The sequence below is a fragment of the Triticum urartu genome, chromosome 2A (assembly GCF_056163025.1).
Source record: "Triticum urartu cultivar PI428250 chromosome 2A, HENAU_Tu73, whole genome shotgun sequence".
NCBI classification, from domain to species: domain Eukaryota; kingdom Viridiplantae; phylum Streptophyta; class Magnoliopsida; order Poales; family Poaceae; genus Triticum; species Triticum urartu.
This window is the reverse complement of record NC_141874.1, coordinates 619174764-619246852: the sequence shown is the minus strand read 5'-3', so window position 1 is coordinate 619246852 and position 72089 is coordinate 619174764. Positions and strand designations below refer to the sequence as shown.

The window sequence follows — 72089 nt, the reverse complement described above, 5'->3', positions numbered from 1 at the left end:
ATTGCTATGCTTGCTTGGAACATGCCAGGCGGTCTTGTTGTAGGTTACTCCGGGCGCGCTTGACGGTGTCCAGACGTTTAATGGCCGGACTGTAGAATTGCCTTGAGAGGCTGCTTTGTACTTCCGCTGCGATAGCCGCTGTATGCTCCTCCGTTCGGAGAGAGCGTTCGGTGTTTCCATTGACCGTGATGACTCCTCGACGGCCTGGCATCTTGAGCTTGAGGTATGCGTAGTGCGGCACCGCATTGAACTTGGCAAATGCGGTTCGCCCGAGCAGTGTGTGATAGCCACTGCGGAACGGGACTATGTCAAAGATTAACTCCTCGCTTCAGAAATTATCCGGAGATCCGAAGACCACTTCAAGTGTAACTGAGCCTGTACAGTTGGCCTCTACACCTGGTATGACGCCTTTAAAGGTCGTTCTAGTGGGTTTAATCCTCGAGGGATCGATGCCCATTTTCCGCACTGTATCCTGGTAAAGCAGGTTCAGGCTGCTGCCGCCGTCCATAAGGACTCTAGTGAGGTGAAATCCGTCAATAATTGGGTCTAGAACCAATGCGGCGAATCCGGCATGACGGATGCTAGTGGGGTGGTCCCTTCGATCAAAAGTGATCGGGCAGGAAGACCATGGGTTGAACTTTGGGGCGACTGGCTCCATCGCGTATATGTCCCTTAGCACACGTTTCCACTCCCTCTTGGGGACGTGGGTTGCGTATATCATGTTCACCGTCCGCACTTGTGGGGGAAAACCTTTCTGTCCACTGTTGTTCGGCGGCCGGGGCTCCTCCTCGTCATCGCTATGCAGCCCCTTGTCTCTGCTTTCGGCATTTAACTTGCCTGCCTGCTTGAACACCCAACAATCCCTCTTGGTGTGATTGGCTGGTTTTTCGGGGGTGCAATGTATCTGGCATGAGCGGTCGAGTATTCGGTCCAAACTGGACGGGCCCGGGGTATTTCTTTTGAATGGCTTTTTCCGCTGACCGGGTTTAGAGCCTCTGAATCCGGCATTAACTGTCGTATCCTCAGCATTGTCGATGTTAATGCGGCGCTTTTGCTTGTTGCGACGCGACCTGCCACTACTGTCCTTGGTATCCGAATTAATAGGGCTCTTGGTCATGTTATTGATGCGAGCTAGCCAGCTGTCTTCTCCCATGCAAAAGCGGGTCATAAGTGTCGTGAGGGCTGCCATAGATTTCGGCTTTTCCTGTCCTAGGTGCCATGCAAGCCACTCGTTGCGGATGTTATGCTTGAAGGCTGCTAGGGCCTCTGCGTCCGGACAGTCGACGATTTGATTTTTCTTAGTTAGGAACCGTGTCCAGAATTGTCTGGCCGATTCCTCTGGCTGCTGAATTATGTGCCTTAGGTCATCGGCGTCTGGTGGTCGCACATAAGTGCCCTGGAAATTGTCGAGGAATGCGGCTTCCAGGTTCTCCCAACAACCAATTGATTCTGCTGGCAAGCTGTTAAGCCAATGCCGAGCTGGTCCTTTAAGCTTGAGTGGGAGGTATTTGATGGCGTGTAGGTCATCACTGCGGGCCATGTGGATATGAAGGAGATAGTCCTCGATCCATACCGCAGGATCTGTTGTGCCACCGTATGATTCGATGTTCACGGGTTTGAAACCCTCGGGGATTTGATGATCCATTACTTCATCTGTGAAGCATAGTGGGTGTGCGGCATCTCTGTATTGGGCTATATCACGACGCAGCTCAAACGAGCTTTGTCTACTGTGTTCGGCCCGGCCGGATTTATTGTATCCGGTGTGATGAGTACCGTCTCGTGCTGTGGGGCGCCCATGTGATCCGTAGATCGATCTTGTTTTCCTTGCCTTGTCCTCCAATATATCTCGCAGGTCTGGCGCATTTTCCCATGCCTTGGTATTTTTTGACCGGCGCCGGGGTGCGGCTTGAGTGGAGGGCCGAGAGGCCTCTCTGTCGCGGCCACGGGGTGGCCGGTCGGCCGCATCATGCGCTGGTGATGTAGGTTTAGGTGCTTCCTCGTCTAATTGGGGTAGCAACCTGCGCTTTGGGTAGCTCTTGGAGGGGCGTTCGAGTTCATACTCTTCGGCCGCAAGGACTTCAGTCCATCTGTCGGCTAGCAAATCTTGATCAGCTCTAAGCTATTGCTGTCTTTTCTTGAGGCTGCTCGTCGTGGCCATAAGCCTGCGTTTGAAACGCTCTTGTTCAACGGGATCCTCAGGCACGACAAATTCGTCGTCGTCGAGGCTTGCTTCGTCTTCGGAGGGAGGCATATAATTATCGTCCTCGACCTCTCTGTCTGCCGCTCTCTCATGAGGGCTGGCTTCTCCATCCTCATGTGCTGAATTTTGCTGGAGGTGGTTGTCTTCGGCACTGTCCGGGGTGTTATTGTCTCCCGTGCCGGAATCACTGTTTTTGTTTTGGCGGGATTTAGAGCGGCGCCGCTGACGCCGGCGCTTAGGCTGCTTCGTGGAGGGGTCATCCTCCGCTGTTCCATCGCCATTGCCTTGTTTTGGGGGTGTCCACCATGTATATATCATACGATGAGGTGGCTTTCCAGTGTCCTATAGGCGCTGGTTCTTGATCGTCTCCTGCATCGGCGCCCATACCGTCGATGTCTTCGGAGTCGAAGTCGAGCATGTCGGTTAAATCATCGACAATGGCTACGAAGTGGGTGGTGGTTGGGCTTTGAATTTCTTCATCATCCGCATCCCAACCTTGCTGACCATAGTCCGGCCAGGGCTCTCCTGATAAAGAGAGAGACTTTAGTGAATTCAGAATATCGCCGAAGGGCGAGTGCTGAAAGATGTCCGCGGCGGTGAACTCCATGATCGGCGCCCAATCGGGTTCGATCGGTAGGGGCGCGGAGGGCTCGGAGTCTGGAGAGGAGTCCGGCTCCTTGGAGTCACAGGCTTCACAGAGAATAGGGCTGGTGTTCGGCTCGATCGCCGTAGAGATTGCAGCCTCCGAGGCAGTGTCTAACCACCCATCCTCGATTGGTGTGATCGGCTCCGAGCTAGGGGTCGGAGCGGACACAGGTGCGGACTCTAGGGCACTGTTCGGCGGCAGAGCTAGATCATGCCCACCGTGACAGTGCGACGCGCTCGGCTGTGGTTCGAATCCGTCGAAGATCAAGTCTCCATGGATGTCGGCCGTGTAGTTCAAACTTCCAAATCCGACCTGATTGCCAGGGGCGTAGCTTTCGATCTGCTCCAGATGACCAAGCGAATTGGCCCGCAGTGCAAAGCCGCCGAATACGAAGATCTGTCTGGGGAGAAAAGTCTCACCCTGGATCGCATCGCTGTTGATGATCGGAGAAGCCATCGGGCCTAAAAGTGACGACACAGAGGAACTCTCAATGAAAGCACCAATGTCGGTGTCAAAACCGGCGGATCTCGGGTAGGGGGTCCCGAACTGTGCGTCTAGGCCGGATGGTAACAGGAGGCAGGGGACACGATGGTTTACCCAGGTTCAGGCCCTCTTGATGGAGGTAAAACCCTACGTCCTGCTTGATTAATATTGATGATATGGGTAGTACAAGAGTAGATCTACCACGAGATCAGAGAGGCTAAACCCTAGAAGCTAGCCTATGGTATGATTGTTGTTGTTCGTCCTACGGACTAAAATCCTCCGGTTTATATAGACACAGGAGAGGGCTAGGGTTACACAAAGTCGGTTACAATGGTAGGAGATCTACATATCCGTATCGCCAAGCTTGCCTTCCATGCCAAGGAAAGTCACTTCCGAACACGGGACGAAGTCTTCAATCTTGTATCTTCATAGTCCAGGAGTCCGGCCGAAGGTATAGTCCGGCTATCCGGACACCCCCTAATCCAGGACTCCCTTAGCGTCCACTTAGAATGAATCTCGTCCTCGTAACTTGTTTCTCAGCTTCCATCACTCGGTTGCAAATAAGAGTGGGCCAATTGCAATCTGTCTTTGATTTCCTTAACATGTTTCTCAGCTTCCATCATGAGATCTGTCCCGAAGGTACGGCTATCTCCAGTTTGTGACCAATTTAAAGGAGTGCGGCACTTACGGCCATATAGAGCTTCATACGGTGACATTTTTAGACTGGTCTGGAAGCTGCTGTTATAAGAAAACTTGACATATGGCAAGCAATCTTCCCATTTAGGTCCTTGGGCTAAAGCACAGGCTTGCAACATATCTTCGAGTATTTGGTTTACCCGCTCGGTCTGTCCATCCGTCTGAGGATGATAAGCAGTACTATATTTCAGCACTGTCCCCAAGGCTTGATGGAGACGTGACCAAAAAGCGGAGGTAAACAGGGAACCTTGGTCGGAAGTGATAGTTCGGGGTACTCCATGCAGACTGACTATTCTGGATACATACAACTGTGCAAGTTGATTCGCTCTGTATCTGGTGCTGATCGGAATGAAGTGAGCAACCTTGGTTAAGGTGTCCACTATGACCCAGATTGCATCATTGCCTCACCGAGTCTTAGGCAATCTTGTAATGAAATCCATACAAACGTCATCCCATTTCCATTGCGAAACCGGCAGTGGTTGGAGGAGTCCGGCTAGCTTCTGATGCTCTGCCTTCACCTTGTTACATATGTCGCAACAGGCCACAAAATAGGCAATGTCTTTCTTCATTCCGTCCCACCAGAATATTTGTCTAAGGTCTTCATACATTTTCGTACCTCTCGGGTGAATGGAATATGAGGATTCGTGTGCTTCCGACAAGATTTTCTTCTTTAAGTCTAGCTGATTGGGTACACAAATCCGTCCACGGAATCGGGGGGTACCGAATTTGTCTTTGGAGAAATCTGGGGTCTGCTCTGCCATCGGGCTCTTGGCATGTTTTTGCAGCTTGATGTCAGCTGGCTGGGCCTTGCGGATCTCTTCCTCAAGTGTGGGGGTAACTTCCAAAATATTAGCGAGGCCAGCATCCACTGACCAGGTTGAGCTGAGCGATCTCCTCTTGGAGTTCGGGAGGCAAGGATTTCAATATGACATTTAAGCTGTCAGGCTTTCGACTAAGGGCATCGGCAACCATGTTGGCCTTACCCGGGTGGTAATTTATTCCAAGATTATAATCCTTGACCAACTCTAGCCATCTCAGTTGACGGAGATTTAAATCCGACTGAGTAAATATGTATTTAAGACTTTTGTGATCGGTAAAAATTTGGCACCTTTTTCCAATGAGGTAGTGTCTCCAAATTTTTAGCGCATGAACCACCGCAGCCAATTCCAAATCATGAGTAGGATAATTTCCCTCGTGGGGTCGTAGCTGTCGCGATGCATATGCTACTACCTTGTTGTCTTGCATAAGTACGCAACCAAGGCCTTGCCTGGAGGCGTCACAATACACATCAAAACTGCGGTAAATGTCGGGGAGAGTCAATACATGTGCGGTTGTCAGCCGTATCTTTAGCTCATTGAAACTTTTCTCACAGTCCTCCGTCCATTCAAACTTCTTATCCTTTTTGAGCAGCTCCGTCACGAGTTTAGCAATCTTGGAAAACCCTTCAATGAAACGACGGATCCAGCTAAACCGAGAAAACTCTGGATCTGCGTCACGGTCATGGGCGGAAACCAATCGAGCACATCCTTTACTTTGCTCGGGTCCACGGCTATACCTTCGACGGATAGTACATGTCCGAGAAACCCAACTTGCTTGAGCAAAAATTCACATTTACTGAATTTGGCATATAGCTGATGGTCGCGGAGTCGTTGTAGCACTGCTCGGAGGTGATCCTTGTGCTCTTCTTCACCCTTGTAGTAAATGAGGATGTCATCGATGAGGATTACCACAAATTTGTCAAGGAAGTCCATGAATACTTTGTTCATCATATGCATGAAGAAAGCAGGGGCATTGGTGAGACCAAAGGACATTACTGTATATTCACAAAGACCGTACCGAGTAGTGAATGCGGTCTTAGGAATATCTTCCTTTTTAATCTTGAGCTGATGATATCCGGTCCGTAAATCAATCTTAGAGAATACCTTAGCCCCACTGAGCTGATCTAACAGATCATCAGTCCTTGGCAGCGGATATTTATTCTTGATGGTGACCTCATTCAGCTGGCGGTAATCTACGCACATGCGGAGGCTGCCATCCTTTTTGTCCACGAAAATAGCAGGTGATCCCCATGGTGAAGAGCTGGGACGAATATATCCTTTCTAGGGCAGTTCATCAAGCTGTTTCTCTAGCTCAAATAATTCTGATGAGGGCATCCGGTAATACTTATTGTATAACGGTGCAGTTCTGGGCACAAGATCTATTACAAATTCCAGCTCTCGATCTGGTGGCATGCCTGGCAGTTCTTCTGGAAATACATCAGGGTACTCGCTGACCACAGGAATTAATTCCAACTTAGCCACAGCGGTGAAAACCAATTCTTGCTTGGGTATATTCTTGCGAGCATAGAATTTGGTAGTCTGCCCATTCAGACTAGTCAAAGTGACTTCTCGTGTTTATGCAAACTTCATATTGGGTCAACCAATTCATACCCAATATAATATCCAACTTTTCAGACTCAATAATTATCAGAGAAGTTGGAAAGTAGACTCTGTTGATATTGATTTCCAGATCATGACAGACTAGATTGCTCTTGATTAAATATCTCGGGGTTTGTACCAGCATATTTTTGCCCAAAAGTGTACAAGGAAATTTGTTTTGGGCAGCAAAACTCCGAGAAATAAAATAATGGGAAGCCCCAGAGTCAAATAAAATTACGGCAGGTATGTCATTAACAGAAAACATACCAATGACGACTTCGGGGTTCTCTTGGGCTTCATCGGCTGAGAGATGATGCACATGCGCAGTAAAGTTTTGCTGGGTCGGGCATGACTCTATAAAGTTGACTTGTGGCCTGAATGGGGCTTTCGGCTTGTTGTTCTTGGGGCACTGTCTGGCATAATGTCCATTCTGCCCACAACTAAAACAAGAATTATTGCACTGAAGCTCCTCGTGCACTGGGTTGGTCACGACATTCTTGACTTGAGTGGTGGTCTTGTTAACATTCTGTTGCCAATTGGGCTTGTATTCCACCTGAGTCTGCTGCCAGGTATGAGCCTTTTGCATTGGTTGCCCATCCTTCTTTGGCTCAAACTTATGCTTGTTGTCATTGTTAACAGGCCTATTATCTGATATAAGCTTGTGCTCCCGTTCAGCAATGAAAGCCTTGTTCACCAGAGTTTGGAAATCTGGGAAATCAAACATACTGAGAGTACATCGGAGTTGCGGATTTAAGCCTCCAAGAAATCTGTCAATCTTCCTTTCTTCGGTGGCCACGTCATAAAGGGAGTAACGGGCCATATGATTAAATTTTTGCAAATATTCACCCACCGACTGACTTCCTAGGATGAGTGCAAGAAATTCACGCTGCTTAATCTTCATAACTCCAGTAGGGATATGATATTTCCGGAACTGATCCTTAAATTTTTCACAGGTGATTTCTTCATCAACAGGCCACATGGCTTTTGCATTTTCCCACCATATGGCAGCAGCGCCTTCAAGGTAATGAGTTGCAAATGGAACTTTATCATTTTCTTCAGTACGAGCAATCTCAAGCTTTTTCTCAATGGTACGCAACCAATCATCTGCATCCAATGGGTCAACAATCTGACTGAAACTGGGTGGCTTGGTCCTTTGAAAATCTGACAGCTTTGAGTAATGACCGTTCTGATTTCCATTCTGTCCAACCATAGCTTGCACACTTCTTAATATTTCAATCAGATCATTGTTCCTTCTTTCGTCAAACATACGCAGAATTTGCTCGGTGGAGGGTGGATTTGGCGGTGGAGGCGGTGCCGAAACATACGGCTCAGGAGAATGTCCTGCCTGTCGTGCGGAACGACGAACAGGAGTTCCCTCACGAACGTTGTTACTGCTGCCTCCCCGCGTCATCCTATTGTGGATTTTTCCAAGACAACACAATCGAGATGATAAACATCCAAGAATAAATATGGGGAAAAGCCAGCAACAAATCCCGGAAGAAAACAAAAGAGCGAAGAATATACGGCGAATAAAGTCCCAACATAATTATACATAGACTCATACATGAAATATAAACAACATGCCAGGTTCAACTACTCTCATACATGCAACGAAACATCATGAAGCGTACGACTACATCCGTACATCATCCGGACTACTGCGAATACTCAGAGGTACTACTGCTCTGCTGGTGCTGCGGTGTCCTCCCCTGAAGAGGACTCGGATCCTGAACTGACGAGGTTAACGGAAACCTCCGGGTTAAAGGTAACACGACGGCGCTGCCTCGAGGGCTCTCCCTTAGGGACTGGGGTAGGATGAAGCATTGAGGCTACAGGAGTAGTGAGAAGTGAAACCCACTTGGCAGGAGTACTGAGAGGGTTCACCGTCGAGGTGCCCGAGCTACTCAGGGGAGTAACGGGTGAAACAGGGGAACTAGAACTAGCTGGAATATAAGGTGTAAATCCCAGAGAGGATGGAGTAGTGGTAGATCTAGTAGTGACCAAAGCAGCGGCTAAAGCAATACGGGCCCGAGTCAGCTCTTGAGCCAGCTCATGGATCATAAGATAGCTAGCAGTGACATAATGAGCAAGGTGGCTAGCAACACTATCAGACTCCAGATCAATGATAGGGAAACGGACACGACCATTGTCGTGCAGAGAAGGGTAGTAATAGAAACCTGGGCGGTTCTGCATTCGGACCTCGTTGTAGCGAAGCTTGACAAAGACCTCGAATGCAGCAAACTGGACAGCCTGAGAAGCGGTAGAGGCGTAACCGCTCCGAGAAGTACGAGTGTAAGAGCTGGAATCGGAACTATTGAGCAGAGTAACCACTGCGTGATACTCATACACTGGATCAGCTAGACACTCCCGGTACACACGATAGACTGGATCGTCTCCGAGGGGGTACATTCGATGCCACACGTTGCGAAGGAGGTGAGGTGACGTGTACGGCATTAGCTGCAACTGGCACGGATACGGCACCGGAGCCATCTACACTCAACTGGCACGGATACGGCACCGGAGCCATCTACACTACAACGGCAGGTTAGCATAAAAAAATAAAGCAAGAGCATGCAATGCAACAACCAGCTACAATTGCTACCGGCACTCAACTTAAACTCGTATCTAACGTCCAGTTAACACGTCGTAGTCTAGCATGGCCTACAGTCAGCGCGGCTCTGATACCAAGCGTTGTGGCACCCTGGCTCAGAGCGACCGGTTTACCATGCATTGCCAGCCCAGAGACCAGGTCTTCTGGCAACACACAACATCTTGGTACAGAAAACAATCGCTTTATTGATGCTAGCAGATCAGAGTTTATATTACAACAGGGTTCGAGGCCAAGCGGCACACACGGTGCGGCTGAACAATATGTACATTATTTAGTGAACATAAAGGGGCCTCGATCATAACAACTACGCGGCAGCGGAACAATGTCGTAGCAGAAACTCCATAGAACAGGGACACCGATGTGGACACGATCTAGACTCGAGCAGCACTCCTTTCCAATGAGACTTTCCTGAAATCTGGCATGACACGCCAGGTCAGTAAATTGAATGTACTTGCAAGCTCACAACAGGCATAATCATAATGACAAACAATATCATGATAATTAACCAATTAATAATGCAATAATGTTCCAACATGTTGTGATCATGCTCTTGTGATAAACGTCCCTCAGGACCGACTTACCAACGTGATCGTTCTCGGATCACAAACAAACCACCATCGTGGCCTTGACAAGAGTAACTCGTGATACTTACGGTGATCACAATCACGACCAATATTTGGTCTCGAACATCTCGATGGCCTTTCCGCCATCATCAACAGTGCAAAGTTCATAACTTAGTGTGCAAATTTATTAAACGTTGACTCATGGTGGGACCTACCACAAGGCATCCGTGACCGTGGACTCGGCTATTGATAGATTATACACTCTGCAGAGGTAGCACACTGTACCCACACCACAGAATCCATGGCCTCGCACTCCAATTCGGGTGGACCAACAGCATTCCGACGAAACCCCTCCATTGCCATGACACTCTCCCGGCCACTCCGACCCAATCCCCAACGGGCTAGTCCTGGGTGGCCCCGTGTCTACCAAAGACACAACGACCACCGTCGTGGCCAAAATGATCCCACTCGGGGACCCGGTACCATAATCTCAACAGTGGGCACACAAGGTTATGCCTGCTTACCGGGCCAGGGTAAGCATGCCCATAACCTTCCCTAGTTGGAGGCACCGACCAGAGGCATGTCAATGGACCGAATCAAGGCCTTCCCACAAAGGCAAATGTGGTTGCACTGGGAAAAACTCGATTCAGCGGCACCATGACCCAGTCAACGATATATTCAAGTTGAGTTATAGTCAGGTTCAACTTAAAATGAAAATGACCAGTGTCATAGCATGCCATGAAATGCAATACATGCATCACATATTAACGAAAATGACTGATGTCAACCATATTCGCACAAAGCATAAACATCAACAACTTATATTACTTTCCTGGTCAGGGTAACTCTCACTTTAACAAGATATTTTGTAGCAATTTTTATTATTTTTCTCATGCAAGAAAATAACTTCGATTAATTTCTCATATGCATAGCAAAAATTATACTATCATCACCACAAGCAAATCCTAATTTCTTTACCAACCAAGTTAGGTTCAAACATTCTGTAAATCAAGCGAAATGGCTAAACAAGCACTTAACATCATATTTTCTAGAAAATTTTACTATTTTATTTGTGCAAGAAAATAACTTTAAGTAATTACTCATATGCGTAACAAATCATTTTATAATTATCGCAAGTAGATCTTAGCTTTTGTTACCAACTAAACTAGTTTCAAACATTTTGTAAATCAAGCACAATAACTAACAAACACTTAACATAATATAAATAACATAATAGTTATTTAAATGCATGGATTAATCATTTCATTCAAGTAAGAAAATCATAAATATTGAAATGACACCATGAAAATGTTGTTGTGGCTTGCCTTAGTGCAGATGAGGTTCACAAGCCTGCTGGTGATCCTCAAGACAAGCCTCACCCTCTGAAAATAATTTTAAGCACAAGAAGAAAATATCAAGAACACATCTGAAAATCACCAGAAATTCTAGATAGCTCAGAAAAATCTCATTTTTGGTGAGCTGCTAGATTTCTTTGCAAAGAACATAATGCAAAAAGAATCAATTCATTTGGACTTATGGTGAAGAGTTATAGCTGTTTCAAGCTATTTGGAAATTAGTTGAATTCGAATTTAAATAAAACAGACTAGGGGGTGACGTCGAAGGCATAAAGCCTCAGGGCACCACCACTCGTACCGCTTTGCGCGCGTACAGAGTGGCTAACTAGTGGGCTCTGCTAGTTTGGTGAGGTGGAGGGGAGAAGGAAACAGAGGGGGTCGCGGCTTCATCGGAGCTCTCACCGGCGATGAGGGCTCCTTGGCCAAAACGAGAGGGAGGGATCGAGAGAGGGGATGGAGGCACACCTGCCCGTACCCGTAGCATAGCTAGGGGTGGTCAGACGGTGTCGGAATCGACCTTGCAAACGGAGGCAGAGAGCGGTGGTCGCCGGAGATGAGGAAGACTGCGAGCAGAGGCAACTTCAGGGGTCCAGGGGGACGGAACGGCTTCACCGAAGAGAGGCAGAGGCCCTGGAAGGATCGCCCGGGCCTGGGAGGGGCTGGAGCTACCGCGACGACCCGAGGGGATCGCCGGTGAGCTCGAGCTCGGGGACGGCGTCCCGCGGCCTGCCCGGCCGGGCTACGGCTATCTACACGTTTGTGGAGTGTGTGGGAGTGAAGGATGGTGCTCAAGGAGGCTGGGGGTGGCTCCTTTTATAGGCGAGCATCGGGGGTGGATCGGGGCTCCGTCGGTGACACCTAGACGCTGCGCCCGGCGACGAGCGGCTTCAGTGAGAGGGGGAGATGGTGACGCAGCTCACGCAGGGACTGTGGGCGAACGAGGACGAGCACAAGATCAAGAGGAAGGCGACGAGCACAGTGCAGAGCGCACTGTGGCATTGGCCGGACCATGCCCGCGCTCGCTGCAGCGAGCTCCGGCGTCGGCGAGCGCCATGGGGGAGTTAATGGCATTGAGATGAGGATGGTGGCGAAATTTGGCACGCTCGGGCAGACGGGGGAAGCGAGCACCCGCGAACAGAGTGCTCGGTGGCACTCAGAGCACGTCGACAAGCATGCTGGCATCGTGGACACGTGTGGTCACCACATGAACTCTTCCCTCAGGCCGACCAATGTCCAAAGATCATGTCTGGCTTGTTGTTTGTGGTAGTTTTGACAATTACCACGCTTTGGTTTGGCTCCAGATGCAGTAGAGAAGATTTTACAAGCCAGGTAAGTTTCTGATCAGTAACTTTGAGATGTTACTGAGGTCAAATGGCTGGGAGTTGGGGGCTGTGCTTTGGAGGCTAGCCATCATCTACTAAGGTGATGATGCACAAGAAAATTCAGGCACAATGGAGCAAGTAAAATGGTAGTTGCTGTAGAAACCATCATTTCTGTCCAGAACAGAAAATATTTTCTGTAGCAAAAATATTCCAAAAAGTGATGATATATTTTTTCTCAGGAAGGTTCCCTAGGGTTTAAAGAATATTTTTGAATTTTCTCAGATTTTTGTGGGCAAGGAAAATTAGGGTTGCTTTTGAGCTCATTGAACTAGCTAGGGTTTTAGAGAGGAAAAATGAATATTTTTCATTTAAGAAAAATATTCCCAAGATTATTTTGAGGTGGATCAGAAGGGGAATGATGATTAGAGAGAGGAATAATGCACTTGGGTGAAAGCCAAGGGTACCCAAGTGTTTAAGTCCATATGAAAAGATTCAAAAACTCCAAATTTCAAACTGAAGCCAAATGAAAATCAAGCAAATAAGAGAGGGCAAAAATCGGGCTGTCACAAACGCCGCATATCACACACATCTTGTTAAGTTGAACCATTTCTGTTCTCTTCCCTTATCAAAAACAGTTCGTCCGAGTGAACCGTATGTCGTATATCATACACACCTTGATCTGGCTAACCATTTCTGTTGCATTCCCTAATAGCACACAGTTCATCGGAGCGAACTGTATGCCGTATGATGACCCACAAGTATAGGGGATCTATCGTAGTCCTTTCGATAAGTAAGAGTGTCGAACCCAACGAGGAGCATAAGGAAGTGATAAGCAGTTTCCAGCAAGGTATTCTCTGCAAGTATTGAAATAAGTGGTAACAGATAGTTTTGTGATAGGATAATTTGTAACGAGCAACAAGTAAAAAAAGTAAATAAAGTGCAGCAAGGTGGCCCAATCCTTTTGTAGCAAAGGACAAGCCTGGACAAACTGTTATATGGTGTAAAGCGCTCCCGAGGACACATGGGAATAACGTCAAGCTAGTTTTCATCACGTTCATATGATTCGCGTTCGGTACTTTGATAATTTGGTATGTGGGTGGACCGGTGCTTGGGTGCTGCCCTTACTTGGAAAAGCATCCCACTTATGATTAACCTCTATTGCAAGAATCCGCAACTACAACAAAAGTATTAAGGTAAACCTAACCATAGCACGAAACATATGGATCCAAATCAGCCCCTTACGAAGCAACGCATAAACTAGGGTTTAAGCTTCTGTCACTCTAGCAACCCATCGTCTACTTATTACTTCCCAATGCCTTCCTCTAGGCCCAAATAATGGTGAAGTGTCATGTAGTCGACGTTCACATAGCACCACTAGAGGAGAGACAACATACATCTCATCAAAATATCAAACGAATACCAAATTCACATGACTACTAATAGCAAGACTTCTCCCATGTCCTCAGGAACAAAAGTAACTACTCACAAAGCATAAACATGTTCATAATTAGAGGGGTATTAATATGCATATAGGATCTGAACATATAATCTTCCACCAATTGAACCAACTAGCATCAACTACAAGGAGTAATTAACACTATTAGCAACCTACTAGCACCAATCCCGGACTTGGAGAAAGAATTGGATACAAGAGATGAACTAGGGTTTTGAGAGGAGATGGTGCTGATGAAGATGTTGATGGAGATTGTCCTCTCCCGATGAGAGGAGCGTTGGAGATGATGATGGCGATGATTTCTCCCTCTGGGAGGGAAGTTCCCCGGCAGAACAGCTCCACCAGAGCCCTAGATTGGTTCCGCCAAGGTTCCGCCTCTTGGCGGCGGAGTTTTGTTCGAGAAGATGCCATATGATTTTTTCCCATCGAAAGACTCCATATAGCAGAAGATGGCCACCGGAGGGCCACCAGGGGGCCCACAAGGTAGGGGGGTGCGTCCAGGGGGGTAGGGCGCGCCCCCACCCTCGTGGGCAGGGTGTGGCCCCCCTGGTGCAGTTCTTGCTCTCCGTATTTTTTATATATATGGAAAACATCTTCCGTGAAGTTTCAGGACTTTTGGAGTTGTGCAGAATAGGTTTCTAATATTTTCTCCTTTTCCAGCCCAGAATCCCAGCTGCTGGCATTCTCCCTCTTTATGTAAGCCTTGTAAAATAAGAGAGAATAGGCATACATATTGTGACATAATGTGTAATAACAGCCCATAATGCAATAAATATTGATATAGAAGCATGATGCAAAATGGACGTATCACTGTATATCACACACACATTGATATGGTTGCCCGTTTCTGTTGTTCTGCCTCATCGCAAACAGTTCTTCTGGATCAACCGTATGCCCTGCATCACACACGTAACTAAAATCTGAACCGTGTTTGATGTGTCTGCCATCGCAAACATTTTGCATCTTTTTTAAAGGTTTTTTACATCCCCATTTGCGATTCATGCATCGCACACAATTTCGTCAAAGGGTCTCTGATCGTAGTGTCGCGTTAGCAGGATCCTGCAGTAGTGTCTTATTTACTCATTTGTCTGTAGCCATTAGTATATGTTTCTTGCAACCCAATAAACATCCCAATAAAGAGCATGTGATATATGAAGAACCATTTTACAATAGCCATGAAGGAAACCAACAATGGTCGGCATCGAGTAGTCACCTAAGAGCTTGCAGGCTAGCATCATCGACGGTAGCCGCCCTGAGTTCTATCCTCATAAATACCTTGTTTGAGGCATTACTCTTTTCTAATCGCGTTGTGATGACCCACAAGTATAGGGTATCTATCGTAGTCCGTTTGATAAGTAAGAGTGTCAAACCCAACGAGGACCAAAAGGAAATGACAAGTGATTTTCAGCAAGGTATTTTCTGCACGCACTAAAATTATCGGTAACAGATAGTTTTGTGATAAGATAATTCGTAACAGGCACTACAAAAAAAATACACTTCCGTGATGATACGTGTTTGTCACAGTAGGTCGCGTTTTTTGTCATGCATGTACATCCATGACGATTTTGTGACAGAATCAAGATAGTCATACCTGTGCTGTCGTAGAAGTGTTCCATGACATTACCAAAATTATCATCACGGAAGTGTGCACTTCCATGACGATAAATCGCGCGTCACAGAAGTGCTTTCGTCAAGGGTGACCGACACGTGGCATCCACCGTAACGGAACGTTGTTAAGCTATCAGGTCGGGTTTTGGATCTGATAACCCGTTAACAGCCTCGACCTATGGGGATTTTCCACGTGTAAAATCATCATTGGCTGGAGGAAACACGTGTCGGCTCATCGTTGGGATAGATGTCATCCACTCATTGGACAGAAGGCGCCTATGATACGTCGACAGGTGGCACGGCCCAACAGAGGCCCATTCCTGTGAAAAGGCCGGCCTGTTTGACTTGGTTAAAAGGTGGCGGGTCGGCCCATGGAAAGCCTGTTAACGGCCTGTTCGCATATAGCCCAGTTACAGCCCGCTTACCCAAGGCCGGTTACGCCCTATCCGAATTAGGCCCAGTAGCGTCATCTGGGCCATCCAATATGATTCCAGCCCGTTTTCACTTCTAGCCCATGTATGGCCCATGACGTCTTTCGGCCCACATGAGTCCCTATGTAACTCTTAGCCTATTAACGGCCCGTGGTGAAACTGGCCCGTAATGAACAGTGTATCACTTTACACCCATTACCAGCCCATGGTGAAACTGGCCCGTAATGAACAGTGTATCACTTTATACCCATTAACGGCCCATTATTCCGTTCGGCCGTTTCCAGCCCATGTTATCTTTCGGCCTTCTCAGAGCCCATTTCTTCTTGGGCTCATTTCCAGCATTCGTTTACTTACGGCCCGTTACTATCATTTTCTGCTTGTGGGCCAAATTCAGCCCGTGGTTACAGTCGGCCCATTTGTGGTCCGTTAATACGTTGGGCCATTTTCATAGCGTCATCAAATACGCCCTATTAATGATGCCCCGTTATGGTCGGCCCATGAACGGACGATTCCAACTCTAGCCCGTTTACGGCCATAATGCGGCCTGTTATTGGCCCATGTTTGGCCAATCGATCATACGGACCGTATAAGGCCCATTGATGATACGACCCGTAGAAGGCCCATTGTTTCTACGGCCCGTAGAAGGCCTACTATTTCTATGGCCTGTAGAAGGCCCACTGTTTCTACGGCCCGTAGGAGGCCCAGTGTCACTACAGTAAATATTAGCCCATGGTTATTGTGGCCTAGTTTTAAAAAATAGGTTATTGCAGCCACTAGCAAACCGCAGAAAAAGAACTGCATTGACTACAAGCAAACAAATAAACAAGACAACAAGGAAATAAATAAGGAAGCAACTTATGCTAGGCTATCACGGCTATTACACATATTACATCCACTGGGCATCAAAGTTCGCCTCCAGTGCAAATGTAGGGAACAAAGAAGCATATAAACACCGCAGAAAAACAAGTCCAGAACCGAAACCACTTCAGAAGAGTTCAAGAAACAATATCCTGGGAACCCATAATGCTGGCAAGATGCTTAGCAAGCTTATTAACTTTCTCTTGTTTGGCGCTTAAATCCTCCAGCGCTTGCTGTTGCACAAGAAAGTATGCACCTGAATTCTGCAGGGAATTCCTCAGTCCTTCGGCTTCTTGCCGCAGCACAGCTGACTGATGCCTTTCATCTTGTAGCTGAGACTGAAGAAGTTGAAGTGGTTCAGGCAGCGAGTTCGAAGAGCTTGTGCCAGCGGTACTGGCCAGTAACTCGAACACTACATCAACGCAGGACTGTGGGGTTTTCTCACTGTCTACAAGATCGTTTTTATCACCTTTCTTGGAGACCAATAGGGTTGTCTCACTATCTTGAACCTTATCTGCATTACTTTCTCTACCATTGCATAGTGGGGTGCTCTTCTCCAATATTCTGTTTGCATACTACAAGAGAAACAAGCAGACACATCACAGGTTTAGCTTGTAGTATACGAAACTCATTTTGGTAAACCGGTTCAGTAGTAAGGTGGACAGGATAATAGCATGAAACAAACATATATCTATGTACTATGGTCATTGTATTATCCATATCATTCTAGTTTATGTTCCCTAATCAAGATAGAGACACAGTTCAACTCATATATTTTTAAGACACAACAGCATAGACAGAATATAAGTGTGAGAAACTACACAACATTGGTAGCACTTGTAATGTGCATCACATGAGAATATAACTGTTTATACAACTTAAACTGAAATCAACATAGAGCAAGAAGTTAGAACAGCAATCCAGTTAAAGAAATAGGTTTAAAACATACCTGTTGCGCCATTGGAGTTTCAGTTGGATCCTTCAAATTCAAAAGTAGTTGGTATGAGTAAATACAGTGATGCAACAACAAAGGAGTATGGACCATAGCTACGGATTCTGATCTGAGAACAGTTGCCCTTCTGCTTTAAACGTGGAGTTTGGGTTAGTTGTGGTGGTCTTCGTGCTTTGGGCACTGCAATAGCTTCACAAACTGCTCGTGTGGGGGTACTCTGTGGTGGACATGGTGCTTTTTCAACTATAAGTGGGTTACTATCCGCTAGGGTTGCGGTTAGATGGGTTGTAGCTGGTTCTCTGCCCAACGGTGTAAGTGTGCAATCTGGAAGAGTCTCGATTATGTGTGGTGGGGCTAGTTTGTGGGCCAGTACAACCATGGTTCTATCTGCATCGACGAGTAGCACTGTCTTTTGTGAAGAACGGGTTTTTGCTCCCTTAGATACTGCCATCATCCCCTCCAATTCAAATGGCTGATAAACAAGAAAAGAAATTGAACGTACAGACATTGTATGATAGACAGATGTGGTAATTCACATATATGTTGTCTAACCAAACAGGACAGCATGACACAATTTCACATATATGATGCCTAACTAAACAGGATAGCATGACACAGTTTTAGATATATGATGGATAACTTAACAGGATATAATGGCATAATTCAACATATGATGAGTACCTAAACAGAATGACATGACAAAACTATATGATGTCTTTCTAAAATAGGTTGGGATGAAATAATTCACATACATGTTGTCTAAGTATACAGGATGGCATGATATGATTGACATAATTGATTCATATACTAAGAAGCTGGCATAATTGATTCATATACTAAGCAGCTCGCATGTATGATCTCTAAATTAAGCAGATAGAATTCAATATTGTGCATATGATGTCTAAACTAAGCAATGCAAGACACCATATGCATCATATGAGAAATATAAACATTGCAACTTAGAGCATACACCTCAGGTGGGATATAGGACTGGTCATCTGTCTCTGAATCCTCCTCTGAGGAGCTCCCTGTAACCATCGAGATATATGCTTCAACAGGTACCATTGCCTGCTCTGAAGACCTTGTTTTCACTCCAGATTTTTCCATAACCGGCTCAAATGGCTGATACACATGAAGAGTAGTTCAATATACACAGATTGTCGACAAATGGAATACGTAATGAAAAGAATATGGCATGAGATAATTCACATATATGATTCCTGGCTCCATGGCGGTGCATAATTCACATATATGATAACTGGCTGAAAAACATGGCATTGCATAGTTCACATATCTGATATAGAAAGAAAATAGGAGGCATTCACACAAAGCATGTCTAATCTAAGCAGATGGCATGTCAATGCAAGACACCATATGCATGATATGAGCAATATAACCCAGCCAAGTTAGAGCATGCACCTCTGGGGGGGATACGACTGGTCATCTCTCTCCGAATCCTCCTCTGAGGAGCTATCTGTAACCAGCAAGAAATCTGCATCAACAGGTAGCACTGACTGCTCAGAAGACCTTGTTTTCACTCCAGATTTTCCCATGACTGACTCAAATGGCTGATGCACAGGAAGAGTAGATGAATGTATAAACATTGTTGACAAATGGAATACATTATGGAAAAAATATGGCGCGATGCAATTCACATATACGATGACTGGCTAAACAGGATGACATTGCATGATTCACGTATATGATGCCTGGCTAAAGAAGATGGCATAGAATAATTCCCATATACTCCCTCTGTTCCTAAATATTTGTCTTTTCAGAGATTTCAAATGGACTACCACATACAAATGTATATAGACATATTTTAGAGTGTAGATTCACTCATTTTGTTCCGTATGTAGTCACTTGTTGAAATCTATAAAAAGACAAATATTTGGGAATGGTGGGAGTATGATATAGAAACCAAACAGGTGGCATTCACACAAAGCAAATCTAGACTAAGCTGATGACATATAAGATGTATAATGTAAGCAATGAAAGGTGCCATATGCATGATATGACCAACATCAGCATGCCAGGTTAGAGCAAACACCTCAGGTGGTAAACATGCGTGGTCGGCTCCTTCTGAATCTCTATCTGAACAATTATCTTCCTCTGGAATACAATCTGGAAATGCAGGAGGGGGGCACTTCGCCCACCATGGAGCGGCGTCTGCATGACATTATATTTGCACACAACGGTCTTCTCTTTTTCTCTACATGTTCAGTACGATTGTGTACAATATCTGACATGCATAATAAAAAAATAGTTAGATTTTGTAAGGCCTAAGGGGTGCATGCAAAAATCAAGACTGATGGTAGCAAACGAGTGGATGGATCCAAAACTAATGATAGCAGGTAGATTATAGCTTCAGTTTAAAAAGATAGACAATGGATCATCTATTGTTTGTTGCCCACCCAACATGAACTACATAGAAGACCCCAGATGAACCAGATAGTAGATATATACTATTCGTTGTTGGCTCGATATGAGACCCATGGGCAATTCAAAACTCAAGATTGAACGATAAAGTAGCGGGTAATAATAACCGATGTATAACGTAAGCAAACACGAAAGTCTACGACCTCTCTTCCGAAACTGTGTAGTCCTCAGGTTCATCTGCTTAGTCGATGATGGTAATGCAGTTGGCGTGGCTGCCGGCAACGGGGAAGATGATCTGAGGCGGCGAAAGGAAGTCTGTAGGGGGATCTCTGCTGCAGTGAACGCTTCTATCGATGGTGCACCTCAGGTGGGGTGGATGACGACACGGCAGGAGCAGGACATAACACACAGAGTTTTCTTTGACGCCTATCTAAAAATGAAGTAAATCTATAAGGTCTTCTTAGAATTGGAGGATTCTATAAACGCAGGGATAGGAAAAACACAGGAATAAGACCGGAATGCACGTGCAAAACAGAGCATTTGGAAACATAGGATTTCAGTCAACCTGGGTGTTTGGCTCACATGAATTGGAAGAACAGAGGAATGGAGAAACAAAGTGATGCGACGAGTGTATAGCCTCTTTGGCATAGCCTTGTGGACCTCAGCATCATTGGGTTGGACGTGGAGGATGGTGATGATGCTGGTGTGACTGTCGGAGGCGGGGAAGAAGATCCGAGGCCTCTGGAAATGGTGCCGAGGGTACTGCTCCGCTGTGATGGACGGTTCCGTCGTTGGAGCAGCTCCGCTAAGGTGTACGGTGACGAGGCTGAAGCATGACAAGACAGACAACGTTAATCTGAAGTGGGACCCTAATATCATCTGCAATAGATGATGTAAAATACATCACCAAAAAGTGCTAGATGTAAAACGCATCAGCCGCGCCACGGCCGCTCTGATAGATGATGTAAGTACTGTTCACTCTGAACTTAACTGAAGAAAATGAACTTCATAGTCGAAACTGAATTTTACTGTCGAAACTGATTGAACTAGTAACAGAGCAGTGCAATAGATGTTTAGGGCATTCGAGCACTAGTAGCAGAGAAGTAGTGATCTAAATCAGCATACGCTCGAGCAGGAACGCACTAGCAGAGAGCAAGTCGTGCAGTAGCACCGCGAGCGAGTGCTAAAGCAACAACTCCTGTAGCTGATAGAGGTCGTGCATCAGCAGCAGCACCAGCGAGAGCAAGAGCAGAGCAGCAGCACGAACGACAACAAGAACAAAGCCGCAGCGCGAGCGAGAGCCGGAGCAGCGGAAGCTAGTGTCGTTGTGGAAGTTGCCGCCGAGGAAGCAACGACATGGGGGAGAGACGCCGTGGATGATGTGGCCGGTGATGGCGCCGTCGATGGAGACACGCCATGTCTGCTCGGTATCGAGCACCGGCAGCCCCGTGAGATCGAATAAAAGATAAAATGCAGCGGTGAGTGCAGAACCTCCTTGGTGGCGCCGAGTTGGCCTCTGCTTCATCGGAGGAATTGGTGAGGGTGTTGCGGTTCCGGTGGGGCAGGTCAAGACGGCGCTGTGGGGATTGAGGTGGTGCGATAGACGAGGCGAACGTCGGGGCGGCTCCTTGGAGGTGGAGGACGGGGCGGCTGATCTGGCGGGACGACAAGATCGACAACGGATCCTCATCCAATGTGGTGGATGAGGGACGGCGAGCTGTTGCGGTGGACGACGTAGTCGGGGAAGAGTCTCCGGCTGGGCGGCGGTCGGGAGGCCTATGGAGGAGCATGGGGTTTCACGGGTTTTGGCGGCCTCGGTGTACGAATGGGGGGCGAAGGGGGAGGGGGAGCCAAGCTTAGGGACGCACTTGTCCGAAATGTAGGGTAAGTTACCAGCGTACCCCCACCGGTTTTGACACCGCGACGTGGAGCTTCATTTCCGGCTGAGGGGTAGAAGGGGGATTTCGCGTGTCTGGGCTGCGGGAGCGATTTCGGATGAGGAGGGAGTTCTCGGGCGCGTCCAAATTTGGGGATAACAAGGCGCGGCGTGGGTTGAAGAAGCGGGAGTTTCAAAGCAGGTGAGACAAAAGATACTCGAGCTTGAAAATTTCGGGATAACAAGGTGCGGATTCCTTGTTCGGCAGAAAAAAACTTAACGTGTCAAAAAACAATTCATACAAGACACACGAGAGTCATGTCCCCTTTTACTATATTGCTATAGATGCCATTGAAAAAACTACAAGAAAAATGTAAAAAAATCAGGAGAACAAGATTACCCTGCACAGTACCAAATCGATTCACACTTCCCTCAACAACAACAAAAAACAAATCAATTCCCACAAAAGAAAGAGTAATGTCCCTTTTTATATGATTACAAATGCCATGATCTCGAATTTCAATTTTTGAATCCATGTTATGTTGAATTCGAATATATCGTTAGGTGACCTTGCGGTTTATAATTGATGTAGTCGTACATTTTGATCTTCCATCATATATGAACATTTTACTCCACCATGTGAACATATATATTGTCGTCTACCATATGGACTAAATTTGAATCAATTTTCCTTATTTGAATACAATTGTTGTCAAGTTGTACAATAATTTAAATATTATTTTGATAACAAAAAACATACATATAGCAGTAATCATATTTCACTATGAACTGCATGTAGCATACACTCTCCAATTCAAATATTTGTATCCATTTTATGTTGAATTCAAATCATAGTACATTATTGGTCTAGGTAGCGAGATGTTTGGGATAATCTAAATCTTGTTTTCATACGAATAATTTTTGGATGAATTGGGACAAGTTTTAGTATAAGCCTCTTGCAAAACCGGAGATTCTCTCAACAAGCCTCATGGTTCCGAGAGGGAACGTGTCACCTTTGTGTGCGAAACGATATACGCTGCCTCTCCCTAATTTTATTTACAGATGCAACATAGAACTATATGAGTGCCCTGTTAAATTTTGGAATTATTTCGGGTTCATTTGGCCTTTTTATACATTAATTGAGTTTATGGACTTTTAATGTGCACAATCTGAATATGAATTGCATGCACATGCTCCGGTGCACCAAAGTGGGTTGAAAAATCACATGTGTGTCCTTGGTTGAATTTCTAGGTCCCATGGAAGAAATGAGAATGAAATTCAAACATCTGGGCATCATGACTCGGCCGAGAACATCGAGAAACTTTGATTTTAAATTCATGTAAATCCAAAACTTGCCTGGAAATCATGAAACTTGGCATGGTGTCATGTCATGGCACTAACATGTTGTGGTAAAAAATTGGGCCGATTTGGAAGCTCGTGGTTCTAAGAGGGAACGTATCACCTTTGAGTGTGAAACGATATACGCTGCCCCCCCCTTGAGTTTCTTAACAAAGGCAACATAGAACTACATTAGTGCCCTGTTAAATTTTGGAATTATTCCAGGTTCGTTTGTTGTTTTTTATACATTAATTGAGTTTCTGGTCATTTAATGTGCATAAGTCAAATTTGAACTACAAGCACATGCTCTCATGCACCAAAGTTGGTTGAAAAATCACATTTGTGTCCTCGGGTGAATTTCTAGGTCCCATGCAAGAAATGAGAATAAAATTTAAACATCTGGGCATCGTGGCTCGGCCGAGAACATTGAGAAACTTGGTTTTAAAATTCTTGTAAATCGAAAACACGTCTGAAAATCATGAAACTTGGCATGGATGTCATGTCATGGTACTACCATGTTGTGGTAAAAAAATTGGCCGAATAGGAACATATTTTGGTATAAGCTTTTGCAAACCGAAGCTTCTCTCAAGAAGGCTCGTGGTTCTGAGAGGGAACGTGCCACCTCTGAGTGCGAAACGATATATGTTGTCCCCCTTGAGTTTATTTACAAAGGCAACATAGAACTACATGAGTGCCCTGTTAAATTTTGGAATTATTCCGGCTTCCTTTGGCCTTATTTACACAGTAATTGAGTTTTTGCTCATTTAATGTGCATAATTAAAATTTGAACTACAAGCACATGCTCCCGTGCACCAAAGTTGGTTGAAAAATCACATTTGTGTCCTCGGGTGAATTTCTACTCCCTCCTTCCATCTATATAGGTCCTAATGCATTTTTCGAGGCTAACTTTGACCAAACGTTAGAGCAATAATATATGACATGCAACTTACACAAAGCATACCTTCAATTTTGTATGTCAAAGGAGCTTCCAATAATATAATTTTCATAGTATACATCTCATGTGCTATTAATCTTGTCAATAGTCAAAGGCTGTCTTGAAAAACACATTAGGCCCTATATAGATCGAAGGAGGGAGTTGGTCCCATGCAAAAAATGAGAATAAAATTCAAACATCTGGGCATCGTGGCTCGGTCGAGAACATTGAGAAACTTGGTTTTAAAATCATGAAACTTGGCATGGTGTCATGTCATGGTAGTACCATGCCGTGGTAAAAACAATTGACCAAATAGGAACAAATTTTGGTATAAGCTTCTTGCAAATCGGAGCTTCTCTCAAGAAGGCTTGTGGTTCTGGGAGGGAACGTGTCACATTTGTGTGCATAATTCAAATTTGAAATACAAGCACATGTTCCAGTGCACCAAAGTTGGTTGAAAAATCACATGTGTGTCCTCGGGTAAATTTCTAGGTTCCATGCAAGAAATGGGAATGAAATTCAAAATTCTGGGCATCGTGGCTGGGTTGGAAACATTGAGAAACATAGTTTTTTAATTCCTATAAATCCAAAACACGCATGAAAATAATGAAACTTGGCTTGGTGCCATGACATGGCACCAACATGCTATGGTAAATTTGCAGTCCGATTTGTGAAGGCGCACACATTAACAATCAAAAAGTCATTTTGGAACAAGTGTTGTCACATTACAATCAGAAACACAGGTATTATTGAAACTGTGGGCGTTCTACTTACTAGTACCATTTACGTGCCGCCACGCGTCCCCTTTTTTTATTAGCTAGGAGGCGTCGTGCAGGGTAGCTATTTGAGTACGAGAGGCGTGCGATCAGACCCCTGCGCGTGGTTATCGGGAGGAGATCCCTTTGACCTCCATCTGCCGTCCACCTCTCTCCCAAGGTCTCCATTAATGGCGCCAGAGCCTCTGTTTAATGGCGTGGCTATGTCTCACTCGACTGAGATTTAAGAGAGAAAAAAGAAAATCTGAAAGCACAGATCTTGATGTAAGATCCGACCTATATACCATATACTGCGACTTATAGCAAGACTGATGAATATATAAGGACGGTTAATTTTTTTGATCAAAGAAGGGCTTGCCACTTCCGATTTTCATTACTGAAAACCACCACAATTCACAAGAAGTTCAGCACAACTCCAGCGTAACACGAAGGACTAAAAGCTACCAGATTGAAATCGCAACATCCCAAGAGGCCAACAAAGGCCAAACATCCACGCTAGAACCCAACATTTCACAACCGATGACACAATCCACATCCTAAACCGATTATTACATCAAAAGAAACCAGGAAACTAATCTCCGCGGCGAGTGGCGATGAGCTCTTTTGTGTCCTCAAGACGCTGCTTGAGAACATCCACGGATTCCTCCACCAGCCTTTGGCGCTCGTTGCGGAGCATGTCATTCTCGTCCATAAGTTTCTTGATGATGACGTCGGTCCTCTTCAATAAGGCACTGGTCTCCTCCTACTGGTCTGCACTTCGAACGATCTTCTCCCTCAGCAGGTCGTGCTCGGCCCGGAGCCTCTCATTGCCCTCCCTTAGTTGTCGTATGACGCCGGTAGCCTGTTCAAACGAGGCTAGCATGTCGTCCTACAACCTCGCCGAGCCGGAGATCTGATCCATTTGGCTATGGACGATCGAATGCATGCGCCTGTAACAGTCGTCGCCTGCCCGCGAGAAATTTTCCCAGGCCGCAGCGGCGCAGCGGGACATCTCTGCTGCATTCGTGGCGCGACGGGACATCTCTGCTGCTTCCGCGGCGTGGCCAGACTAGTCTGCTGCATCGATGGCGCGGCGGGACCTCCGTGCTGCTTCAGCAGCGCGGCGGGACCTCTGTGCTGCTACTTTTGCATGGCGGGACATGTCGGCTGCTCTCGCAGCGAGGTGAGACATCTCTCGTGCTTCTGCTTCGATGCTCGCCTCTCCCTGGTGGCAATCTCTCGACCCAGAACTCATGCTGGCCTTGGCAGACGCAAGGGAAGGATGCGGAATGACTTGTTTGTTTTTGTGGATGAGGAGTTGAGGAGGAATGTGTAGTCATCTTGGCATACTAGTATTTATAACCGAGTACTAATATGCTCCTAAGTGGGAAACCGTTTAGGTTCTGATCGATGTGAACAGGTTTGCAATTCAATATAGCATGGAGTAATTTGGAATGTGATGAGACACAAGCTCAAAATTTATTGACGGTTCTAGTTTCGAAGTGCGGCACTATTCCCGGATGGAGTACTTCTTTTTCTACTCCCTCCTTTCCGGTTTTATAGGGCTTATCTCAAAATTTTAGTTTTTCCATTTTATAAGGATCAATTTGGTTGTTCCCCAACACATGTTCAGATTCCAAGGTGCATCAAATCATTGCATGCAAGTATTAAGAGAAAATTGACCAATGCATGTACTTTATGCATGCATGCATTGCAATTAATGCATTGATAAACATAATTTTTTGAGAAAAACAAGAGCATTAATTAGGTGCTTTTGCAAACTACAAAAAATATTCCACCACTCACCATCTTGGTTGGTGAGATTTTTGAATTAAGTCCTATAAACCAGAAAGGAGGGAGTACTGCTGTGTACGTGCAATAACTGGCACCGTCGTATACATATCTTACGGTTAATGGGGCGTTCGACAGGAATAGTCACGTGGTGAGCTCTAGGCTAGTCTTTATTTCAGACACATTAAACCTATCTCTCAGGACTTCTCGCACACACCATCGTGCCACCCACAAAAACTTGTACTCTGAGTTTAGTAGTACGTTATACAGGAAGAGAAGAGGTGCACGCACGCACTCGTCCTCTCACACATGCGTCTGTTTTTTTCTCGAAAAGGAGGATGATGACCCCCGGCCTATGCATATGGGAGTCACACACGCAAATTATTGAAATATATCGAGTGAAGTGCTTTGATGTGTCGCGTCAACTCATACATCAACGAGAAGTTCAATTATCCTCTTCCTCGCGGACTTAACTGCACCTGTCTTTGGCTGTATGACAGGTTGGCCACACACCTGTCGGGCCCACCTGTCATACACGCAAAGGCAGGAGCGTCCCTCCCTCGCCCATGAGCGTGGTGGATGGCAAGACTAGGAGAAGCTTTCGCTACACGCTCTCCCGCCCGCACGCGGTGGACAAGCAGCAGTTTAATCGGTGTCAGATGGCCAGAAGCGTACTGTAATACTCCTCCAGTGCAGTAGTATTCCATCATTGTTCGACTTCTCGAAGAGGCGAAGAGCCAAGCGCAGCTCGGACGCTCGTGTGGCAGTTTCATGTGTAGAGTAGTCTAGGATAGCGTGTACCGTGCCTGTAAGCTTAAAATCATTGGGGTCGACTCCATGCTATGTGGTCGTCTCGAAGTTTTTTAAAAAAAATTAAAATTGTCTTCTGGCCCTACCTGAAAAATGACGCGCGTACTGCCCGGGAAAAGCCCCGCCCTCAACTTTTTACTACGCGAAAATAGTTCGAGCTTGTTCGTTCTATATAAATACAGTACTTACTGTATGTTTATTTACCTGTGGGGTTGTTCAATGAATGGAGGGGTGGGGAGCACAAGTGAACAATACTGTAGTACTACTAGTAGTAAGTAGGAGTCGTACAGTAGTCACCTTAAATAGAGAGTTTCTTTTCTTTAATGCCACGTACACAAATTGAAACGCTTGTCGTGGAGAGAAAAAAGATAATCACTCCACTATATATGGACGCAGGGGACCGAGCGCTTGCTTTACTAGGGTTGCCCTCTTCATTCTCTCATCCTCTCCAGTTATAAACAAGACAACGATAGCGACATTTTCTCTCTGCTCACTGCTGGTCACAGATCCGGTCGGATCCCTTTGGCCGGTGTGTGTAGAGGACTAAAAGGTGCATCGTTCACGCGGTCATCACCGCCGAGGGAGGAAACCCACAGCTACCTGAGGGGCCCGATCCTCTGCCCGTGCCATTCTCTCCGACACAGCGTCGGCTCGGGTGGTCCTCTGACCCTTCTTCCTCCCTGCCGTATTGTCCGCAGATCCGACCTGCCGCTGGCGACATCCCGGCGACCCTCAGGTATAAGTTCTTCGAAAGCGGCCTTGCTCTAATGCCCCAACTCCCCACGTGTCTGCATGTGCATCTTTTTCTACTCCCTTCAGCTCTCCAAAGCCACCTAAATGTTTAGTATTATTAGAGGAAAAGCTACTTCATGCATTTGAATCTAGGGCTTTGTTCAAACAACGAAGAAAGGGGGGAAAGTTGTAGCATGAATCTAGGACTTGATTCAAAGAGGAAATAATATGGTGAAAGTAGTAAAGATCGGATACCCAACCGGTCTCTTGGTTGAAAAGGGAAATAATGGGAAAACGCAGTACAAACTGGATAAGGAACAGATCTATTATTGGTTGAAAAAAGGATAGAAAGTGGCGGCTAGTGGACAAGTCAACAGAGTATGTCCAGGATTAGATTTGCTGCCATCACATAGTAAAAGGTCTTCGGGATTAGATTTGCCGCTCTCACATAGTAAAAGGTCTCAGGATTAGATTTGCTGCGCTCACATAGTAAAAGGTCTCAGGATTAGATTTGCTGCCCTCACATAGTAAAAGGTCTCTAGGATTAGATTTGCTGCCCTCACATAGTAAAAGGTCTCCAGGATTAGATTTGCTGCCCTCACATAGTAAATGGTCTCCAGGATTAGATTTGCTGCCCTCACATAGTACAAGGTCTCCGGGATTAGGTTTGCTGCCCAGCAACTGTTTACTTTCTATCTTTTTGTGCAGATAGGGATATCCATTTCACCTTGTTGCTATTGTGACCTTTTGGTGAACTGCACAAAACACTTTTTTTGGAATGAGTGTCTTGTGCAGTTCAACTAAAATGTCACGTGGGCAACATCTCTCAATTTTGGTGGAACTGCACAAAATGGTGATTGGAGTTTCCAAAATCTCCGTCAAGTTCTGTTGGTAATCTCATGCAACATTTTATTAGCCTTTGCAAGATGGAGCCGTCACTGTCACCACAATGGCACTTTATTTTAGTGGAACTGCACAAAAGGATAAGAAAATTATAGTTGCACCTTACATAAGCCGGACAGCCAACCTTAATGTTCCTCAATTTTAGTGCAACTACTAAAGAAGAACATGCCAGCTCACAAGAGCAAGTACTTCTTGCTAGCTGAATGATGCAATCTTTGCTTCATTTCAGGTGAACTGCAGAAAAAAGGCACATGAATTGAATCATGGAACTCCAGGCATTCCTCATCCAAGTAGAGCTGGAGATTGAGTTCAAGGAGGCCGCTTTTAAAGCGAGCATTCGCCAAGTTCTTCGATTGTATGACATGGCTAGCCAAGATGGATTTAATCCCGATATTCACTTTATCAAAAGGCTCTAATGGGTTGGTTCTGAATCTTGCAAGCTGGGAATCAGTGAGATGTGTAGGCATCTTTGTTGTACTTATTATTTGAATCTTATTTGTTGGTTCTGAATCTTGCAAGCTGGGAATCAATGAGATGTGTAGGCATCTTCGTTGTACTTATTATTTGGATCTTATTTATTGGTTCTGAATCTTGCAAGCTGGGAATCAATGAGATGTGTAGGCATCTTTGTTGTACTTATTATTTGGATCTTATTTGTTAGTTCCGAATCTTGCAAGCTGGGAAACACGGCATGATGATGCAGAGGACAACAACCATAACAAACAGTTCAAACTTGGTAGTATTATCTTTGTGAAAGTGCGACAAATGTACTGATCGTGTGCGTCCTGAGAATAATAATTCTAATTGTTGTGCATGTTGATCATGTGGAACTGATAGAACGAGCGAATCCATTGCTTGTTTTAAGTATAAATTTCTATTAAAGCTAACTAAATTTAAGTAAAGTGACCACTAACTCCTGTTATTACAGTACCAATATAGACCGGCTCGTGAACCGACGTGTGGCCAAGGGTGCATCTTCTGTCGGGCGTGCAGCGGACGAGGGAGGGGTAGTAACTGTTGTCGCCTGTACACACTCAGCTTACTGTCGAATCCAGTTCCCCAAGAGCTGAAAAACGAGCTGCCGCCGCCTACACACTCGTTCACTCGAAGAGACTCCAATGGCGATCCGAGGGGTGAGCCTGCTGGATATGGACTTCAGCAAGGAGTTCCCCTTTGAGTTCCCCGTTCAGTCCTATGGCTGCACCAAGTTGAATGTGATGTACACCAACGATACGGACTCAGTGAAGCTCTGCCTCGCCTCAATCCTATGGCTGCACCAGGTTTTGGAGCATTCACCCGTTTCATCGGCAGCGCTGACTGCACCTTCGCTACGGTGGAGAGAAGGAGGAATGCGATGATTCGGCCATCTGGTGCAACAAGCTTGTCGACATCCGGAAGCAATACAAGATCATCAGCAACGGGCAGGAGAAGGACTCTGTGGTTGACCTCGCTGAGACCATCATCGACCCCTGATACGTCAACATGAAAGAAGACGACCTGGACACGTGGGAGGTACCTCTGAATCTAGCCTACATAACCTACACGGCCAAGGACGCATACGCATGCTACGACATGTATAGGCAGATCTTGGACATGAGGGTGTGTCTGCTTCCCGTAACCGACGAGTACACGGACAGCCGCAGCGTCATGATCAAGCATGCGAGGAAGGTCTAGATGTTGTACTTTATCTGTTTATAAGCACCTTTATCATCTGAGTGTTTCATGCATTAGCCTTTGTGTCATAATTATCTGTTTTGTCCGAAATATTTATTTTAAGAACCCATTAACCTGATTGCTTTTTTAGTGGCTATTTTCTTATGTATGTAAACTAGTTCACTTGTCCGTAAAAAAACTAGTTCACTCGGCTGTCGTGCTTTGAATCTCCTTCCTCCCAACATATTCCCCTCCTCAGGTGGACCCACCAGGTCTCTGAATTTTCTCCCACTTTCTTTTTCGATGTAAACTGAGTTTTCTCCCAGCACTTTCCCCTAGAACCAACTCAAATGTCCCACGTCTAGCCTAAAAAATAATAATACCCCACGTACTATTAACTCATCAAATTAAAATGATATTTTATTTCGTAAGTTGAAAGTTCTTACAAAATAATAATAATAATTGTTTATACATAACTTGGCAAGTTAGCTCCTAGTGATTGCGTACATAAGCTTGCAAAGATTTTACTGACGTCCAATCATGTGTTTATGTTTTTATAACATTTCTGCGCCTAGCCCAACATGATATTTTCACCTAGCCCAGCAAGTCCGTAGATTTTGAGAAAAATGCAAATGGGATTTAAACGGGCTGCATAGATGCTACATCATTGTTTCACCCAGCCCACCAAATGGACTGGCTGACATGTGGGCCAGTAGGTCGAAGCCTACGAAGGCGTTGGATTTACATCCAACGGCTGGCATTCTTCTTTAATCTCTCATCTTCTTCCCCCAGCGCTGCCGGAACCGCCATAGTGGGTGGCTGACTTGTGGGCCTACTAAGTTGACGAGGATGGAGGGCTTTTTCAACTTAGTCAATATGAACGATTCTAGCTCCAGTGACCGTACGATGTCCATCCAACGGCCATAGTGCTTCTTCAACATCTGGTCTTCTTGCTCCAGCCGCCCAAAGCAGCGCCGGTCGTGCCGCGTGCTCCTGCCTCTCGTGGCAGGCTGTGATGCCGCGGAGGCCTCACCGCCCCCCTACTACTCCCACCGCTGGCCCAGGGTATCCCTCTACTCACCCACACCCCCTATTATTCTGCGGCGACGGTAGCCTCATGCCGCAGCCGAACCAGTGAACCCTCGTACTCCTCTCCACGTGGGCATCCACTGCCGCGTCTTCCCTGGCTCCGCGTCGGCCCCTTCCTAGGCCTCGCCGTTGTCCACCGCCTTGGTGCTCTCGGCGTGGCGTGGTCAATGTGGTCAACGACGGACTTCCATCGGAAGAGTACTGTACGTGGAGAGGCTGACAGCTGGGTCCACAGCCACAACCCAGTTTTTTTGTGATTTGCCAAGTAAGTCACTTTGTCAGGACTGTTGGGCTGCAAATCTTTCAAGACGAGGAGAGTTTCATTCAGCTGGCCGAGAAAATGTCCTATCAGTAATCAGAAATGGGATGTACATTTTTAAAACACATCAAACCGGCAATTAGTTTCAAATATCTTTTTTCATTTTGAGATTTTAAATTACATTAATTTTTATGCGTGGAGAATTTGTTGGATTTTATATTGATATACATTTATTTTTAAAATCAGTTTGAACGTGAGTCAAAATTTCAGGATTAAAAACAGTTCGGACCGCACCGAAATATGCAAAATTTCGTATAATTTTTTAACCATGGCCACAATATGGGCTGTAATGCTAACAAAAAGAATATGGGCTCCAAAAAACCTTAAGAATTAGCAAATGGGCTGTAAATTATTAGAAATAATGGCAGATGGGTTGTATGATGTTTTCAACAGATTTGAGGCTTTCCTAAAAAAAGGTTGACGCACAAGCAGTGACTGTTGGATGTCCATCGAACGGCCGCCGTGCTTCTTCAATCTCTGCTCTTCCTGCTCCAGACGCTCAAACATGCGCCGGTGGGACTGCCTGCTCCCTCCTCCCCGCAGTCGGCTGTGCTGCCGCGCAGGCCTCACTGCCCCACCGTACACCCATCGCTGGCCTAGCCATCCCTCTACTCACCCACACTTGCTACTCGACCGGCTACTGTTCAACCACCCCTCCACCGTCTACTGTTCATCCAGCCCTCCACCACACCACGGGGTCCTGTTCATCCAAAGGCAACGCCACCGCTCACTGTTCATCCAAAGGCAACGCCACCGTTCACTGTTCATCCACCCCCCCCCCCCCCCGCAACACTCACTTTTCATCCCAGAGGCAGCATCGATCGGCTTCAGTTAGCAGCAGTAGCGAAGGAATCGCTCGATCGGGTTTAGTTAACAGCCATCGATCGATCGCTCGGGTTCAGTAACGCGTAGCCTGCAGTGCAATCGCTCGGGTTCAGTTAGAGCCCAACGCCTCGCTCGGGTTCAGTTAGAACCAACGCCTCGCACACATGCGCGTACGTGTACGAGAGAAACACGCATCGCTCGGCCCCCGACCTCCCACCGTAACCGGGAACTCCCCAAAATTTTCCTCCCCCTCGCTTCTACCACGGTTTTCTCCGTCATGGATGGCCCAAAGAATGTCATGTAGCTGCGTATCCGGCCCGCCCAGGACGAAAAGCCCATTTCCTGTCATGATTTTTTTCATAGAAGTAGGAGACCACCACATCTACGATGATACCGGGTTTTGTCGCAATTATCGTCATAGAAGTGTCATATGTATGATAGAAAAAAAATTCGTTCGGCCCAAAATGTCACGGATGTGTCTTTTTTTTGTAGTGAGGTAACAAGTAACAAGTGTAACAAAGGTGCAGCAAGGTGTCCCAATCCTTTTTTATAGCAAAGGATAATCCTAGATGAACTCTTATATAAAGCAAAGCGCTCCCAATGACACATGGGAATTACTGTCAAGTTAGTTTTCATCATCCTCACATTATTCACGTTCGTTACTTTGATAATTTGATATGTGGGTGGACCGGTGCTTGGGTGTTGTCCTTACTTGGACAAGCCTCCCATTATGATTAACCCCTCTCGCAAGCATCCGCAACTACGAAAGAAGAATTAAGATAAATCGAACCATAGCATGAAACATGTGGATCCAAATAAGCCCATTACGAAGCAACACATAAACTAGGGTTTAAGCTTCTGTCACTCTAGCAACCCATCATTTACTTGCTACTTTCCAATGCTGTCGTGGATTTGTCATGGCAGATGTCCTAGTGTGAGGACTTAGTCGTGAGGCCAACATATCTATGTGATAGCTTGAGAGGGGTTGATCGGGACGAGAGACGCAAAACACAAGACAAGGATTTAGACAGCTTCGGGCCCCGGGAAAAATCATCCCGTAATTGCCCTACACGCTGTTTGTGGCTACGTCTAATTATGCTCAGGAGGGAGACACCACATAACCGGCTCTCCTCTAGTTGTGTCTAGCCTTAGCGATTATTTTCTTGCTTGTCCCTCTTGGGGTGCCCTGCCCTTCCTAATGTAAGTTGAAGGGGCGGGTTACATGACTAGTCCTAGTAGGATTAGGATTACTCTATTACAGTGGATTCCTAGTCTTGCTTCCTATGCAAGGGAATATTCCTTACGCTTTCCTCTTAAGCCGGCCCACCATAACATGAGCCAGCCTTCTGGGCCTTGGGCCTAGTCCTCTATCTGACCCACCATCGGGGCCATTAGTTAGTGCCAGGCTCGTGAGTCGTCAGACCAGTGAGCCGCCGGACTCATAGTCGCCAATCCTTTGGCGGGTTACCAATGAAAAGCCAAGTCCTAGCCGGGTCATATTTCCAGCCGGGTCATACCGCGGGGTATATCCCCGACATTAGCCCCCGGTTTAATTTGGATTTATCCATGTTAAACTGATCCTATAAAATAAACACAAGAACAAACTTGATAGGTTGTGCTCCGGGTTAAATATTTTCCTGAACCGGCACCTGATCATACTTAAGTCCTTGTCATTTCCTCCTGGATGCGTATTCATGATCTCATAGAAAATCTCGTTTAGCATATGTGTTCAAATATTACCAATGAAAAAAATTCGAGCACTTCTTTCTGAAAAGTCCGGGTCAATAGGCCAGCTTCATAATCAATTTCCTGACATTGGTTTCTTGTAGAGAGATATTATAAGAAGTAATCCATTTGAGTCAGCCTTCAATGCTCTGACTTGACAAAAATATGGGTCTTGAAATATTCAACTGATATTCAGCCGGCTTAAAGATGTAGATCTTGCCAATTTATGATTGCTAAAATTGCCGGGTTATAAACAAATGATGCCGGGTCATGTAATTGTTGCTGATGTCGGGTTAATCTTATGATGATGCCGGGTCATAAACTTTGCAGATTTCTCCGTTAATATAATACTTGATTTGCTCAAAACTGAGAATTTGAAGTTATTCCTCCCTTATATGCATATCACCTGTAGCCCCCAAGTCTTAATAAGGTAGCGTAGTAATAGCTTAAGACTTGCTTCAATATAAAAGCTGCAACCTTGAAGAAATCCAAGTTGTTCATCTCAGTCACTAGTCAAAACTGAATATGCCACATATGTAGCCCCCAAGTGTCGGGTTGTCATGCTTGCAGCAACCTAGGACTTGTAATTGCCTTATGCTCATAAAAACTTCAACCAGTATAGCCCCCAAGGGCCGACTTAGTAAGATAATACTGAGTTGGGACTTTGTATATAATTCATTGATAATAACCTCATATGATGTAATGTCCACCATGGGGCTTGAACCCACGTCCACAAGGTTAAGAGCTTTGTACTCTACCAACTGAGTAGTGGACCTTTCAATATAATGGATTAAGGCTTGTGTACCTTGAATTTTTGACAGGAGCAATTGGTAGCCCGCAAGGGCCGACTCATTATGATGTGATGAGTCGGGTCTTCAATAAGGCCAATAAAAATGACTTTGCATTAGCCACCAAGTGTCATGGTGTATGCTTGCAAGGACATGAGACTTGCATATTTGATGTAATCTCAACTTGAATAATGTAGCCCCTATGTGCCGGGTCATAAGCCTGCAGCGACTCGGGACTATTCCTTCCATTGTAGAATAAATTATATCCATTGATAAAATAATAGCCATTGCGCCAAAACGACTTTGAATACCTTATCTGTTGACAAGTAAATACGGAGTTTAAATACCCGGCAGCTCTTGGCCGATGGCGATTTAATACGCTTCCATTGTAAGCTGGAATTTTTATAACCCGGCGGCTTATAACCTTTGAGAAAATCCAGAATGGATAATCATTTTGAAGCATCAATTTTGATAATGAGCTTGAACTTAATCATTTATATAAGTCATATTTCTGCAAATCCCGCATAGAGTTTAAACAACATATGCCCTGGCGACATAACGTCAAAGCCAGGGCGGGTAACAACCCAAACAAAATAGTCTTTATGCAATTATGGAAAAGACTAGGATTAAGGCCGTTCAAGCCTAAACATATTGGCGACTTAACGTCAAAAGCCAGGGCGGGTTATCCAACCTTGCATATTTATATAGTCAAGAAAACATACCTGTAGAAATTGGCTCATGCTGCCGGCTTACATCGCCGTATCCAATAAGGGCAATAATCCAATGATTGATAAGCGCATGATTCGAATGGCGCAATCCAAAATAGACCGGCGACTTAAAGTCCATAGCCAGGGCCGGCTTAACCATAATCGTGTATAAACAATACCATGCCTGTGATATTGAATCGCACTGCCAGTTTATGATACCTGTGCAGTAAGGGTGATAACCCAATCTTTAGAAGCCAAGACTTCCAAATGTTTGATGATTGTCATATGCTGGTGACTTATCGTCCAAAGCCAAGCCGGGTTAAATAAAAACCACATATATATGCCTTAGATCTGAACAAAAAAGTCTCAAGACAAACCCAAAAGATTGTTTTCAAAAAAAAACTTAAGCCAAACAGAGAGAAAAAGCGAGGCTTCTGATTCGAATACGATTAGTAAGCTGGACCAATAGGGGTTAAGCTAGGATTCGAATATGATTAGGAAGCCCCCTAGTGGTTTTGGCATTGCGCCGATCAAGAGGGTACCGACAGCTATGTTCTCTTTGGTTCGAATACGACCTATGTTTGAACAGGAAGCCCCCAAATGACCTTGAGACTTTTTTAATGACTCTGATTCGAATACGATCAAAGTCGGACCCAAAAGGGGTTAAGCTATGATTTGAATTCGATCAAGAAGCCCCCTAGTGGGTTTGGCATTGCGTTGATCAAGAGGGTACCGATAGCTATGTTCTCTTTGGTTCGAATACGACCTATGTTTGAACAGGAAGCCCCCAAATGACCTTGAGACTTTTTAAACGACTCAGATTCGAATACGATCAGAGTCGGACCCAAAAGGGGTTAAGCTATGATTCGAATACGATCAGCCCCCAATGGTCACTGAAGCAGGGTACCTATGTTTGAGTTGTGCTTTGCAACAAACTCTCTTTGGTCCCTTTAATTTTTCTGAGAACTCAAACTTGTGAGTAATGAATTCTTCTTGAACCGGGCATTTAGTCGAATATTGAAAGCTTCAGAGTTTTATGGGAGACAGATTTCCTTTGAGCCGGATTTTAAACTGGACATTGAGCTTCAATGCTTTGTGAGAGACAGATTTGATCATGAGGCCGCAAAAATATAGCAGTAGATTTTCACAGGCTGATGATAAATTTTGGAAGGCAAAATATGATCATGAGGCCACAAAATGAGCCAGGAAGGCCAAGAGAGCCACCAGGAAAGAAGCCGCGAAGAAAAGAGGAAAGAATTCTAGCACTTCTGAGAAGTTTCAACTGGAGGACTCTTCTGAGTCTGAGGTAGCCCTTGATTCTCTTGGCTCATTCTTTAATCACCTTATTGATACCGATTATGATCAGGATGACACGGGAACAAGTCATGGGGTAGATGAAGAGGTAACTATTATTTCCTCCGACTCAGAGCCTTTGCCAAGACAAAAAATCCGAAGAGTAACCCGAAAAGTAAGATTTTCACATCCCTTAGCTTATCAAGACCCTTAATTTCTTTTGAAGCGGCAAATTTATGAGAGCAGGAGGCAGACCCGGACTAGCAAAGACGCGGAACTCTCCTCCGGCTTACCAAATACCCAAAGGAAGTGCCGGAAAGAGGTCACCTCCGATTTACATCCCTTTTGTCCTTTGGCGGGCCGTCAACCACTCAACTCCTCTGACTCGAATTATCAGGAAACTTCACCTTCCTCCGGCGACTCAATGCAGTCCAACTTGCCGGCTTTCAAGACTGCTCCAGGGTAATGATGATTGACTTATCCTGTATTCATTTCAATTCTTTATATTTGTACTGATCTTTTGACTTTATGCAGCAGAAAAGCAAAGCCTAGCAAGAAGGTGAAGAAGAAAAAGCCTGCCGAAGAGCCGATCTTTAAAGAGCCGGAACTTGGGACGGTCGCGCCTGAGGCCTCTGCTCATGAACCGCCACCTGAACCAGCTCATGACACGCCAACGCCGACCACTGACCCGCCTGCCGAGCAAGCCACCGATGGCTCTAAAAACCATGAAGTTCCTAGCCCGGCCAAGACAGACGATCCCCAAGACACTGATGTTGAGATTACCAAGACCGACTATATTGAGCCGGGGAGACCTACTATGCTAGCCAAGTGTTCTGCCAAGGAGGAGCACCTGAAACACCGCAAGGTCAGGTTTGATGTTGCTGATTATACTCACATGAGTATTGGGGAAGTTTTCTCTGGCTATCTTAGCCAAGTACACAACAGCCGTGACGTCGAAGTTCACATGGTGAAGCAAATGCACCAGAAATTTGAGGTATAAATTCTTCCCTTCACTGAATTATCCTTGCTTATGCCAGCCCCCAAGTCTATTGGTTATGATGAATATGCTATAGACTTAGAAACAAACTTATGAACATTAGTGATATATTTGGACAAAATATGTAAGAAATCCAGCTTACTCCGTAGTCCCCAAGTGCCGGTTTAAACAACATGTTTGAGCCGGTCCTTCACATGCTTGTATAGAATAAAATACTTGTGAAATTTTAACAGCAATATGCATTAGCCCCCAAGTGCCAAGTACTCTTGCTTGCAAGGTTCTTGGTGTTGGAAATATGCCCTAGAGGCAATAATAAAAGCATTATTATTATATTTCCTTGTTCATGATAATTGTCTTTATTCATGCTATAATTGTGTTATCCGGAAATCGTAATGCATGTGTGAATAACAGACACCAACATGTCCCTAGTGAGCCTCTAGTTGACTAGGTCGTTGATCAACAGATAGTCATGGTTTCCTGACTATGGACATTAGATGTCATTGATAACGAGATCACATCATTAGGAGAATGATGTGATGGACAAGACCCAATCCTAAACATAGCACAAGATCGTATAGTTCGTTTGCTAGAGTTTTCCAATGTCAAAGTGTCTTTTCCTTAGACCATGAGATCATGTAACTCCCGGATACCGTAGGAGTGCTTTGGGTATACCAAACGTCACAACGTAACTGGGTGACTATAAAGGTAGACTACGGGTATCTCCGAAAGTGTCTGTTGGGTGACATGGATCAAGACTGGGATTTGTCACTCCGTATGACCGAGAGGTATCACTGGGCCCACTCGGTAGTGCATCATCATAATGAGCTCAAAGTGACCAAGTGTCTGGTCACGGGATCATGCATTACGGTACGAGTAAAGTGACTTGCCGGTAACGAGATTGAACGAGGTATTGGGATACCGACGATCGAATCTCGGGCAAGTAACATATCGATTGACAAAGGGAATTGCATACGGGGTTGATTGAATCCTCGACATCGTGGTTCATCCGATGAGATCATCGTGGAGCATGTGGGAACCAACATGGGTATCCAGATCCCGCTGTTGGTTATTGACCGGAGAGTCGTCTCGGTCATGTCTGCTTGTCTCCCGAACCCGTAGGGTCTACACACTTAAGGTTCGGTAACGCTAGGGTTGTGAAGATATGTATATGCAGAAACCCGAATGTTGTTCGGAGTCCCGGATGAGATCCCGGACGTCACGAGGAGTTCCGGAATGGTCTGGAGGTAAAGAATTATATATAGGAAATGCTGTTTCGGCCATCGGGACAAGTTTCGGGGTTATCGGTATTGTACCGGGACCACTGGAGGGGTCCCGGGGGCCCACCGGGTGGGGCCATCTGTCCCGGGGGGCCACATGGGCTGTAGGGGGTGCGCCTTGGCCTTCATGGGCCAAGGGCACCAGCCCCACTAGGCCCATGCGCCTAGGGTTTCCAAAGGGGAGGAGTCCAAGTGGTGGAAGGCACCTCTGGGTGCCTTGGGGGGGGGGGAGGGAATCCTCCCCCTGGCCGCCGCACCTAGGAGATCAGATCTCCTAGGCTGCGCACCACCCCCCCTTGGCCCTCCTATATATAGTGGGGGAGAGGAGGGACTTCAGACCACAGTCCCTGGCGCCTCCCTCTCTCCCCGTTACGTCTCTCTCGCGTAGTATAGGCGAAGCCCTGCTACTGTGACGCCCTGCATCCACCACCACGCCGTCGTGCTGCTGGATCTTCATCAACCTCTCCTTCTCCCTTGCTGGATCAAGAAGGAGGAGACGTCTCCCGTCCCGTACGTGTGTTGAACGCGGAGGTGCCGTCCGTTCGGCGCTTGGTCATCGGTGATTTGGATCACGTCGTGTTCGACTACATCATCACCGTTCTTTGAACGCTTCCGTGCGCGATCTACAAAGGTATGTAGATGCATCCAATGACTCGTTGCTAGATGAACTCCTAGATGATCTTGGTGAAACGAGTAGGAAAATTTTTGTTTTCTGCAACGTTCTCCAACAGTGGCATCATGAGCAAGGTCTATGCGTAGTTCTTCTTGCGCGAGTAGAACACAATTAGTTGTGGGCGTAGATTTGTCAACTTTCTTGCCGTTACTAGTCTTTTCTTGCTTCAGCAGTATTGTGGGATGAAGCGGCCCGGACCAACCTTACACGTACGCTTACGTGAGACCGGTTCCACCGACTAATATGCACTAGTTGCATAAGGTGGCTAGCGGGTGTCTGTCTCTCCCACTTTAGTTGGAGCGGATTCGATGAACAGGGTCCTTATGAAGGGTAAATAGAAGTTGACAAATCACGTTGTGGCTTTAACGTAGGTAAGAAGACATTCTTGCTAGAACCCTAATTCAGCCACGTAAAACTTGCAACAACAATTAGAGGACGTCTAACTTGTTTTTGCAGCAAGTGGTTTGTGATATGATATGGCCAAAGTTGTGATGAATGATGAATGATCTATATGAGATGTATGAGATGTTCATGCTATTGTAATAGGAATCACTACTTGCATGTCGATGAGTATGACAACCGGCAAGAGCCATAGGAGTTGTCTTTATTCTTTTATATGACCTGCGTGTCATTGAGAAACGCCATGTAAATTACTTTACTTTATTGCTAAACGTGTTAGCCATAGTAGTAGAAGTAATAGTTGGCGAGCAACTTCATGGAGACACGATGATGGAGATCATGGTGCCAATCTGGTGACAAGATGATCATGGAGCCCCAAGATGGAGATCAAAGGAGCTATGTGATATTGGCCATATCATGTCACGTTTATTATTTGATTGCATGTGATGTTTATCATGTTTTTGCATCTTGTTTACTTAGAACGACGGTAGTAAATAAGATGATCCCTCATAACAATTTCAAGAAGTGTTCTCCCCTAACTGTGCACCGTTCCTAAAGTTCGTCGTTTCTAAGCACGCCGTGATGATCGGGTGTGATGGATCCTTACGTTCACATACAACGGGTGTTGACGAGCCTAGCATGTACAGACATGGCCTCGGAACACATGCAAAACACTTAGGGTTAACTTGATGAGCCTAGCATGTACAGACATGGCCTCGGAACACAGAAGACCGAAAGGTCGAGCATGAGTCGTATAGAAGATACGATCAACATGAAGATGTTCACCGACGTTGACTAGTCCGTCTCACGTGATGATCGGACACGGCCTAGTTAACTCGAATCATGTAATACTTAGATGACTAGAGGGATGTCTAATCTAAGTGGGAGTTCATTAATAATTTGATTAGATGAACTTAATTATCATGAACTTAGTCTAAAATCTTTGCAATATGTCTTGTAGATCAAATGGCCAATGTAGTCCTCAACTTCAACGCGTTCCTAGAGAAAACCAAGCTGAAAGACGATGGCAGCAACTATACGGACTGGGTCCGGAACCTGAGGATTATCCTCATAGCTGCCAAAAAAGATTATGTCCTACAAGCACCGCTAGGTGATCCACCCGTCCCACAGAACCAAGACGTTATGAACGCTAGGCAGACACGTGTTGACGACTACTCCCTCATTCAGTGCGGCATGCTTTACAGCTTAGAGCCGGGGCTCCAAAAGCGTTTTGAGAGACATGGAGCATATGAGATGTTCGAAGAGCTGAAAATGGTTTTTCAAGCTCATGCCCGGATCGAGAGATATGAAGTCTCCGATAAGTTCTTCAGCTGTAAGATGGAGGAAAATAGTTCTGTCAGTGAGCACATACTCACTATGTCTGGGTTACATAACCGCTTGTCTCAGCTGGGAGTTAATCTCCCGGATGATGCGGTCATTGACAGAATCCTCCAGTCGCTTCCACCAAGCTACAAGAGCTTTGTGATGAACTTCAACATGCAGGGGATGCAAAAGACCATTCCTGAGTTGTTCTCAATGCTGAAATCAGCTGAGGTAGAAGTCAAGAAGGAGCATCAAGTGTTGATGGTCAATAAAACCACTAAGTTCAAGAAAGGCAAGGGTAAAAAGAACTTCAAGAAGGACGGCAAGGAAGTTGCCGCGCCCGGCAAGCAAGCTGCCGGGAAGAAGCCAAAGAATGGACCCAAGCCTGAGACGGAGTGCTTTTATTGCAAAGGGAAGGGTCACTGGAAACGGAACTGCCCCAAATACTTAGCGGACAAGAAGGCCGGCAACGCCAAAGGTATATTTGATATACATGTAATTGATGTGTACCTTACCAGTACTCGTAGTGACTCCTGGGTATTTGATACCGGTGCCGTTGCTCATATTTGTAACTCATAGCAGGAGCTGCGGAATAAACGGAGACTGGCAAAGGACGAGGTGACGATGCGCGTCGGGAATGGTTCCAAGGTCGATGTGATTGCCGTCGGCACGCTGCCTCTGCATTTACCTACGGGATTAGTTTTAAACCTCAATAACTGTTATTTAGTGCCAGCTTTCAGCATGAACATTGTATCGGGATCTCGTTTAATTCGAGATGGCTACTCATTTAAATCTGAGAATAATGGTTGTTCCATTTATATGAGAGATATGTTTTATGGTCATGCTCCTATGGTGAATGGTTTATTCTTAATGAATCTCGGGCGTATTCCTACACATATTCATAATGTGAGTACCAAAAGATGTAAGGTTGATAATGATAGTCCCACATACTTGTGGCACTGCCCCCTTGGTCACATAGGTGTCAAACGCATGAAGAAGCTCCATGCAGATGGACTTTTAGAGTCTCTTGATTATGAATCATTTGACACGTGCGAACCATGCCTCATGGGTAAAATGACCAAGACTCCGTTCTCAGGAACAATGGAGCGAGCAACCAACTTATTGGAAATCATACATACTGATGTGTGCGGTCCAATGAGTGTTGAGGCTCGCGGTGGCTATCGTTATGTTCTCACCCTCACTGATGACTTGAGTAGATATGGGTATGTCTACTTAATGAAACACAAGTCTGAAACCTTTGAAAAGTTCAAGGAATTTCAGAGTGAGGTTGAGAATCAACGTGATGGGAAAATCAAGTTCCTACGATCAGATCGAGGAGGAGAATACTTGAGTCACGAGTTTGGCACACACTTAAGAAAATGTGGAATAGTTTCACAACTCACGCCGCCTGGAACACCTCAGCGTAACGGTGTGTCCGAACGTTGTAATCGCACTCTATTGGATATGGTGCGGTCTATGATGTCTCTTACCGATTTACCGCTATCTTTTTGGGGCTATGCTTTAGAGACTGCCGCATTCACTTTAAATAGGGCTCCGTCGAAATCCGTTGAGACGACACCGTATGAATTATGGTTTGGGAAGAAACCTAAGCTGTCGTTTCTAAAAGTTCGGGGATGCGATGCTTATGTCAAGAAACTTCAACCTTAAAAGCTCGAACCCAAGTCGGAAAAATGCGTCTTCATAGGATACCCAAAAGAAACTATTGGGTACACCTTCTACCTCAGATCCGAAGGCAAGATCTTTGTTGCCAAGAATGGGTCCTTTCTAGAGAAAGAGTTTCTCTCGAGAGAAGTAAGTGGGAGGAAAGTAGAGCTTGATGAAGTATTACCTCTTGAACCGGAAAATGGCTCAACTCAAGAAAATGTTCCTAAGGTGCCTGCACCGACTAGAGAGGAAGTTAATGATAATGATCAAGATACTTCTGATCAAGCTCCTACTGAAATTCGAAGGTCCACAAGGACACGTTCCGCACCAGAGTGGTACGGCAACCCTGTCTTGGAAATCATGTTGTTAGACAACGGTGAACCTTCGAGCTATGAAGAAGCGATGGCGGGCCCGGATTCCGACAAATGGCTAGAAGCCATGAAATCCGAGATAGGATCCATGTATGAAAACGAAGTATGGACTTTGACTGACTTGCCCGTTGAACGGCGAGCCATAGAGAATAAATGGATCTTTAAGAAGAAGACAGACGCGGATGGTAATGTGACCATCTATAAATCTCGACTTGTCGCTAAGGGTTATCGACGAGTTCAAGGGGTTGACTACGATGAGACTTTCTCACCGGTAGCGAAGCTAAAATCCGTCCGAATCATGTTAGCAATTGCCGCATTCTACGATTATGAAATATGGCAAATGGACGTCAAAACGGCATTCCTTAATGGTTTTCTTAAAGAAGAATTGTATATGGTGCAGCCGGAAGGTTTTGTCGATCCTAAGAATGCTGACAAGGTGTGCAAGCTCCAACGCTCGATTTATGGGCTGGTGCAAGCATCTCGGAGTTGGAACATTCGCTTTGATGAGATGATCAAAGCGTTTGGGTTTACACAGACTTATGGAGAAGCCTGCGTTTACAAGAAAGTGAGTGGGAGCTCTGTAGCATTTCTCATATTATATGTGGATGACATACTTTTGATGGGAAATGATATATAACTCTTGGACAGCATCAAGGCCTACTTGAATAAGAGTTTTTCAATGAAGGACCTTGGAGAAGCTGCTTATATATTAGGCATCAAAATCTATAGAGATAGATCAAGATGCCTCATAGGTCTTTCACAAAGCACATACCTTGATAAGATATTGAAGAAGTTCAATATGGATCATTCTAAGAAGGGGTTCTTACCTGTATTACAAGGTGTGAAATTGAGCTCAGCTCAATGTCCGACCACGGCAGAAGAAATAGAAGAGATGAGTGTCATCCCCTATGCCTCAGCCATAGGTTCTATTATGTATGCCATGCTGTGTACCAGACCTGATGTAAACCTTGCCGTAAGTTTGGTAGGAAGGTACCAAAGTAATCCCGGCAAGGAACACTGGACAGCGGTCAAGAATATCCTGAAGTACCTGAAAAGGACTAAGGAAATGTTTCTCATTTATGGAGGTGACGAAGAGCTCGTCGTAAAGGGTTACGTCGACGCTAGCTTCGACACAGATCTGGATGACTCTAAGTCACAAACCGGATACGTGTATATGTTGAATGGTGGAGCAGTGAGCTGGTGCAGCTGCAAGCAGAGCGTCGTGGCGGGATCTACATGTGAAGCGGAGTACATGGCAGCCTCGGAGGCAGCACATGAAGCAATATGGGTGAAGGAGTTCATCACCGACCTAGGAGTCATACCCAATGCGTCGGGGCCAATCAAACTCTTTTGTGACAACATTGGAGCTATTGCACTTGCCAAAGAGCCCAGGTTTCACAAGAAGACAAGGCACATCAAGCGTCGCTTCAACTCCATCTGTGAAAATGTTCAAGATGGAGACATAGAGATTTGTAAAGTACATACGGACCTGAATGTAGCGGATCCGTTGACTAAACCTCTCCCTAGAGCAAAACCTGATCAACACCAGAATTCCATGGGTGTTCGATTCATCACAATGTAACTAGATTATTGACTCTAGTGCAAGTGGGAGACTGTTGGAAATATGCCCTAGAGGCAATAATAAAAGCATTATTATTATATTTCCTTGTTCATGATAATTGTCTTTATTCATGCTATAATTGTGTTATCCGGAAATCGTAATGCATGTGTGAATAAAAGACACCAACATGTCCCTAGTGAGCCTCTAGTTGACTAGGTCGTTGATCAACAGATAGTCATGGTTTCCTGACTATGGACATTAGATGTCATTGATAACGAGATCACATCATTAGGAGAATGATGTGATGGACAAGACCCAATCCTAAACATAGCACAAGATCGTATAGTTCGTTTGCTAGAGTTTTCCAATGTCAAAGTGTCTTTTCCTTAGACCATGAGATCATGTAACTCCCGGATACCGTAGGAGTGCTTTGGGTATACCAAACGTCACAACGTAACTGGGTGACTATAAAGGTAGACTACGGATATCTCCGAAAGTGTCTGTTGGGTGACATGGATCAAGACTGGGATTTGTCACTCCGTATGACGGAGAGGTATCACTGGGCCCACTCGGTAGTGCATCATCATAATGAGCTCAAAGTGACCAAGTGTCTGGTCACGGGATCATACATTACGGTACGAGTAAAGTGACTTGCCGGTAACGAGATTGAACGAGGTATTGGGATACCGACGATCGAATCTCGGGCAAGTAACATATCGATTGACAAAGGGAATTGCATACGGGGTTGATTGAATCCTCGACATCGTGGTTCATCCGATGAGATCATCGTGGAGCATGTGGGAACCAACATGGGTATCCGGATCCCGCTGTTGGTTATTGACTGGAGAGTCGTCTCGGTCATGTCTACTTGTCTCCCGAACCCGTAGGGTCTACACACTTAAGGTTCGGTAACGCTAGGGTTGTGAAGATATGTATATGCAGAAACCCGAATGTTGTTCAGAGTCCCGGATGAGATCCCGGACGTCACGAGGAGTTCCGGAATGGTCCGGAGGTAAAGAATTATATATAGGAAATGCTGTTTCGGCCATCGGGACAAGTTTCGGGGTTATCGGTATTGTACCGGGACCACTGGAGGGGTCCCGGGGGCCCACCGGGTGGGGTCATCTATCCCGGGGGGCCACATGGGCTGTAGGGGGTGCGCCTTGGCCTTCATGGGCCAAGGGCACTAGCCCCACTAGGCCCATGCACCTAGGGTTTCCAAAGGGGAGGAGTCCAAGTGGTGGAAGGCACCTCTGGGTGCCTTGGGGGGGAGGGAATCCTCCCCCTGGCCGCCGCACCTAGGAGATCAGATCTCCTAGGCTGCGCACCCCCCCTTGGCCCTCCTATATATAGTGGGGGAGAGGAGGGACTTCAGACCACAGCCCCTGGCGCCTCCCTCTCTCCCCGTTACGTCTCTCTCGCGTAGTATAGGCGAAGCCCTGCTACTGTGACGCCCTACATCCACCACCACGCCGTCGTGCTGCTGGATCTTCATCAACCTCTCCTTCTCCCTTGCTGGATCAAGAAGGAGGAGACGTCTCCCGTCCCGTACGTGTTTTGAACGCGGAGGTGCCGTCCGTTCGGCGCTTGGTCATCGGTGATTTGGATCACGTCGTGTTCGACTACATCATCACCGTTCTTTGAACGCTTCCGTGCGCGATCTACAAAGGTATGTAGATGCATCCAATGACTCGTTGCTAGATGAACTCCTAGATGATCTTGGTGAAACGAGTAGGAAATTTTTTGTTTTCTGCAACGTTCTCCAACACTTGGGACTTACTCTCATGAAATGCCACTTAGGAAAAACTCTTCGGTAGACATTAGCCCCCAAGTGCCAAGTGTTGTTGCTTGCAAAAGGCTTGGGACTTAATATTGTATGATAACAGTCATGATTTTGACCTAGTATTTGTACAGGCCACCACCACTCAACTTTAATCAGAAGTGTTTGACTTGAAGAACCGTCTAGAAGCACAAGAGACGGAAACCCAAAGGGCCAACTCCAAATTTGAATTCAGTGTATCTGAACAAGAGAAACTGAGAAAAGACTTTGAAATGGAGAAAAAGGCCTGGGCTGATGAAAAGATTGCTTTGATTAATTGACCTGAGAAGGTAGAGGCGGCTCTTAAAGAGGCGACCGTCGAATTATTCGGCTTAAAACGCCATGTATCTAAGATGGTCTCAACAATCATTGGTAAGTCGAACTGCAAGTGTTAAATACTTGAATCTTTCTAAAGAGGACATAAATTGTCATTAACTCGCCTGACATTGTGATGCAGGCCCCAGGAGTTCAAATCTGAACCAAGACATGCTGATAAAGCTGAAGGCGGTTTACACGCTGGGGAACAACTCTACACCGGATCCTAGCAAGCCTTAGCCACAGTGGCCCTGTCAAATGAAGTTCCCACACTCTTGGCGGATGTACTAAGGAAGCTTTCTATGCTGCCCCAGCGGTTCAATGAACTAAGGCGATCGTCTGCAAGAGCTAGAGCCCTGGTTGCCTTAAGCCGGGCCAAAGCTTGGCTACCGGAATTAGACCCGGCCGACATCGCCGTTGGTTATCCAATCCTTAAGGAGGATGGAACTCCCTTTGAACAGGAAGACTTCGCCACTTGTGTGAAGGAAATACGCCCCGTGGCCACCCTGATAGCTGATGAAGCGGATCTCACCAAGTACTAGCCGGGCTATGGGGCGGAGAACCGGAGGATTCCAACACCGCATTATAAAGTGACCATCCTGATTCCACCAATCTATAAGCATACCTTCGCCCCTGAAGTTGACCCGGACGGACTAATTGATGATGAAGCTAGATTTGAAGCTTTGAATGGCATTGACTGGTCATCATCAACCTTCCAGGATAGGGAACAGGGCGAAGAAGCGGAGAGGGCTGACCCAGAATTGATCCGCCGCGCGGCTCTTATCTATGGTCTGCTGAAAAAACAATTTTAATCATTTGGACTCAGGGGGTCATGTAATAGGGTAGAAATAACTTTGTTTTGTCGTGCCATCGTGCATGTTTTGGTGCTCAACACTATTAAGCCGCCATCTTATATTCACCCATATTATACTTATCAGCTATTTCCTTATGCCGAAGAAAGCCTTTGAACTGTCATGCACACAGAAAGAGATCACAAGAACCCTTGGCGGCTTATCGCTGGGCGGGTCATAGTATCTTTATATATAACCATTAGGAAAAAGGAGTCACAGATAAGCCTATTATGAATTATAGCTTGGAGACACAACTACAATATCATACCTGTGATTTTGAGTTTGCTCTGCCGGTTTATGTAACCTGAATAATAAGGGTGATAACCCAATCCTTAGAAGCCAATAGTTCCAAATGTATGACGATTATCATATGCTGGCGACTTATCATTCAAAGCCAAGCCGGGTTAAATTTAAACCACACTTAAACTTAGATTGTGACGCCCCGAGACCGATGCGCCAGGTGTCTCCCAGTTATTCGCCGTCGTTGCCATGTCATTCGCTTGCGTGTTGCATCTTGTCATGTCATCATGTGCATTGCATCATCATGGTTTCAAAACATGCATATATCTGGGTTCCCCCAGTTCCGTCTGTTGTCCGTTCTAAGCCCAGACACACTTGCACGCGCTCGTGGCACCTCCGAAATAGTATTTTATAAGTGGCCGAAAAATGTTCTCGGAATGGGTTGAAAGTTGGAATCCGGTGTTTTTTTGTTGTCAGTAGGCCGCCTGCCAAGTTTCATCACATTCGGAGTTCGTTTGATGCCCCAACGGATAACTATAGCGACAATATAGTCGGTCAAATCGTCGGACGTTTTCGGTCTCCGGGAACAGTCGCCGGGTATCTCTCTCTTCTCTCCTCTCAGCCCTAGGCTTTCTACATGGCCCACTACGAACCGCCAGGCCTCGAAACCCCTCCTTGGACAGTGCATCGGCCCCCTTGCGTGCGTGTCCGAAACTTCCCCGAACCCGACCCACTCAGTCATCACCGTTGGGTCCGGATCATCCCCAAACATCTATAAAGTATCATCATTTTCTCGTTGGAGTCTCCTAACCTATTTTTCTCGGACCGTCCGATTACGATGGGAGGGACCAAACCACCCTAAAATGATTTGTTTTGCTATATATAGACCTCCTTGTCTATTTACAGACCAAACCCTAAATTCTAGGAGGTTTGTCCCCTCTAGCCGCCGCCACCTACAGCCTTCCCCCTCCTTGGATCAGCCCCCGCCACTCCACCCAATCCCCTCGGGATCTCCCATGCCAGTTCCACCCATCGCTGCCACCATCTTCCCCTTGTTTCCAGCGCCACCCAATCAGCCTGCAGCCCGCTTCTCTCCCGATCTGTCCGTCGATCCACCTCGCGAGCAGCGCTCGTCCGCCGCGCCTCTGGCACCTCCTGAGCAAGGGCCTCGCGCTCCTGGTGCCCTGTACCCTCTCGCTCCAAAAGCTCCATAAGGAGAGGAGCGTCTCGAGCTTCTCCTCAACCCCGCCGGCCGACGTGGCCATGACCGAGGACACCGGAGCAAGCCGTCGCCGGCTACTAGCGGAACCCCAGGGCCCCAGCGCCTCCTCCCCGTCCTTCCTTCTCCAGCTCTCTCTCTCTCACACACACACACACACACACCCACATCGCTCTCTCTCTCTGACACACACAGGAGCTTTTCTCGTCAGCCATGGGCGCCATGTTCGCAAACCGCAGTCGTCGCCGTCTTCCCCTGCCTCGCCTCGGATCCTACCTGGGACGCCGTCTAGCGCCCGGATCCGCGCCGCTCCGCGGCCCCGTCTCCGGCCCCGCTCGCCGGAGCCGCACCTCCCTTTGCCCCGCATCCCTCGCCGTGCCGCTCCTCTACTTCTCCCTTGCGCGAGGAGGACGACGCAGCGACAAGTCCCGCTCCGCCGTTGACTGCGCCCCCTTCCACCTCTTCGTTGGATCTAGCCAGTCCAAGCGGCCTGCCAGCCTTGCCTCCCACCGACCGGGCCTTGGCCCATGGGTGACCTCCCCACAGCTCCTCCTATCTGTTGGCCCAGTTCAGCGGATTCGGCCTACATCATTGTTTTCCAGATCTGAACGCTTTTGCTATTTAGCCTGGGAATTGCAGTTTTTCAGAAAAGCCCCCTAGACTTCATGCATATTATAACTCACAAACCGTGCATCAAATGTAAAAACTCCAAATATGAAAAATGCTTAGAATTTTGTCCAGTTTCATAATTTGCAACTTTCATCGATGTTTAAAATGTTTAAACTGATGTTTGCATGTATTTGCTTAATTGCCATGCTAAAATGCTTTAATTCATAACTAAATAACCATAGCTTCAAACCTAACAAACTTTATATGTAAATGGGGTAGAAAAATGCCTAGTTTAACATGGTGACTTTATTTGCATGTTAAACAAATCTAAAGTATGGTTTAGGGCAGAACAGTACCAAATCTAAAATATGCACATGAGGAGTTTCCGGACTTGTTGTTTGTTGTTCCGGCCTCATTTAAACTTGCCTAAATATGTAGTTTTTATTTGCCTCACCTCTTGCCATGCTAATAAACATTTAATATTGTTGAGTACCTAAATGAGAGAGAACTAAATAAGTCACGTGGTGTTTCGTCAATATGCAACGGAGTTGCATATTGAGCTCCACTTAACTTGTAGTTTTGCTTATGCTTTTTGCCATGCCATGCCTATTTAAACTGGACATGCATCATACTTGATTGTGCATCATGCCATGTTTATGTGATGGTTGTTTACTATGTTTTTTGCTTCTTTCCGGTGTTGCTTCTTCAGGTTAGTTCCGATAACATCACGTTTGTGAGGATCCGTTCGACTACGTCCTTTTGTCTTTTTCATGGACTCGTTCTTCTTCCTTGCGGGATCTTAGGCAAGATGGCCATACCCTCAAAATCACTTCTATCTTTGCTTGCTAGTTGTTTGCTCTATTGCTATGCCGCGCTACCTACCACTTGTTATATCATGCCTCCCATATTGCCATGTCAAGCCTCTAACTCACCGTCCTAGCAAACCGTTGTTTGGCTATGTTACCGCTTTGCTCAGCCCCTCTTGTAGCGTTGTTAGTTGCAGGTGAAGATGGAGTTTGTTCCATGTTGGAACATGGATATGTTGGGATATCACAATATCTCTTATTTAATTAATGCATCTATATACTTGGTAAAGGGTGGAAGGCTCGGCCTTATGCCTGGTGTTTTGTTCCACTCTTGCCGCCCTAGTTTCCGTCATACCGGTGTTATGTTCCTTGATTTTGCGTTCCTTACACGGTTGGGTGTTATGGGGACCCCTTGATAGTTTGCTTTGAATAAAACTCCTCCAGCAAGGCCCAACCTTAGTTTTACCATTTGCCTCACCACCACCTACCCTTCCCTCAGGTCGGCCAGCCCGAGGGTCATCTTTATTTTAAGCCCCCCGGACCAGTGCTTGTCTAAGTGTTGGTCTGAACCGAGTAGACTGCAGGGCCACCTAGGGGAAACTTGAGGTTTGGTTTTACTCGTAGGATGTCTCATCTGGTGTTGCCCTAAAAACGAGATATGTGCAGCTCCTATCGGGATGTCGGCGCATCGGGCGGTCTTGCTGGTCTTGTTTTACCATTATCGAAATGTCTTGTAACCGGGATTCCGAGTCTGATCGGGTCTTCCTGGGAGAAGGAATATCCTTCGTTGACTGTGAGAGCTTGTGATGGGCTAAGTTGGGACACCCCTGCAGGGTTTTCAACTTTCGAAAGTTGTGCCCGCGGTTATGGGAAGATGGGAATTTGTTAATGTTTGGTTGTAGAAAACCTGACACTTAACTTAATTAAAATGCATCAACCGCGTGTGTAGCCGTGATGGTCTCTTCTCGGCGGAGTCTGGGAAGTGAACATCGTTCTTGTGTTATGTTTGACATAACCAGTTTCAGGATCACTTCTTGATCACTTCTAGTTCACGACCGTGCTTTGCTTCTCTTCTCGCTCTCATTTACGTATGTTAGCCACCATATTATGCTTAGTGCTTGCTGCAGCTCCACCTCACTACACTTTCCTACCCATAAGCTTAAATAGTCTTGATCTCGCGGGTGTGAGATTGTTGAGTCCCCGTGACTCACAGATTACTTCCAACACCAGTTGCAGGTGCCGATGATACCAGTGCAGGTGACGCAACCTAGCTCAGGTGGGAGCTCGATGAAGGTGTGCTCGTTGTGTTGTTTCATTTCCAGTTGATCAGTAGTGGAGCCCAGTCGGGGCGATCGGGGATCTAGCATTAGGGGTTGTCTTTCTTTATTTGGTTCCGTAGTCGGACCTTGATTGTATTCTGGATGATGTAATGCTATATTTATGTATTGTGTGAAGTGGAGATTGTAAGCCAACTCTTTATCCCTTCCTATTTCAGTACATGGGATGTGTAAAGATTATCCCTCTTGCGACATGCCTACTATGCGGTTATGCCTCTAAGTCGTGCTCCGACACGTGGGAGATATAGCCGCATCGTGGGTGTTATAAGTTGGTAATCAGAGCCTTCCCCGACTTAGGAGCCCCCCTGCTTGATCGAATCGCTGACGTTGTTGAGTCTAGAACAAAATCTTTTTGAGTCTTAGGATTATATATATCGGAGAGTAGGATTCTTTTTACTCCTCAGTCCCTTCGTCGCTCTGGTGAGGCCTCCTGACGTAGAGTTTTGACTATTCTCTCCTCAAATTTCACTAAAAAAATTAGGATCACGCGGGTATCTTGGAATCGTTCCGATAGTCTTGTGATGAGAACATTGTTCTTGGTGCCTCCTGACATTTAGGGGTTGTGGCAGTGTCCCAGGGAGTTGAGCTCTGAGGCAAGGTTGTCAGAATCATGATTTTGAATCGGATCGGAGCTTCGATGGTAGGATCGCAAATCATAGAATCTTCACTATCAGAATCGTAGAAATGTAGATTCTAAGAACTAAAATCGTAGAATCGTAGGGGTTAGTTTGGATCGTAAAGTCGTAGAATCGTATAACAGAATCGCGATTCTGACAACCTTGCTCTGAGGTGTTGTCTTCACAATTTTATCGTTGCAGTTCTAGAATACCTGAGTTTCGCCGACATCGAAAATCTCCTTTATGTAGTTGTTGGTGAGATAACCTCGACGCCACCCAGTACTGGGGCGGGAGTTTGGGAGTATTGCCATAACTCATATAACGGATGCTTTTCGAAGGTTGAGGTAAATGATTTCCGAAGGTTTCTTGGTTATGTGTTGAAGAATGGATACAGCTGGATGTAGGTATTGTTAGTTTGGGTGAGATATTATGCTTCCCCTGTATCCCCAACACCTGATTGCATAACCAGAAAGTTTCAGGAGTTTATAAGTGGGAATTCAAGTAGCTCCTAGGATATCTTTCCGACAGATGCATGATATGAGATTGGGGTTCGACGTCTAGTGGTCCGCCTATCCACGGTTGGTTTTACAGTGGTCTCGTTGTGTCTTAAAGAGTCCTTGGCTATGCTAACTTGGGGACGCTTCGTATGTCATGTGCACTGCCTTGTACATGATGGTGCTGTACGATCGAGCCCGTGTGGGCCCCACCACGAAAACTTCGGACGAAATCTCTATCATATGTTTGTTCCGGCTTATTCTGCAAGCCAAATCCTTTGTTTTGTTTTGAGTTGTGGTATTCGAGTTGCTTCAATGTCAAGTGTTGATTCCATATCTTTCCTAAGCGGTGTTCTCATATTCTTATGTGAATACAAATCCTTCTTGACCATCGAGCTTGTCTTCTAAATTTCTTTTCAACCGGTGTGCTCCTCTTTAAGTGGATCCGATCATTTCAACATTCGCAAGATCACCTCACAGTTTTCCTAACGTTGTTTGTTTCATCCGTCCCAAATTGCTTTTGTTTTCTCACCCTCCCACCCTTTTTATTCAAGGACTCATATTTGCTTAATCAAGTATCCATCTTATGGATGTGAAGTCTCTCCATTATTTTCCGTCAATGTTCTTACCCGGTGATTCTCATGAAGATCCTAACGGAGCCTCAAGTTCATCATTATTCGTTCTCTTTCTTCTCCGGTAGATTCAAGTCAAGCTTTGTTGACCATATCCTTTCCTTGTTTCAATGCTTTCTCATAACGGTGCACCTCTTAATCTTCCACTCCTCGCTATTCAATTGTTCCGGAGTGCTGAAGATATCTCAAAGATTCATGTTTCCACTCTACATTCGTTCAAGCTTCAAGCCATTTAATTCGACCGGCGCAATCTCCCTTTCAAGTAATTGTTCAACGGTGTATCTTTTGAGTGGGCACTAACCCACAGGTCTTTTCCCAGGATCTTACTGGCTCTTCTAATATTCCCGGAGTTACTCTCAAATTATTTTCCAAGTTTGACGTAAGAATGAATTGTCATCAGTCAAATGTCTTTCTCCAAGATCTGTCAAATTCTTTTCATCGTTGGTTCAACCTTTCTAATTTTCATCCCGGAGTATTTCAACAATTCATGGTGGTGTTTCTCGTCATCATTCTCGAATTTTAAAGACCGAAGAAGAGTTTCTCTTCAATATTATCCGTTCTCTCGAAGATTCGTGATTCTAGCTTGATGATATCCTCTCATAATTGTTTTCGATTGTGAGAATTATTTTCACCCATCCGGAGCAATTCAAGAGTCTTTCAGTTTGATTCTCCGAAGGCCATCATTTCAAGTTTATTCATTCTCAGCTTTCAGCTCTCATTCTCCAAATCTTACCGGTGCATCATTCAAGTATTATCTAATCAGTTCACGATCTCTTCGTTCACTTGTATCTAAATCCCCTCAAGTACCGTCATTCGTTTTACAATTCTTTCCGGTGATTTGTGCCTTTGCCACTTTCATTTTTAATTCTTACGGTGGTTCATTCAAGAGTTCTTCTCCTTCATTACCATACAGATTTATTCATTGTTTCAATCCTACTGGTGGTTCATCGAAGACCTTCTCAAGTTTGCGCTATATCTATCTTAATCCTTTCTACGAGAATAAGTAGTATGAAAAATCCGTTGCTTGACATCAATCTAAATTGATGAAGGATATGCATAACATAATTCTTACTATTGTTTCATCCAAGTGATTAATTCCTTATTCCGGAGGCTCATCAAATTCTCGGTTTCAATTGTTTCATCTTTTCTTTTCCCGGAGTTCCAAGCTCTCATCATCACGAAGATCCATCTAAATCATTGCAAGGCTTCACCTTGTGTTTTCAACTTCTCTTTCTTCTTATCATTATTTTGTTACCATAGTTCTTTATGGAGGCTCTACATGATGGTTCTTTGAGGATTTAATTCCTTCTCGAAGTGTTCGTCGAGACTCTTTTCAGAGGAGTTCTAGCTTTCTTCATCTTGCATCCCAAAGTGCAGTTCTTTCTACCTTATCTTTTGCGGTGGTATTATGTCATTTTTGACAATTTCTGTGTGTTTCATGATCCACAAGTTCAGGAATGAGATATTTAAACCATCATTTTCAATTCATTCATGAGATCCTTTGCAACCATCAATCTCTTCATTGGAGTTATCTTGGGTTATATTTCACCTAAAGACGTCCCTAAGGAATGTTGCTATTGTGGAGCTTCTCAATGACCCAAGCTTGCTCTTTATCCTCTTGGTGTAACAAGTTTTCATCTCTTCGTTGATCTCAAGCAAGCAATTGTTTTCGTTAGTGCCAGAATTTTACCTCAAAATTTCAAGATGTTTCCCATGAGCCCACAACAGGCTTACTCTTTTCGTTGTTGGTTTTCCAACAACTCTGTTCGACTCTTCCCCTAAAGATGTTTTTTCAAGCTCATTTGAGGAAGAAGATGTGGTTTTCTCCTCCGTTCTTTTGATTCCATTCTTACATTCATTCCGGAGGCATTGTATTGTTGCTATATTCACCCATCATCTCGTTTTATCAAAGATCATGTTCTTTTCGTGCTTATCCATTTAACCGGAGTGTCATGCCCTCTTTTCAAGTTCTCTCATCTTGTCAAGTTTTTCCTCCCTTCTCAACTAGAGTGCCGTCTGAAATCTTTCTTGCCCCTTGTGCCATTCTTTCAATAGTTCCGGAGGCAGTGTGTTGTTGATTTCATCAAGTATCCTCTCATCTTTTCAATTCATGTTCAATTCCTTCCATTTATAGTCGGAGTGCTGCCCAAATTATATCATTCTTATTCCTTCTATATCATGTTTAACCGGAGTGTTGTGTCTATCATTCCTCTTCTAACCGGAGTCTCATCCAAGTGCTTTCATTTTTCCAAGCCCATATTCTTTACTTTCCATTTCCAACTGGAGTGTTGTCATAATTGATCCTTATCGTTCCTTGTACATCTCATTCCTACCAGAGTGCTTGCATGTACTTCTTGTCCATTGCAACCCTTTTTCTTATGTCTTTCAACCTCTCTAGGTTCGTGGTTTCACTCGTTTGTCAAAGAAGCAACTTTGTTTTACCTCTTCTTTCCTCTTCCGTTTTCCCTCCGGTGCCATCCTAGATCTCGGGACGAGATCCTCTCATAGTGGTGGAGTGTTGTGACGCCCCAAGACCGATGTGCCAGGTGTCTCCCAGTTATTCGCCGTCGTTGCCATGTCATTCGCTTGCGTGTTGCATCTTGTCATGTCATCATGTGCATTGCATCATCATGTTTTCAAAACTTGCATTCGTCCGGGTTCCCCCAGTTCCGTCTCTTGTCCGTTCTGAGCCCAGACACACTTGCACGCGCCAGCGGCACCTCCGAAATAGTATTTTATAAGTGGCTGAAAAATGTTCTCGGAATGGGTTGAAAGTTGGCATCTGGTGTTGTTTTGTTGTTAGTAGGCCGCCTGCCAAGTTTCATCGCATTCGGAGTTCGTTTGATGCCCCAACGGATAACTATAGCGACAATATAGTCGGTCAAATCGTCGGACGTTTTCGGTCTCCGGAAACAGTCGCCGGGTCTCTCTCTTCTCTCCTCTCAGCCCGAGGCTTTCTGCATGGCCCACTACCAACCGCCAGGCCTTGAAACCCCTCCTTGCACAGTGCATCGGCCCCCTCGCGTGCGTGTCCGAAACTTCCCCGAACCCGACCCACTCAGTCATCACCGTTGGGTCCGGATCATCCCCAAACATCTATAAAGTATCATCATTTTCTCGTTGGAGTCTCCTAACCTATTTTGTTGGACCGTCCGATTACGATGGGAGGGACCTAACCGCCCTAAAATGATTTGTTTGGCTATATATAGACCTCCTTGTCTATTTATAGATCAAACCCTAAATTCTAGGAGGTTTGTCCCCTCTAGTCACCGCCACCTACAGCCTTCCCCCTCCTTGGATCAGCCGCCGCCACTCCACCAAATCCCCTCGGGATCTCCCCTGCCAGTTCCACCCATCGCTGCCGCCATCTTCCCCTTGTTTTCAGCGCCACCCAATCAGCCTGCAGCCCGCTTCTCTCCCGATCTGTCCGTCGATCCACCTCGCGAGCAGCGCTCGTCCGCCGCGCCTCTGGCACCTCCTGAGCAAGGGCCTCGCGCTCCTGGTGCCCTGTACCCTCTCGCTCCAAAAGCTCCATAAGGAGAGGAGCGTCCCGAGCTTCTGCTCAACCCCGCCGGCCGACGTGGCCATGACCGAGGACACCGGAGCAAGCCGTCGCCGGCTACTAGCGGAACCCCAGGGCCCCAGCGCCTCCTCCCCGTCCTTCTCCAGCTCTCTCTCTCTCTCTCTCACACACACACCCACATCGCTCTCTCTCTCTGACACACACAGGAGCTTTTCTCGTCAGCCATGGGCGCCATGTTCGCAAACCGCAGTCGTCACCGTCTTCCCCTGCCTCGCCTCGGATCCTACCTGGGACGCCGTCTAGCGCCCGGATCCGCGCCGCTCCGCGGCCCCGTCTCCGGCCCCGCTCGCCGGAGCCGCACCTCCCTTTGCCCCGCATCCCTCGCCGTGCCGCTCCTCTACTTCGCCCTTGCGCGAGGAGGACGACGCAGCGACAAGTCCCGCTCCGCCGTTGACTGCCCCCCCTTCCACCTCTTCGTTCGATCTAGCCAGTCCAAGCGGCCTGCCAGCCTTGCCTCCCACCGACCGGGCCTTGGCCCATGGGTGACCTCCCCATAGCTCCTCCTATCTGTTGGCCCAGTTCAGCGGATTCGGCCTACATCATTGTTTTCCAGATCTGAACGCTTTTGCTATTTAGCCTGGGAATTGCAGTTTTTCAGAAAAGCCCCCTAGACTTCATGCATATTATAACTCACAAACCGTGCATCAAATGTAAAAACTCCAAATATGAAAAATGCTTAGAATTTTGTCCAGTTTCATAATTTGCAACTTTCATCGATGTTTAAAATGTTTAAACTGATGTTTGCATGTATTTGCTTAATTGCCATGCTAAAATGCTTTAATTCATAACTAAATAACCATAGCTCCAAACCTAACAAACTTTATATGTAAATGGGGTAGAAAAATGCCTAGTTTAACATGGTGACTTTACTTTGCATGTTAAACAACTCTAAAATATGGTTTAGGGAAGAACAGTACCAAACCTAAAATATGCACATGAGGAGTTTCCGGACTTGTTGTTTGTTGTTCCGGCCTCATTTAAACTTGCCTAGATAGGTAGTTTTTATTTGCCTCACCCTTGCCATGTTAAATAACATTTAATATTGTTGAGTACCTAAACGAGAGAGAACTAAATAAGTCACGTGGTGTTTCGTCAATATGCAATGGAGTTGCATATTGAGCTCCACTTAACTTGTAGTTTTGCTTGTGCTTTTTGCCATGCCATGCCTCTTTAAACCGGACATGCATCATACTTGATTGTGCATCATGCCATGTTCGTGTGATGGTTGTTTACTATGTTGTTTGCTTCTTTCCGGTGTTGCTTCTTCGGGTTAGTTCCGATAATGTCGCATTTGTGAGGATCCGTTCGACTACGTCCGTTTGTCTTCTTCATGGACTCGTTCTTCTTCCTTGCGGGATCTCAGGCAAGATGACCATACCCTCGAAATCACTTCTATCTTTGCTTGCTAGTTGTTCACTCTATTGCCATGCCGCGCTACCTACCACTTGTTATATCATGCCTCCCATATTGCCATGTCAAGCCTCTAACTCACCGTCCTAGCAAACCATTGTTTGGCTATGTTACCGCTTTTCTCAGCCCCTCTTATAGCGTTGTTAGTTGCAGGTGAAGATGGAGTTTGTTCCATGTTGGAACATGGATATGTTGGGATATCACAATATCTCTTATTTAATTAATTCATCTATATACTTGGTAAAGGGTGGAAGGCTCGGCCTTATGCCTGGTGTTTTGTTCCACTCTTACCGCCCTAGTTTCCGTCATACCGGTGTTATGTTCCTTGATTTTGCGTTCCTTACACGGTTGGGTGTTATGGGGACCCCTTGACAGTTCGCTTTGAATAAAACTCCTCCAGCAAGGCCCAACCTTGGTTTTACCATTTGCCTCACCACCACCTACCCTTCCCTCGGGTCGGCCAACCCGAGTGTCATCTTTATTTTAAGCCCCCCCGGGCCAGTGCTTGTCTAAGTGTTGGTCCGAACCGAGTAGACTGCGGGGCAACCTCGGGGAAACTTGAGGTTTGGTTTTACTCGTAGGATGTCTCATCTGGTGTTGCCCTGAGAACGAGATATGTGCAGCTCCTATCGGGATGTCGATGCATCGGGCAGTCTTGCTGGTCTTGTTTTACCATTGTCGATATGTCTTGTAACCGGGATTCCGAGTCTGATCGGGTCTTCCTGGGAGAAGGAATATCCTTCTTTGACCGTGAGAGCTTGTGATGGGCTAAGTTGGGACACCCCTGCAGGGTTTTGAACTTTCGAAAGCCGTGCCCGCGGTTATGGGCATATGGGAATTTGTTAATGTTTGGTTGTAGAAAACCTGACAGTTAACTTAATTAAAATGCATCAACCGCGTGTGTAGCCGTGATGGTCTCTTCTCGGCGGAGTCCGGGAAGTGAACACGGTTCTTGTGTTATGTTTGACGTAAGCAGTTTCAGGATCACTTCTTGATCACTTCTAGTTCACGACCGTGCTTTGCTTCTCTTCTCGCTCTCATTTACGTATGTTAGCCACCATATTATGCTTAGTGCTTGCTGCAGCTCCACCTCACTACACTTTCCTACCCATAAGCTTAAATAGTCTTGATCTCGCGGGTGTGAGATTGTTGAGTCCCCGTGACTCACAGATTACTTCCAACACCAGTTGCAGGTGCCGATGATACCAGTGCAGGTGACGCAACCTAGCTCAGGTGGGAGCTCGATGAAGGTGTGCTCGTTGTGTTGTTTCATTTCCAGTTGATCAGTAGTGGAGCCCAGTCGGGGCGATCGGGGATCTAGCATTAGGGGTTGTCTTTCTTTATTTGGTTCCGTAGTCGGACCTTGATTGTATTCTGGATGATGTAATGCTATATTTATGTATTGTGTGAAGTGGAGATTGTAAGCCAACTCTTTATCCCTTCCTATTTCAGTACATGGGATGTGTAAAGATTATCCCTCTTGCGACATGCCTACTATGCGGTTATGCCTCTAAGTCGTGCTCCGACACGTGGGAGATATAGCCGCATCGTGGGTGTTATATAGATCTGAACAAAAAAGTCTCAAGACAAAATCCAAAAATTGTGTTCAAAAACTTAAACTAGATAAAATAAAAAATCGAGGCTTCTGATTCGAATACGATCAGTAAACCGTTCCAAAGGGGTTAAGCTAGGATTCGAATATGATCATGTAGCCCCCAGGGGCTTTGGTGTTGCGCCGATCAAGAGGGTACCGACAGCTATGTTCTCTTTGGTTCAAATACGACCTATGTTTGAACAAGAAGCCCCCTAATGACCTTGAGAGTTTTTAACGACTCTTATTCGAATACGATCAAAGTCGAAACCAAAAGGGGTTAAGCTATGATTCAAATATGATCAAGAAGCCCCCTAGTGAGCTTGGCATTTTGCCGATCAAGAAGGTACCGACAGCTATGTTCTCTTTGGTCCGAATACGACCTATGTTTGAACATGTAGCCCCCTAATGATCATGAGGTTTAACGGATAGATTTGAATACGATCATAAGCCGGACCAAGAGGGTTAAGCTAGATACGAATACGATCAGCCCCCAATTGGTCATTTGAAATGACAATGATGAAGACATATGATCATTGAGGATGAAAAGGACAGAGGTCCTGCTTTATTACTTATCATAATATATACATCGTCAAAATATATACATCACGAGAGCCGGTGGCTCAAGTGTAGTAAGGCCACAGATGAGTGATATTCCACGGCCGACGGGTCTCCTCCTCCGACTTACGTGAGTCTTTGTGCTCTCGAACATCGATAAGGCTATATGACCAATTTTTTAAGTTCTTGCTGACCACAAAGGGCCCTTCCAAAGGTGGGGATAACTTGTGTGCATCAGTTTTATCCTCGATGAGCCGGAGCACCAAATCACCTTCCTGATAGGTTCTGGACTTAACCCGGCGGCTGTGATAACGGCGCAGGTCCTGTTGGTAAATCGCCGATCGAGCTGCTGCCAGGTCAAGCTTTTCTTCTAACAGGTCAAGTGCATCCTGACGCGCTTGTTCATTGTTAGCCTCAACAAAAGCCGCCATGCGGGGTGAGTCATGACGGATGTCACTAGGGAGAACCGCCTCGGCTCCGTAAACCATGAAGAAAGGCGTATAACCCGTAGACCTGTTAGGAGTAGTATTGATGCTCCGTATCAAAGAGGGTAACTCCTCGACCCAACAACCTGGCGTCCGTTGCAAAGGAACCAGCAGCCGGGGCTTGATGCCTTTCAAGATTTCCTGATTAGCTCTTTCAGCTTGACCATTGGATTGGGATGAGCCACAGATGAAACATCAAGACGAATATGCTCACGTTGACAAAACTCTTCCATGGTGCCTTTAGACATATTAGTACCATTGTCAGTTATAATGTTGTGTGGAAAGCCGAAGCGAAATATCACCTTCTTCATGAATTGAACCGCCGTGGCTGCATCACACTTACTATCTGGCTCTGCCTCAACCCACTTTGTGAACTTGTCAACCGCCACCAAGAGTTGGGTCTTTTTTATCTTTGGACCTTTTGAAAGGCCCAACCATGTCAAGCCCCCGGACTACAAACGGCCAAGTAATTGGAATCATCCTCAACACTTGAGCCTGCACGTGAGCACGTCTCGAGAACTTCTGACAACCGTCACATTTACTGACCAAATCCTCTGCATCAGCATGAGCCGTCAGCTAATAAAATCCATGATGGAAAGCCTTGGCCACAAGGGACTTTGACACGGCATGATGGCTACAATCTCCTTTATGAATCTCACGAAAAATTTCTTGACCTTCCTCAAGAGAAACACAATGCTGAAACTCCCCAGTGACACTGCGATGATGCAACTCGCCATTGGCAATTGTCATTGACTTAGACCGCCGGGTTATCTGCCTGGCCAAGGTTTCATCCTCAAGCAACTCGCCCTGGGTCATGTAAGCCAAGTATGGTACTGTCCAATCTGGGATGACGTGAAGAGCTGCCACCAATTGTGCTTCTGGGTCAGGAACAGCCAAGTCTTCCTCTGTAGGTAACTTGACAGAAGGGTTATGCAGAATATCCAAGAAAGTGTTAGGAGGCACCGGCTTACACTGAGACCCAGCCGGCTTAAGGCATCAGCCGCCTCGTTATTTCATCGATCAATGTGCTCCACTTGGTAACCCTTGAAATGTCCAGCAATGGCATCAACTTCACGGCGATAAGCCGTCATGAGAGGATCCTTGGAATCCCACTTGCCTGATACTTGTTGAGCCACCAAATCTGAGTCGCCAAAGCACCTTACCCGGCTTAAGCTCCTCTCCTTAGCCATACGAAGACCATGGAGCAAGTCCTCATACTCAGCAGCATTGTTAGTACAGGGAAACATCAACCGTAGCACATAACAAAATTTGTCACCTCGAGGGGAAGCTAAAACAACTCCAGCCCCCGAGCCCGCCAATTGCCTGGACCCATCAAAGTGAATAGTCCAATATGTGTTGTCTGGCTTCTCTTCAGGCATCTGCAGCTCTGTCCAATCGTTGATGAAGTCCACCAGTGCTTGAGACTTGATAGCAGTGTGTGGCACATACTTTAAACCATGAGGCCCAAGTTCAATGGCCCACTTGGCGACTCGTCCTGTGGCTTCTCTTTTTTGAATGATATCTCCAAAAGGAGCAGAATTGACCACAGTGATGGGATGACCCAGAAAATATTGCTTAAGCGTCCGGCTTGCCATAAACACCCCATAAACGAGCTTCTACCAATGTGGATACCTTTGCTTGGATTCAATAAGCACATCACTGATGTAATAAACCGGCCGTTGAACCGGATGTTCCTTGCCAGCCTCCTTGCGCTCCACCACAATGGCCACACTGACATCAAGTGTGTTAGCGGCCACATATAACAATAATGGCTCCTTATCAATGGGAGCAGCAAGGACCAGCAGCTCAGCTAGCTGTCTCTTCAAATCTTCAAAGGCAACGTTAGCAGCATCACTCCAGACAAAGTTGTCTGTCTTCTTCATCATCTGATACGGCAGTATGGCCTTCTCACCTAACCGGCTTATGAACCGGCTTAAAGCAGCAATACGACCTGCTAAACATTGAACATCATTGATACACGCCGGCTTAGCCAAAGAGGTGATTGCCTTGATCTTCTCCGGGTTAGCCTCAATGCCTCTGTTAGAAACCAGAAAACCCAAAAGCTTGCCTGCTGGCACACCAAAAATGCACTTGGCCGGATTAAGCATCATCTTGTAGACCCGGAGATTATCAAAGGTCTCCTTCAGATCATCTATCAAGGTCTCCTTCTCTCTGGACTTCACCATAATGTCATCCACATGAGCATGAACATTGCGCCCAATCTGATTGTGAAGACAGTTCTGTACACATCGCAGATAAGTTGCCTGGGCACTCTTAAGCCCAAAAGGCATAGACACATAGCAGAAGCCTCCAAAGGAGTAATAAAATTCATCTTCTCCTGGTCCTTAACTGCCATCTTGATCTGATGATAACCAGAGTAAGCATCCAAAAGGCTCAAACGCTCACAGCCCGCCGTAGCATCAATGATTTGATCAATATGAGGGAGAGCGAAAGGATCAGCCGGACAAGCCTTGTTTAAGTCCATGTAATCCACACACATACGCCAGGTGCCGTTATTCTTAAGCACAAGCATCGGGTTAGCCAACCACTCTGGATGAAAAACTTCAATAATGAACCCGGCCGCCAAGAGCTGGGTCACTTCCTCACCAATGGCCTTATACGCCTCTCCTCATTGAACCGCCGAAGAAACTTCTTGACTGGTTTAAATTTTGGATCAATATTGAGAGTGTGCTCAGCGAGCTCTCGGTACACCCAGTATGTCAGAAGGTTTCCATGCAAAGATGTCCCGGTTCTCACGGATGAACTCGATGAGAGCGCTTTCCTATTTGTGATCCAGATTAGCACTGATACTGAACTGCTTGGATGAGTCACCTGGAACAAAATCAACAAGCATGGTGTCATCGGCCGACTTAAACTTCATCACCGGCTCATGCTTTGTGGTTGGGTTCTTCAAAGATGTCATGTCCGCCTGGTCAACATTGTCCTTGTAGAACTTCAACTCTTCTGTTGCACAAACAGATTCAGCGTAAGCAGCATCGCCTTCCTCACATTCCAAGGCTATCTTCCGACTCCCATGCACTGTGATGGTGCCCTTATGACCCGGCATCTTGAGCTGCAGATAAACATAACACAGTCGTGCCATGAACTTGGCATAAGCCGGCCGCCCAAACAGGGTGTGATACGGGCTCTTGATTTTGACCACCTCAAAAGTTAATTTCTCAGCCCTAGAATCATGCTCATCTCCAAAGGCCACTTCTAGTTCAGTCTTACCCACTGGGTACGTCGACTTACCAGGGACCACCCCGTGAAAAATAGTGTTGGAAATCTTGAGATTTTTATCGGTCAACCCCATGCGACAAAAAGTCTCATAATAAAGGATATTGATGCTACTGCCTCCATCCATGAGCACCTTAGTGAAATTATATCCACCAACCTGAGGTTCCACCACCAAGGCCAAGTGACCCGGATTGTCAACCCAGGGAGGATGATCTTCCCTACTCCACAGAATAGGCAGCTCACACCATCTGAAATAACGAGGAACTGCCGACTCAACAGTGTTCAGAGCCCTCTTATGAAGCTTCTGATCCCGTTTGCACAAACTGGTGGTAAACACATGATATTGACCACTATTCAGCTGCTTTGGATTACTCTGATATCCACCTTGTTGCTGCTGCTGACCTCCTTGTCCAGATTGGTGATTATAACCACCTTGATTACCTTGAGAGCCTTGAAAATTGGAATTTGAACCGCCGCCCGGGCCATGAAAGCCGCCGCCACCTGAGCCGCCGCCCGGCCCATGATTACCGTCGAACATGTTGGAATTCTTGAAAGCCTTCATGATCATACAGTCCTTCCATAGGTGAGTGGCCGGTTTATGTGGAGTACCGCGCCTTGGACAGGGCTCATTTAGCAACTGCTCAAGCGTGGGGCTCGACCCGCCGGACCGAGGAGGTGGTCTCCCCTTATGTCGTTGATTGTTGCCCTGCGCATTGGTGTTAGCCACAAACTCCAAGCTACCATCAGCCTTACGTTTATTATTACCTCCTTGATTTTCTGGGTTATGCTGAGGACCCTTGGCGTTACCGTTCTTCTTTCCCTTCCCTGTCTTCTTATCATCAGACTCGGGATCCTTGGTACTATCAGAGTCGGCGTATTTGACTAGAGCCGCCATCAGCTGGCCCATGTCATTACATTCACGCTTGAGCCGCCCCAGCTTCAAATTCAGAGGCATAAAACGGCAATTTTTCTCCAACATTAAGACTGCAGAACCGGCATCCATCTTATCAGAGGAATGGATTATGGCTTTGACCCGGCGCACCCAATGGGTCGTGGACTCACCCTCCTCTTGCTTGCAATTAGTCAAATACACAATAGACATGGGCTGCTTGCACGTATCTTTGAAGTTCTGAATAAACCGGGCCTTTAACTCTGCCCATGACCTGATGGAATTAGGTGGCAGCCCCTTCATCCAAGTGCGGGCCGTCCCATCCAACATCATGGTGAAGTATTTGTCCATCGCAGCGTCACTGACTTCCAATAGCTCCATGGCCATCTCATAGCTTTCAATCCATGCCCCTGGCTATAAGTCGGCCGTGTAATTAGGCACCTTTCGAGGCCCCTTGAAATCCTTGGGCAAACGCTCGTTACACAGAGCCGGCACCAGACAAGGGACACCTCCGGTCCTAGTGGTCACGCCTACCTCAATAGAAGTCGTCGGATAAACAGGAAAAGACTGGTAAGCCGCCCGCTAACCGCCTGCTCAGCCACCTGCTGTGCCGCCCACTCAGCCTCTTGACGTATCCTATCCTGATCAACTAAGTTAAGAGCTCCATCACGCGTCGGGTCGTACCCGCACGGCTAGTCACGGCGCCGAGCGTTGCTTGAAACTGAGGTTGAATCCATGTGCCTGCTATAACTCGGGCTATGGCTTGGGCGAGGGGTCGAATGAATCCTGTCTCGGCTATACGGGTATGCCTCCTGCTACGCCAAAGCCGTCCGAAGAAGTTCTCTGACCCTCTGAGTTTCAATCGCTGTCGGAGAGTCGACCTCCACCGGGAGAGTCGCCACTCGTGCCGCCGCCGCAATCATGTTCTCCAAAGGGTTAGAATAATGACCTGGTGGTGTTGGTTGTTGTCTACTACACAACCTTCTTCTTGTAGACGTTGTTGGGCCTCCAAGTGCATAGGTTTGTAGGACAGTAGCAAATTTCCATCTAGTGGATGACCTAAGGTTTATCAATCCGTAGGAGGCGTAGGATGAATATGGTCTCTCTCAAGCAACCCTGCAACCAAATAACAAGAGTCTCTTGTGTCCCCAACACACCCAATACAATGGTAAATTGTATAGGTGCACTAGTTCGGCGAAGAGATGGCGATACAAGTGGTATATGGATAGTAGACATAGGTTTTTTAATCTGAAAATATAAAAACAGCAAGGTAACTAATGGTAAAAGTTAGCGTAAACGGTATTGCAATGCTAGGAAACAAGGCCTAGGGTTCATACTTTCACTAGTGCAAGTTCCCTCAACAATAATAACACAATTGGATCACATAACTATCCCTCAACATGCAACAAAGAGTCACTCAAAAGTCACTAATAGCGGAGAACAAACAAAGAGATTGTGGTAGGGTACGAAACCACCTCAAAGTTATTCTTTCCAATCAATCCGTTGGGCTATTCCTATAAGTGTCACAAACAGCCCTAGAGTTCGTACTAGAATAACACCTTAAGACACAAATCAACCAAAACCCTAATGTCACCTAGATACTCTAATGTCACCTCAAGTATCCGTGTGTATGATTATATGATATGCATCACACAATCTTAGATTCATCTATTCAACCAACACATAGGACCTCAAAGAGTGCCCCAAAGTTTCTACCGGAGAGTCAAGATGAAAACGTGTGCCAACCCCTATGCATAGGTTCATGGGCGGAACCCGCAAGTTGATCACCAAAACATACATCAAGTGGATCAATAGAATACCCCATTGTCACCACGGGTATCCCACGCAAGACATACATCAAGTGTTCTCAAATCCTTAAAGACTCGATCCGATAAGATAACTTCAAAGGGGAAACTCAATTCATTACAAGAGAGTAGAGGGGGGAGAAAACATCATAGGATCCAAATATAATAGCAAAGCTCGCGATACATCAAGATCGTACCACCTCAAGAACACAAGAGAGAGAGAGAGAGAGAGATCAAACACATAGCTACTGGTACATACCCTCAGCCCCGAGGGAGAACTACTCCCTCCTCGTTATGGAGAGCACCGGGATGATGAAGATGGCCACGGGAGAGGGATTCCCCGTCCTGCAGGGTGCCGGAACGGGTCTAGATTGGCTTTCGGTGGCTACGGAGGCTTCTGGCGGCGGAACTCCCGATCTATTGTGTTCCCCGATCATTTTAGGGTATATGGAGATATATAGGCGGAAGAAGTATGTCAGGGGAGCCACGAGGGGCCCACGAGGGTGGAGGGCGCGCCCAGGGGGGTGGGCGTGCCCCTACCTCGTGGCTTCCTTGTTGCTTCCCTTACGTTGACTCCAAGTCTCCCGGGTTGCTTTCCTTTCAAAAATAAGTTCCGTGAAGTTTCAGGTCAATTGGACTCCGTTTGATTTTTCTTTTCTGTGATACTCTAAAACAAGGAAAAAACAGAAACTGGCACTAGACTCTAGGTTAATAGGTTAGTCCCAAAAATAATATAAAAGTGTATAATAAAGCCCATAAACATCCAAACTTGATAATATAATAGCATGGAACAATCAAAAATTATAGATATGTTGGAGACGTATCATCGGTACATAATAAGGTGGAGCAGTATTCATCCGAGGAGGTTCCATTACACGCGGCTGAATCGGCGTCCCAGCCCCAGGTGTTACGACCCGGTTTACCTCCGGCGGGTTACTGGGCCATGCATCGGGTGTACGGAAGAGATTTCGAGGATCATAAACCGAAGGCAGACGGGATTGAGTCTTCTGGTACCTCCTCCTCACGACCTCATTTGACGCGTTCTCATCCAACGTGAGCTGGAAAGCCTGCGACTAAATCTGCTGAGCCTGAGCGTCCAGAACCGCCCGCTCTGCGGTCATCCTGACGTCTTCCGCCGCCAGGTCTTCTTTAGCCTGCACTATATCCTGTTTTAACTGTGCCACTTCCACATCATGTTGATCTTGATCCACCGGGTTAACCATGGCGGTTAATAGAGCTGTCATCTTATCCATGAGATCCATCAGCACCTGAGCCGGCGGGCGCACAGGGCCTCCTGCCCCGGCTGCCGCTGACCCGGAGGTTATTGTTGCCGCCATGAAGATCCCAACTCTGCTCGGTGGCTCAAGGAGGTCCGGAATACTACTGCCATCGGAACAGCCCCCAAGCCCGCCGTCTTGCAATTGATACAACGAATTTGTCTCACCTGTGGACGACTCACCATTAGAATAGATGGACATCTCACCGCCAGACACAGATCCTTCAGAAAGTTCCCCTCCGTGGATGCATCCCACGAAGGCACGCTTCATGGCAGGCTGAGCTCGGGCGGGTCTCTCATGCTGAGCCGTCTCGATGAGGTCGGTGCAGATGTCCGGCTCAGGACCCGGCTCGCCGATCTTGCCGATGAAGACGTGGATTCCGTCGAAGGGGACCCGATACCCGTACTCAATTGAGCCGACGTCGGGGCCCCAGCCTGCATCATCGATGTAGAGCTTGCCGCGACGACTCTTGGTCATCCGGCCCACAGCGTATCCCTTGAGCCCTTCGAAGCTGCCCTTCAAGAAATCAAATCCACCGTGTGCTGGTCCCTTCAAGGTGGATAAAGGCTTTCTACTTGTTTTGAGTGGGATTGCTTATGTCTCGATTACCAGAGAGCGAAATCGCTTGACCTAGCTCTCGATCTAATTTTACTTGCCCTGAACCGCCGCCGGGTCGTCCCTTTATATACAGAGGTCGATGCCCAACGGCTCTCAGAGTCCCGGCCGGCTCATAAACAGTGTCTGGATCGGTCTCTGTCTATCCCTGCCTTGCAACACAAGTTACATACATATGGCAGTTTATCTCTATGGGCCTTGAGTCGCCTTTGGGCTTGGGCCCTTATTTGAACTGCCATCTTCATGTGTCATCACGGGCTTCATATCTTGACTCGCCACAGGTATAACCCGGCCCTCCTGAGCAGGTCATACCTAATAGTTATATCCCCAACGTTAGGCCCCAGATTGATTTGAACTGGTTCATGTCAATCTTTAACACTTAGAAAAACTCTTCTGCTCTTCGTTTGTACATAAGTTTTATAACCCGCCATGACGTCATCCTTTGGATTTGTGGTAACCCACCATGACATCATCTGTCTTTAATTTGTACTTTGTCCAATATATCTCAATGGATCTTTATCTTAATAACCATCCCGAGAATCGAGGCATCCTTGTAGCTGGATAACCATGTTTTTGGCCTCCTCGTTTTTCGCACCCACTTACAAGACTTTCCTTATAAATAGTCACGACTGGTCTTTCCTCATTCTCCCCCTTTCCATCATCTTCCACCTCTTGCACCCTTCTTCTACTCGAGTTCTGCCGCCACCGCAGAGCGCACCGGCATCATCGTCTAGGCCGCTGCATCAATCTGAATCGATCCAGAGAAACGGCAGCGTCCCTCCGCAATAGATCTGCCGCTGTAAGTTCCTGCTTTCCCGCACTTCTGACCCGCCCGCCGCGAGCCGCCGTGATGCACTGCACCGCCTTAACTTGTTATTTTTTCAGAGAAGGGAAGGCAGAAGCAAATAAAGGATAAGGAGAAAACTTCTACATGCATGGATTATGCGGCCGGAGTGCTAATCACATGCATATACTATTCACTTTCCATGCACTTCCAGTACCTTCACACACGGTTCAATCTCTAACTGGGAGTGTTGGTCGTACACCCAAGGAGATAGTTTCAGCGAGCGCTCAACAATTATCCAGCGTTGCATGGCATGGTTTCCTAGATAAAAAAGAGGCAGCCAGAGGAGATGAACTGATCCAACATTATTGAACGCCAGTATGCACGTTCACCTGACAAAACATCAGGTGATACCCATCCTATCTATTTCCTCTGTAACAATAATCTGTCTGTGAACAGTTACTCTATCTTGTAATATTTTATGCAGGACAATTATTTATGACAAAAGTGACTTTATACCATGGATACGGAGCGTGCACCAGTATTATTTTGCATTGGCGTTCGTCCGTGCCACACTTCGACGGATGTGCGCAAGCCGCGGCCTCTGCGGCCCGGTCTACATCAACATAATGCGGCTGATTCACCCGTCCAGACGGCTTACCGCGCCTGTGATTGACTTGCCCGTCCGCACCGGCTTACAACGCCATGGCCGACTCATCTTTTTGCTCCCGCGGTCGGGTCAACTGTGATTGATTTTAGCTTCACCGTGGTGATCATCAACTCCGCGGTGGATAACTACTACCTGACGTATCAAGTGAAATCCATCCAATATATTTTTATATTACATATTGCTTTCTTTGAAAGAGCAATTACACTGGCTTGCAAGTTCTCTAATGCAGGGCAAGTTATCTACTGCGAAAGGAACTATTATGTCACTGAGCTGATGAATCACTCATACTGGTTTATATCATAGTCAAGGATGGAGAGTCTCAATCCAACTCCTTGAGTAGTCTTGAAGACTCGGGGGCTACATGGACATGACTCAGTAAATGTTGCCAGTTTAAAGGCCGTCAGAAAATTTCCGTCTCAAAATGAAGAATTCTAGTTTAAAATCTGGCTCAAGGGAAATATGTCTCCC

General features: G+C 46.2%; 1 protein-coding gene across 1 annotated transcript; it reads left to right on the top strand.

Annotated features, from left to right (window-relative positions):
* Nucleotides 1-11980: 11980 nt before the first annotated feature.
* On the top strand, nt 11981-38512 carry LOC147986246 (uncharacterized). The gene is made up of 5 exons (XM_087541934.1): nt 11981-12162; nt 12273-12300; nt 37586-37621; nt 37739-37974; nt 38047-38512. The coding sequence occupies exons 1-5, from the start codon at nt 11981-11983 to the stop codon at nt 38510-38512; spliced, it is 948 nt and encodes a 315-aa protein (XP_087398060.1).
* The last annotated feature ends 33577 nt before the right edge of the window (nt 38513-72089 follow it).

Coding starts and splice junctions, on each gene's coding strand:
- LOC147986246 (XM_087541934.1), top strand. CDS start 11,981: ATGCCCGCGCTCGCTGCAGCGAGCTCCGGCGTCGGCGAGCGCCATGGG. Junction 37,622..37,738: donor GTCATGGGGTAGATGAAGAG/GTAACTATTATT, acceptor TTTCTTTTGAAG/CGGCAAATTTATGAGAGCAG. Junction 37,975..38,046: donor GCTTTCAAGACTGCTCCAGG/GTAATGATGATT, acceptor GACTTTATGCAG/CAGAAAAGCAAAGCCTAGCA.